Genomic DNA, 72089 nt, shown 5'->3' with positions numbered 1-72089 from the left:
TTAATCCATTCCGGCTGCTGTAACAAAACACCACAGGCTGGGTGGCTTATAAACAACAGAAATTTATCTCGCACAGATCTGGAGGCTGGAAGTCCAAGATCAGGGGGCCTGCGTGGTCAGGTTCCGTGTCTGATGAGAGCCCTCTTCCTGGTTCCGAGATGGCCATCCTTTCCCTGTATCCTCACGTGGTGGAAGGGGCTGGGGGGATCCGTGGGACCTCTTTTATGAGGCCACTAATCCCAATCTCCTAGTTACCTCCCCAAAGCACCACCTTCTAATACTATCACTTTGGGGATTAGAATTTCGACATGTGAATTTGGGGGGAACATAAACATTCAGACCATTGCATTCAGTTATAGGAAGTAGCCAGATGACTGTTGTTTACTTTCTCTTGGGGGGAGAAGGGGTGAGAGGGTGAAGCAGTGGATTACGTTAAGGAATACTTAGAGCTTGACTTCTCAGAAAATTGACAACTTCCAGATAAATGGATACATTTCTGGGTTTTTTGATTAATGGCTGCCCTTTCATCTAGTTACAAACCCTGGAAGAAAAAAAAAAATCTGGAAGAGTCAACTTCAGTTAATTTAATTTCCTGAAAATTTTGATAATCAGTGCCATCATGCCAAACAACAGAGCTTTTACGGTATTTTGATTGATGGATATGCGTTTATGGAAGTTGGGGGTAAAAGACTCACAGTCAGCATTTAAAGTGCATTTATTTCAGTTAGAAAAATAAGGAGGTATATGTGGTTTCCTCCTAGCATGATGGGAGGGTGGTGTTATGATCTCCTAGTGTGATGGTATCAGTACAACTTTAGTTGACAGAATAATAAAAAAAATTTGAAGAGGAAGGCAAAAATGTCAGAAAAGTAAGAGGAAGGAGTATAACAACAGAGAGAACATCTAAACTCATTGCTTTAAAACACATGAAAATATTTTAGACATCAGTTGTTGGAAATTGTTATGGGCTGAACTGTATTCGTCACAAATTCGTTTGTTGAAGTCCTAATGCCCAGTACCTCAGAATGTGACTGCATTTGGAGACGGGGCCTTTAACGAGGTGATTAGATCAACTGGAATCATTCCAGTGGGTCCTAATCCAATATAACTGGTTTCCTTAAAAGGAGAGGGGACTTGGACACAGACATGCACAGAGAGCAGACCATGCGAGGATAAGAGACAGAAGACGGCCCTTTGCAAGCCAAGGACAGAGGCCTCAGAAGAAACCAGCCTAGTCAACCCGTTGACCTTGGACTTTCCAGACTTCGGGACTGTGAGAAAATAAACTTCTGTTGTTTAAGCCACCCAGTCTGAAGTACTTTGTTACGACCACCTAAGCAAACTAAAGAAGCAAAGTCCCTTCTGAGATAAAAGTGAAAACAACATAACACTCTGAAAAAGAAATGATATGAAACCACATTTAACTCCATATTCCTTTTCCTCCCAATGAAATTTCACTTCCTAATTGATTGCTGTTGTAAATCTGGAGTTGGTCTAGCACAGAATGATGTCAATGCAGAAGGAGGGGCCGCTTACAACACCCTGAAAGCGTCCTCATGAGCCCTGATGAGGCCATGACTGTGGCCCCAGATCAGGGTTTTCAGGGCTCCACCTCAGTGAGCCCAAGCAGTCTTCCCTCAGTGGAGAGAAAATGCTGGGGATGTAGTACCTTGCAGAAAGAAACAGCAGAAGCAAGGACACTCTGAATTTGCCCCTACCCTCTTCCCTAAAACAGATCATAAAACCCTCATGTGAGAGCTGTCTTGCCTATATCTGGAGATAGGAGCATCCTTACCTTTGAAGACAAAGGATGCCAAGAAGAATCTGAACAAACAGGCCTTGCAAATTTCCCCAGTTTACTATACTTACTCATAATCCTTAGCCTCTCAAACTCCTCCACGACCGTTCACTCATCAAAGCTAGCATCAAATACTGAGTTTGAAGTGTCTTTGTCTTTGTTTCCTCAAGAACGCTCCCAAATCATGTAAAACTTATATTAAATAAATGTGTATACTTTTTGCCTGTTAATCTGTTTTTGTCAGTTTCATTTTCAGACATAGCCAGAGACCCTAAGAGGGTCAAGGAAAACTTTTTCCTCCCCTTCCCCTTGGTATCCTTCACATCTGAGTAGAACTTTTTGAACTTGAAACTCCTCCAAGAGAAACAGCTTCCTCAACTCCTCCCCTTATCAAGAAACACTGCTGCATAGAAGGACACTGTAAGGGCACTGGCTTCATCCATGTTCCTCCCTTCTTTCCAAAGACACCATCAAAGGCAAATGGTTTGAGGGAAAGAGGGTATGTTTTAGTTTTTAGGCAACTGAGTCAGAATGGTATCTGTAGGAAAAAAAAGTACTTCCTTCCGACTCTGCTCTGCATCTGCTTAAATCTTTTCCTATCAAGAGTGAAGCTTGTATTTGTAAAAACAGGATTCTTGCAATATAGCTAAGCTGGTGTGACTTTCAGTGATCTGCCAGTAGATGTCTGTCTCATTAAATAAGTTATTTGGCCTGAAGGAAAATATGTTACAGTATTATGTGCTCAGGCTGAAAAGCAGATATAAAATGGGTGTCTGTGCATATGAAAAGAGAATAAAGGGAGCCTTTGACAGGGCAACCACTTGATCGAGCATTCTGTACCTCCTACCTATTTTGCACTTCTAGATGCAGAAATCTGGGTTACTATGGCTTCCAATAGTGTTAGTAAAATATAAGTCCCTGATGCATGTTTGCTTGTAATAAAACATAGGTGCTTATGCATATTTGCTTTAAGCACATTTGGAGTAAGGAGATCTTTCCATTTAGGTTTTGCTAATACTTTTGCAAACAGTAGACCCGCATATGCAACAAACTTACCAGGTAGCTCAGCAAGATCACCAGAAAATGGCAGCCTAAGGCCTCCCTCTGTTCACTTATTTTTTTTTTTTTTGGTTTCTTGCACCATTTTTGCGCTTCCTCATACAAACTTTGATTATTTAACTCAAATTGGGATGAAGGTTCTGACTAGAATGCCAGCTTATAATGGACAATGAACTATCACTGATGCAATGAAATCTCCCCAGAAATATAATGAAATGGAGAAAATGATATTCATGATATTTATCAGAATTCTTCCTGGGAGTGTTCTGTATGCAACTGGAAGGAATACTTTGCTATTACACTGTCCAGGAGCAATGCATAGTTGCACGTGCCAGGCTGCCTTTCAGAAGGGTGGTCCTGGTAGCACGAAAGATTTTATTTTGTGCTGAGTGGGCTATGTTAGTTTGGGGCCAAGTGGAATAGCTAGAAATAATAAGAGAAAGGCCAGTCTTTAGCAGTGGTGCATCTCCACTTGCTCTCCACGTAGCGTTTAGTATCACCTCAGTATGACTGCCAAAGAATATTAAAAAGATATACACAGGGCTTCCCTGGTGGCGCAGTGGTTGAGAGTCCGCCTGCCGATGCAGGGGACACGGGTTCGTGGCCCGGTCCGGGAAGATCCCACATGCCGTGGAGCGGCTAGGCCCATGAGCCATGGCCACTGAGCCTGCACGTCCGGAGCCTGTGCTCCGCAAAGGGAGAGGCCACAACAGTGAGAGGCCCGCATACCGAAAAAAAAAAAAAAAAAAAAAAATATATATATATATATATATATATACACACACACACACACACAATACAATAGAATTATGGAGAAAGGATATTGAATTGGCAAATCACAGGGAACCCAAACAGCAAATAAACATATGAAAAGCTGCTCAACTTCACGGGTCATCAGAGAAGTGCCAACTAAAACCAAAGAGATACTGTTCCATAGTCATCATATCATCAAAAAGTTAAAAGCCCAATAATATTAGGACACACAGGGGACATTATATTATTCTCTATAATTTTCAGTTTGTGAAATATTTCAACATAAATAGATTCGGAAAAAAAGAATATTGATTTGAAGGGATTCCCATGACATGTGTCAGTCTGGCTGTGTTAACCCCTCTGCGTCTGGCCCTGTATCACATCGTGTGAAACCTTCTGATAATTCCAGTTCTCATGCAGAAAATACTCACACTGCAATTCCTTCAGGCCCAGGCATTCCAGGTTCCAGGCATTCTGTGAGGAGCTGGGGGACTTAAGGCCAAAGGTGTAGGTGCTAGAAATGGAAGGAAGTTCCCTATGCTTTCTGATTCCCTGTGAAATTTCCAAAACAGAAAGTTAGAGATTTTATGTTGGGCTACCTATCTTCATGACGCTTAATAATAAGGCCAGAATTGTTAAGTCACGTGCTTTGGACTTAAGTGGGAAGTTAAATAAAAATATATTAAAGACCCAGGGAGGAAATTATTGCAGAGACATTATACGTTCACCAAATCATTTTGTTCTCTTCTCATGTACACAGGAAGGCTACATTTACACACCCTTCTCGCTACTACTTGTGAGCATGGGGCTGAGCTCTGGCTACAGCAAAGTGAGTGAAAGTTGCAACTTCTACACCTGACATCAAACAGCCCGTGTCACCTGCTGCTCTGTCTTTCCCTGTCCATTTGTCTGGAAATGAAGGACTATGAGGTGGTAGAACAACAAAAACAAAATATTGATTTGAAGGGATTCCCACATTGCCCATGTATCTCCATCCGGCTCTGTCATGAAAGAAGTCTGGGTCTCTGAGTCACCACATGGAGTAGAGCCTCCCGGGAAAGCAAGATAACTAGGAATGTCTGCACTGGGGACTCTGTGTGTATGTTAGAAATACATCTCTTTGTGTTAAGCCTCTGAGATTTTGGAGCTACTTTAGTGCCACAGATTAGTCTATTTTGAATTACCCAGTAATTCCTTAGACTAATATATATTTTCTTAAATGTCCCAGGAAGTCCTTAAAATGTGCCAGAACAGTCACCATCTAACTGAGAAATATTTATTAGCTAGACATTTAAAGTAAATGGCTTTGAAATGACTCAATCTATTTTCCCCCTGCCACTGTCACCATAAGGAGAGACAACGCCGGGAATATGACATGCTTTCTGAAGAAATGATATAAAAGCTGGAGCAGAAACTAGACTTTTGAACTCCACTGTATACATCTCAGGGTTTGGTATTAGTATCACTTCCTATTTCCTTTCATGTGTTCTATGTGAATGATTCGATTCCAGGGGCAGGCAGGGGTCTGGGCCTGCTCCTTCTAGCGTAGCTCACCCAAATACACTTATTTAGTGAGCTGACTGACATGACTTCTTAGATTTTATCAGTATTTGGTTTTGCATTATAGTTGTGGCTAAGAGGGGTTTTAGTTATGATTTATGTTGGAGGGTTTTTGTTTTTCAAGCGGAGTAAGAAATAAGATTTGATATGTAGTGAATTTTTGAGGACAGATCTGAGCAAATCACCCCCAGATTTAGACTCTGAATGGCCACTTGAGACCAGACAGGAGTGACCATGTGAGGGTAGATCATGGCAACCGCTACATGGTGAAGCCTTGATGTACATATCCAGCTACCTCCTCGGCATCTTTCCTTGGAGGCCTAGCAGCTATCTCAAAAGGGACATGTTCAAGCATGAAATCTGGTCTCCCTCCCATACTGGTAAATGGTTTCCCCATCCACCTCAGCACCGTCCTTCACACCTCTCTTTCCCTTTACATCTATTCTGTCAGGATAATTCTGCGGTCCTTCTTTCAAAATGTACCCTAAATCCATTTTTCTCTCCTGGATTATTTAATAGCCTTGGACTGTTCTGCCTGTTTCTATCTTTGCTCATGGTTTCCTGTGTCACTCAGATAAAGCCAACTTCTCAAAACGGCTTCCAGGTTTCACATGATCTGTGCCCTTCTCTCTCCTCAACCCTCTGGTACCTCATCACTGACCCCTCACCCAGCACTCATTCTGTTCCAGCCACACTGACTTCCTTGACGTTTCTAGAACAAATCAGACATGACCTACCTCAGGGCCTTCCATTTGCTGTTCCCTCTATTTGCAACGCTCTCCCCTCATTTATCCATGTGAGTTGAATGTCACTCAAATGTCAGTGAGGACGTCGCTGACGCCTTGAGTCTAGCAAGCCTTTTCCTCCACAGCCCTGTCCTCTGGACCACATAACTTCCATCCACCTCCCAGTGGGTACTTCCTAGATCTTCCTACTGGTTGTTTTTTTTTTTTTTTTTTTTTTTTTTGCGGTACGCGGGCCTCTCACTGCTGTGGTCTCTCCCGTTGCAGAGCACCAGCTCCGGACGCGCAGGCTCAGTGGCCATGGCTCACGGGCCTAGCCGCTCCGTGGCATGTGGGATCTTCCCGGACCAGGGCATGAACCCATGTCCCCTGCATTGGCAGGCGGACTCTCAACCACTGTGCCACCAGGGAAGCCCTTCCTACTGGTTTTATTTTCCTCTGTACCACGTACTACCATCTGATATTCTTTTTTTTTCTCTCTCTCTTTTCTTTGGTTACCATCTTAACCATTTTTAAGAGTACATTTCAGTAGCATCAAGTATATTCACATTGTTGTAACGACAGACACAGAAAAACAGAAAAGTTGTCTAGAACTTTTTCATCTTACAAAACTGAAACTCTATCCTCAGTAAACATTAATTTCCCCTCCCTCCAGTCCTTGGCAACTACCTTTCTACTTTCTGTTTCCATGATTTTGACTACTTTAGATACTTCACATCAGTGGAATTATATAGGATTTATCCATTGTGATTGGATTATTACGCTTAGCGTAATGTTTTTGAGGGGCATCCATGGTGTTACATGTGACAGGATTTCCTTCATTTTCAAGGTTGTAATAATAGTCCATTGCATATGGGCAGCTATAACAAAACACCATAGACTGGGTGGCTTATAAATGATAGAAATTTATTTCTCATAGTTTTGGAGGCTAGAAGTCCAAAAACAAGATGCTGGCAGATTCAAATCTAATGAGGACCTACTTACTACTGCCCCCTAGTTCCTTTGTAGCTGTTCTCTCACTGTGTTCTCACGTGGCAGAAGGGACGAGGGAGCTCTCTGGGGCCTGTTTCCATTCACGAGGGCTCTGTCCTCATGACTTAATCACTGCCCAAAGGCCCCACCTCCAAATACCATCACACTGAAGTTAAGATTTCAACATATGAATTTTGGAGGTCACATTCAGTCCATTGCAATCATTTTTGCAGAAATATTACCTAATTGGTATTACATCCTTAGAGCATCCTATGAGGGGTACATAATGTCAGTTTGTCCCAAATGTAAAAATTAAATAGACCCCAGGCTTAGCGAGAGTGCAGTCTATAGACACTCATGCACTGCTGTGTACAAATTTCACCCATGTTGTCCTTATTAGCAAATAAAAAAATTGCATGAATTTTAGGGAGCATATTCAGCAAATAGATCTTTTCTTTTGGAAAAAAGGAAAGTCAATTTTTTCCCCTCCCCTCTGGTAGAGGAGAAATGGAAAAGTTTGCCAAGCAGACGCTGTAAATGTTGGTTAAAAGAATTAGAAATTTGAGATTCTGAGCATTGCGGGAGTTCTTGTCATAATTGTCCTCGGACAAGTCATTTAGTTGTTGATCACCTTGTTTCATCTTCAAAATGATGGAAAATCATGCTTACTGCTCACCTAATCTCTCTCACAAAGGCACTGGTGGTCTAGCCCAAGCAAAGGCACTCAAGGGAGTACCAATTTTGTAATTTAAATGAAAGACACACAGAGAGGCAACACTCTAGTATTATACAGACTGTTTTCATAATTAACTTAACAGCAGTCCTTGGAAGCGGCAATTTTAATATATTGTACATTTCGTAAAAAGTAAACAACAGATGAGGCTAGGACAACCATATTGGAAGGAACTGATAAAACACTGATCTCTAAAAACTCCCCTAACAATGAAATACAATCCTGTAATTAAAATGAAGTCCCGGGCTTCCCTGGTAGCACAGTGGTTGAGAGTCCACCTGCCGATGCAGGGGACACGGGTTCGTCCCCAGGTCCGAGAAGATCCCACATGCTGCGGAGTGGCTGGGCCCGTGAGCCATGGCCACTGAGCCTGCACGTCCGGAGCCTGTGCTCCGCAGCGGGAGAGGCCACAGCAGTGAGAGGCCTGTGTACCGCAAAATAATAAATAAAATAAAATGAAGTCCCTTTTTATTAAGAAAAATTAACAGGTCTTTTGGATAAGAGTGGTTTATAAGATGAATAGATCTAAGGTTATTAGAGTAGACAGTCTCATAGTTAAGTCTATGGGAGGATGGCATTGCAATTATTACACTGATACCAGTGTCAAAAACAGACACCATGGAGCTGGACAAAATTAACCATGTTTTAGCCAGTTATCTTCTGAGATAATGTCTATACATGTTTAAAAAATACATGTAACTATTACAGTGCTCTTTCTCCCTCGTTGTCTTGACTAGAGTTTGCTTCTTGAGAGAGGATGCTACTCTCTATGCAGGAACCTGTTCTTCCAGCTCTCATGTGCCGAAGCGCTGGCTGTCTGTTGCTTCCAGACCTTGGCAATCCAACCTTTGTGCAGTTTAGGTGTCTAGCTAGAGTCTTCAAAATCCCTTTTCTGTCAATGACCTGACCTTCTCACCCCTTCCCCTTGTTTATCCAACATCTTGGGACCTAGCTGACCCATCCACCCCCATTCCGCCACTGGAAATTTCAAGGAATATGTAGACTGTTGTATGGCCAGCTTCAGGGCATGTGATCTATGCTGTCACACAGAGCTCCACAATTAAAAGGGCCCAACAGTTGGTTAAATATTCTGCTTTTGCCATTTTGAAGTCCTCAGTTTTTGAACAAGTTTTATTCTACAACTGGCCTCGCAAATTTTATAGGCAGACCTGATTTTGTTATAAGTTAGGTTTCCCAAGAAGCAGATTCTGAGATGGAGATTAGCGGAGAGGATGTTTATTGGGGATTGTTGGTATCACCACTTGTGGAAGTGGGAAAAAGGAAGGAGTACTGGGCAGGGTGAGAAGCTGAGTTCTGACGCAGTCTCAACGAAGACCTCTCCAAGTCCACGGGGAACTCTATACTAGCGTGGTCTTTAGAGTTGCTCTGTGTGAAGGCGAGAAAGCCAGGCTTTGCATTAACTGTCAAGAGGGGAGTACGGCTCGGAGAGCTGATTCTTTTCATGCAAGGAAATTCCAAAGAGAGTTTACAGCTGAGGGCCATCTCTCAGCAGCTGGGGGAATCTGGGTGGCACACCACGGCATCCACTACAGCCACCCGTTCAACCATTTTGCCCTTAGCTCTTCAGACATCATTCTTCTAATAACCTCAAAACATTCCTGGGCATTTTGTCCTTGTGTGGACTTGCTTTACCTTAGAAATCGTCGTGTCCTCACTCCTACTGCTGTGGCTGACTCAATATGTTCATCACACAATTTTCTCTTTCTTGGGACAAAGAAGGACCATCTTTCCCACGCATTCAAGTTGAAGCTGAGCCCCTGTCAACAGAAGTGTGAATGGATATAGTGTGCCACTTCCTATCTGAGACAATTAAGGATGGATGTGGGTTCTCACACTCTCTTTTTCTTTTCTATAGGTTGGATGTAAAGATCTCTGAGATGGCAGAGTTACAGAACAGAAGCTGCCTTGGTCTGTGAGTCATTTTTGGAGTAGATCTTTCAGAGACAGCTGCCTCTACCACTGTGATGACAGTGACTAAAGCACTGCTCTTCCACTTCAAAAAAACAAAACAAAGAACAAAAAACATCAGCAGAACTTTAGGCTCTTAATTTCTGCTTTTCTTCCAGACTCTCAGCCTCTCTTAGCCATCTGCCTTCCCAAGGCAATCTGCAACTCACAGTTGATCATGAGAAACAATCTTTCACCTACACCTTTATTTGCTTTGCACACTTTTCTCCTGCTGTGCCCTTTCAGCCAACCCTCAACTTCAGAGAAATTCAGCAATCCATTTTTTCCTCTCCTAGACTAGAATGGCTCAGTACTGCGGGAGACAATCACAACCACTTGTCTGACTAATACCACCCCAAAGTCAGATTTCCATTCTCAGCTAGGTCTTTAGCATTTCCTGGAAGTTCTGGCTCAGAACCCTCCTTGATCACCTCAACAACCCTTCCCAGACTCATCTGTTTCTACGTGTTCTCTACTCAGTCCTTATCCTAATCTTAGCAGAAACCTTATTTCTTCCAGAAAACAAAACAAAAAAACTATAGACAGAATCTCCCTCCAACTTTTTAACTATACAACTTTGGGTAGTACTCAAGAGAGTTGAAGGGATAATTTTTCCCCTTGTGAATGAAAAATGTTGCCTTCCAATAAACAAAGGACGTTGTACAGCCATCAAGCCATCACATTACAGCTGCCCTGAGGGAACTCAGGATAGAAACAGGATGCCTGCCATCTAGCCGTGAACTGCTGCAGCCACCCCTGACTGTGCACCCTGAGGAGACTCAGGGTGAGAAAGCATAGGATACTGGCCCTAGATAGCTGAGGTGCCTATCAAAGGAGTGATTTCAGTGAGCCCGGACTCTTGCATCTTCCCACACATAGAAAAGTGCTAAATTCCTTGAGATGTCTGGTTTTCTTTAATTAACAGTACTCTTTTGATGTTCTGACTACTTGGCCTTTGTTGCATGAACTCCTATATATCCTGGCTCCCCTCCTTGCCTCTTTGGAGCAGTCCCTAGGAGTGACCCAAGAGTCCTGTCTCCTGGGCTTGAAGTCTTCAGTTTTGTCTGCTGAATAAAACATAACTCTCAACTCTTAGGCTGTGCATTTTTTTCAGTTGACATCCTTTACATTTTTTCTCCTTTGTTTTTCTGAATTAAATTACCTTAGATAATTACCTTAGAAATTAAGCCCACCTTTGAGTCCTCACCACCAGGGTTGTAAGAAATTCAATTTCCTCCTTGTTTTGAAGTTGTACGGGATCTAGGGAGCTTGTGTGGGGCCTGATACATGGGGAAAAGGCCTCTCGACCCCCACCTCTTATGGGATAATGTTGATAGTTCAGGGTCCAAACCTGTGGGCCCACCCAAAGACTGGCAGCTCTACTATGTAGTGCCTATTTTCTGCTTGTTTTCTCTGAGGTGGGGTACCACTCTGCCTGCTGTCTGGCATTCCTGTATGGTTCACATCTAGTTCCTCTTTGAGTTTGGTTATCTCTTGAGATGCTTTCAGAGACTGGAGACACTAGTCTCTGCTTCTCGCAGGACATGTCAAGACCTCTACGCCTTCCTAGTTGAAGGGAATTCCACGTCCTTTCTCCTGTGACTATTTCAGCTTCTCCTCTTAAAGTTATTCAGCTCTCACTCCACTCCCCAAAGGGCTGAGCTAGCATAACCCTCTCAGTGACTTTCAGCTTTTAAACACAAAAACTTGGGGGCAGTCTGTCTTCAAGAAACTTCTGCTTGACAATCTATAAGAAATGGATAAATTCCTAGGAACATACAACCGAGCAAGACTGAGTCATGAAGAAATAGAAAATATGGACAGATTACTTATAAGGAGATTGAATCAGTACTCAAAAACCTCCCAACAGACAAAAGTCTAGGACCAGATGACTTCACTGGTGAATTTTACCAAACATTTAAAAAGGAATTAATACCAATCCTTCTCAAACTCTTCCAAAAAATAGAAGAGTAGGGAACACCTCCAAACTCATTTACAGGACCAATATTACCCTGACACCAAGACCAGACAAGGACACCACAAGAAAAGAAACTCATTTACAAGGCCAATGTCCCTGATGAACATAGATGCAAAAATCTTCATCAAAATACTAGTAAACCAAATTCAACAATACATTAAAAAAAGCATATACCACATTCAAGTGGAGTTTATTTCAGGGATGCAAGGATGACTTAACACTTACAAATCAATAACTGTGATACACCACATTAAAAAAATGAAGAGTAAAAATTATACAATCATCTCAATAGATGCATAAAAATCATTTGAGAAAATTCAACATCAAATTAAGATAAAAACTCTCAACAAAGTAGGTAAATAGGGAACATATCTCAACATAATAAAAGACCATATACGAGAAGCCCACAGCCAACTTCAGACTCAACTGTGAAAAGCTGAAAGCTTTTCCTCTAAGATCACGTACAAGACAAGGATGCCCACTCTTGCCACTTTTATTCAACATAGTATTGGAAATCCTAGTCAGAACAATTAGAAAAAAAAAAAAAAAGAAATAAAATTCATTCAAATTGGAGAGGAAGAAGTAAAACGGTTACTATTTACAGATGACATGATAGTATATATAGAAAAACCTTAAAAACGCCATCAAAACGTTAGAGTAAACAAATTCAGTAAAGTAGCAGAATACAAAATTAATACACAAAAATCTGTTGTGATTTTATACACTAATAATGAACTATCAGAAAGAGAAATTAAGAAAACAATCCCATTTACAATTGCATCAAAAATAATAAAACAGCTAGTAATAAATTTAACCAAGGAGGTGAAAGACCTGCCCACTGAAAACTATGGGACATTGATGAAAGAAACTGAAGAAGACACAAATAAGTGGAAAGACATTTGATGCTCATGGATTGGAAGAATTAGTATTGTTAAAATGTCCATACTACCCTAAGATATCTATAGATTCAATGCAATACCTATCAAAATTCCAATGGCATTTTTCTCAGAAATAGAAAAAACAATCCTAAAATTTATATGGAACCACAAAAGACCCCAAATAGACAAGCAACCTTGAGAAAGTGAAACAAAGCTGTAGGCATCACACTTCCTGATTTCAAACTATATTACAAAGCTATCATAATCAAAACGGTATTGCACTGGCATAAAAACAGACAAATAGATCAGTGGAACAGACAGAGAGCCCAGAAATAAACTCACACATACGCCACACTTTATCTATTCTACTGTTGATAGAAATCTTGGTTGTTTCTATTTTTGGGGGTAAAATGAATAAAACTGCTGAGAACATTCTTGTACATGTTTGTGGGGAGAGCACAAGTGCTCATTTTCTGTTGGAATTGAGTGGAAATGCTGGGTCATAGGATATGTGTATATTTTAGTATATATTGCCAAACAGTTTTCCAGAGTGACTGTACCAGCTTATACCCATCAGCAACATATGACAGTTCCAGTTGCCCTAAGTGTTGCAGAACCCCAGAAACCATAAAGAAAAAAAGTTGATGAATTCACATAAAGACAGACAAAACCTATGTGTGGCAATAACTAGCATAAAACAAAGTTGGAACTCCAAAGATAAACTGGGAAAAAAATTTGCTATGCATCATATTTAAGGAGCTAATTTTCTTTAAAAAGAAAAACAAACAAACCTGGGAGTCCTTTTTTTGATTTTTTTTGTTTTTTGGGGTTTTTTTGTTTTTTTGCGGTACACGGGCCTCTCACTGTTGTGGTCTCTCCCGTTGCGGAGCACAGACTGTGACGCGCAGGCTCAGTGGCCATGGCTCACGGGCCCAGCCGCTCCACGGCATGTGGGATCTTCCTGGACCGGGGCACGAACCCGTGTCTCCTGCATCGGCAGGTGGACTCTCAACCACTGCGCCACCAGGGAAGCCCCCTGGGAGTCCTTTTAAATCAATTCGGAAAAGACCAACAACTCAATAGACAAGTTGGACAGGACATTCAAAGACAGTTGAAAGTAAAAACAAATAATTTTAAACAGGAAATGATCCCCAGTTTCAATCATAATAAGAGAAAAGCAAACTGAAAGTATATTGAAAGCATTTTTAATATATATGATTGGCAAAGAGGAAAAAGTTTGATTAATGTAGCTAAGATGTAGAGAAACAGCCACTTCCATTTAGTAATGGTAGGATTCTAAACTATGGAGAGCAGACGATATCCATTAAAATTAAGAATGCATGTACCTCAAGAGTGATATGGATAAATTGTGATGTATTACACAATGGAATATTACAGAGAGAAAGAATGAATGAATTACAGGACTTCCCTGGCTGTCCAGTGGTTAAGATTCCGTGCTTCCAGTGCAGGGGGTGCGGGTTTGATCCCTGGTCGGGGAACTAAGATCCCACATGCCACGTGACGCAGCAGAAAAAGAATGAATGACAGTTCATACACCGTATAGATGATTCTCGCAAGGGTAGTGTTGAGTGGAAGAGCCAGACACCTAAGTTCAAAACCAGACAAAATTAATCTAGGGTGTTAGAGGTCAGGGTAGTGTTACCCTTGATGGAGCTCACTGAAAGGGAACACAAGAAGGGCTCTGAGGGGCTTGTAATGTCCTGTATCTTCATGTGGGTGCTGGTTACACGGTTGTGTTTACATTGGGAAAATTCATCAAGTTATAAGCCTAGGATTTGTGTACTTTTCTGAATGTATGCTATACTTCAATAACAATTTTAAAATAAAGTGTATACACAGGAAAAAAAAACTCACACGTGTTAATTAATTTAAGACAAAGGAGGCAAGAATATACAATGAGGAAAGGACAGTCTCTTCAATAAATGGTGTTGGGAGAACTGGACAGCCACATGGAAAAGAATGAACCTGGACCACTATCTTATACCATACACAGAAAATAACTTGAAATGGATTAAAGGCTTGAATGTAAGACCTGAAACCATAAAACGCCTAGAAGAAAACAGGCAGTACACTCCTTGACATTGGTCTTGACAATAATTTTTTGAATCTGAAACCAATAGCAAAGGCAACAAAAGCGAAAATGAACAAGTGGGATTACATAAAACTAAAAAGCTTTCGTACAGTAAAGGAAGCCATCAACAAAAAGAAAAGACAACGTACAAAATGGGAGAAAATATTTATAAATCAAATATCTGATAAGGGGTTAATAATCAAAATATATAAAGAATTCATACAACTCAATAGCAAAAAAATCCAATTAAAAAATGGGTAGCAGATCTGAATAGACATTTATCCAGAGAAGACATACAGATGGCAAACAGGCACATGAAAAGATGCTCAACATCACTAACCATCAGGGAAATGCAGATGGAGCAGACCAAGAGTACAATGAGATCACCTCGCACCTGTCAGAATGGCTATTATCAAAAAGACAAGAAATAACATGCTGGCGAGGATGTGGTGAAAAGGGAGCCCCTCATGCTGTTGGTGGGAATATAAATTGGTGCAACCATTATGGAAAACAGTACGGAGATTCCCCCCAAAATTAAAAATAGAACTCCCACATGATCCAGCAATTTCATTTCTGGGTAACCATCTGAGGAAAAGAGAAACATTAACTTGAAAAGATATATGTACCTTCATGTTCACTGTAGCATTATTACAGTAGCCAAGACATAGAAGAAAACTTAAGTGTATCATTCATCAACTGATGGATGAATGGATAAAAATATGATATATATATTTATACACACACACATGTACATACAATGGAATGTTATTTAACCATAAAAAAGAAGGAAATCTTTCCATTTGCAACAACATGGGTGGACCTTGAGGGAATTACTCGGAGTGAAATAAGTCAAACAGAAAAAGACAAATACCATACGATCTCACTTATGTGGAAGCCCCCCGCCCCAAAACAAAACTGGAACTCATAAATACAAAGAACAAATTGGTGTTGCCAGAGGCAGGAGGTGGGGAGTGGCTGAAATGGGTGAAAGGGGCAAAAGGTACAAACCTTCAGTTATAAAATAAGTAAGTCCTGGGGATGTAATGTACAGCATGGTGACTATAGTTAGTAATACTGTATTGTATATTTAAAAGTTGCTAAGAGAGTAGATCTTGAAAGTCCTCATCATGAGAAAAAACATTTGTGACTATGTGTGATGATGGATGTTAACTAAGCTTAATGTGGTGATCATGTCACATATACAAATGTTGAATCATTATGTTGGACACTTGAAACTAATGTAATGCTATATGTCAATTATATCTCAATTAAAAAGAAGAAAGATTAGTGTGCCAGTTGGTTTAAGCCACTCGACTTTAGGGCCTTTTTGTTATCACAGCTTAGATTAAACCCTAACTAATTCATGTCATCCATTTATATGAATCATTTTTTAGTAAGCGTGAAAGTTTAACTCATGAGTATTAGAAAAATATGTTGTTCTCTATTCTTGGTTGCAAATTCATTGTGAGGCCACACATTTATATTCCACTATTATTCACCACATTGTAGGGTTTTCTTAACAAGACTATTTCAAATTTTAAAATTATGAGACTTTCAAAAACAAAATAAATTGATTATATCCAAAAGCAAAAAAAAAATATGTGTGTGTGTGTGTGTGTGTGTGTGTGTGTGTGTGTGTGTGTATATATATAAATACTTCTGCTCTCTGCTTCCACTAAGCAAATGCCCTGAGGAATGGGACACAAATGCCTGGCCACCCCCTTGGAAAGGAGAAATTTTAATATGAACAAAACACAAATTTATAACTTAGTTGCTTATGTTGTCACTCTTAATTGCATCTATATGCACCCTTCCTTTTTTTAGGTTTAAGGTAATTCCTTAACCCTGACTTTCATCTGTCCTGTTTCTTCTCCTCTGAAACCTTGATCAGGAATGACTTTTCTTTTTACAGCATCTTCAGTGTTGCTCACCCTAGAAACATGCTTCAGTCTCTCCCTATCTGCAAATTGTCCTTCAACCCTGTACCACTCTATTTTTTTAGTTAATTAATTAATTAATTAATTAATTATTGGCTGTATTGGGTCTTCGTTGCTGTGCGTGCAGGCTTTCTCTAGTTGTGGTGCACGGGCTTCTCATCACGGTGGCTTCTCTTGTTGCGCAGCACGGGCTCTAGAAGCGGGGGCTTCAGTAGTTGTGGTGCACGGGCTCAGTAGTTGTGGCTCGCAGGCTCTAGAGCACAGGCTCAGTGGTTATGGAGCACGGGCTTAGTTGCAGGCAGATTCTTAACCACTGCGCCACCCGGGAAGCCCAACCCTGTGTCACTCTTGAGTACTGTCCATCTCTCTTGTCTTTCAGAGCCAAACACCCTCAAAGGAATCAGTCTTTGCTTCTTCGTCTTGCATTCACTCCTCAAGCCCCAGCTATCTGTCTTCTGACCACAATTCACTGAAACTTCAGTTGCTAAGGTCATTTGTGACTTCCAGTTGCCAATGCCAGTGAAGAGGTTTTAATTCTGATTTTGTCAGACCTCCTCACTGCATTTAAAATTGCTGATTTGCATTCTTTCTGGAAATTGCCTAAACTGTTTTTCCTGATACCCACAATCTTCCTCTGAGCCCTGTGAGGGCTCGTCTTCCTCTGGGGACCCTAACATGTTGCTGATTCCCAGCAACTGACCAAGAATCACTACTTTTCTCATTGTACTCACCCTTCCTGGGTGATTTCATCCACCCTCATATTTTTTTAATAGGTTAAAAAAAAAAAAGCCTTAAAAATTTGTATTGGATGTCTCCTAAATTAAAATTTCCAACCCTGAGGTCTCTTCAAAGGCTCAGACTTTCGTATCTAATGGTCTGCTGAGCATTTATGCTGGGTGAGGAACAAACTTACTCTCAGAAACCTCTATGTAGGGGCATTCCCTGGTGGCGCAGCGGTTGAGAGTCCGCCTGCCGATGCAGGGGACACGGGTTCGTGCCCCGGTCCGGGAAGATCCCACATGCCGCAGAGCGGCTGGGCCCGTGAGCCATGGCCGCTGAGCCTGCGCGTCCGGAGCCTGTGCTCCGCAACGGGAGAGGCCACAACAGTGAGAGGCCCGCATACCGCAAAAAAAAGAAAAAAGAAAAAAGAAGAAACCTCTATGTAGACACATGTGGCAGATTCCCAGGGCCTTGTGACAACACTCACATATTACTTAAAAATATTCATTGATCTCACAATCTCATTAATAGTGTGGAAGTATACATGTGCTGAATATTTTAGACATTCCACCAACCTCAAATCCATAGAGAACATGAATGTAATGAGCCCTGTAAACTGTAACCTTGGGGATAGTGTGCTGAGCTTAACCCCTGAAGTGTCCCATGGGCCTCAAGTAGTCCAGATTCTCTGATGCCATATATTAAAAAAAAGTGGGCAGTCAAACCCTATCTGTGGCATGGTATTACACTTGCCTAAGGTGACGCTTTTTATGAAAAGTATTTTTGGAGCAACAAAAAGGACGAAAAGCTGAGTCTTCATCATCTTTAAAGAACAGGTTGCATGACTGTGTGGGGCCAGTTTTCTAACTGTGGCAGATTGTATGTTCACAGACTAAAGGATCTTCTGCAAGGTAACCTTGTCATCAAGCTATAGGAGCTAGTTTCTTCATTCCATTGAATATGGATAGGCCCTGTGGCTGCACTGGTGACAGAGTATAGCCAAAATGACTCTGCCAGTTCTGGGTATAGCCCTTAACTGGCCTGCTTCCAGCCACCATGCTGTGGGAAGCCCAGGCCACATAAAGAGGATATGCACAGGTGTTACGGCTGAGCTCCCGACCAAAGCAGCATACAAACCAGCCCTGTGAGTAGCCGCCATGGATGTTCAATCCTTCTGTCCTCCAGAACCCCAGCAGACATGACAACTGAGAGATCCCAAGGGAGAAAAACCACCCAGCTGAGATCAGTTATACCTCAGAACTGTGCGAGATTAACAATAAGATGGTTATTTCAGCTGTGAAATAAAATTCACATTTTAGGGCAAGACAAGAAAACTTAAACAAAACGTTTCTCTGCCCTTCGGCCTCCTCTCTCCCCTCACTGTGCACTGTATATCCTTCCCCATGGGCAGGAATACCTGCTCAACCGTAGAGAGCACAATTCTCCTAGCATCAAGACAACTCCTTAAAGACGGCATTCCTTGTTGATCTCGGAAGGGTTCACATGACACTTAGATTTGGATTATGTCAACTGTCAATAATATGCCATCTAATGTACAGCCCTCTGCCTCAAAAAACTTGTATAACTGCACCTTGATTTCTAAAGGGCAGAGCGGTTCTCAGAGCTTTCTGAAACGCTCTTCCTGGGTTATAATCCTCAAATTTGGCTCGAAGAAAGTTTTCCATTTCTTTCTTAGATTGACTGATTAATTTTTCATCGACACAGTCTACTAAGTTTTAGGGTGGTTTGTTATGAGGATAGATAGCAGACACTAATAAATGCCTGTGCTTATGGCAGAATTTGGTCCGCAACTTGCTTTCTTTATAACCCGGTATTGAAGTTGTAGTTTATTGAAGCTTATCCCTTAACTACCCACCTCCAAATACTGTTGCCTACTGAGATACAACAAAAAGAACCTATGAGTTATATGTGACCAACTGACTTGGGGAGATAAGGCATTTCCCCCGGTACTAACAGAACAAGAATTTCGAGGCTCAGAACCCAGATAGTAGGCCTGTGTAATGTGGTTTGTCGAATAACAGAACTATAGCTTCAAATGGTACCATACGTTACTGGGTGCTGACATGACTGAGAGTATAAAAGTCAGGAAAGCCCATAGATCTGTAATCCTTTTGTCCCCGTGGACAAACTGTTAATATACATTGCCTAGACACCGCATTTGCAATGTGTCTCCTTAAGATAAAAGGGAGGCAATGAGGAGCTATGTCAGCCCTTCACATCCCTATCTTCGCATTGCTTGTTTGCTGCTTCAGGAACCTGACAAAGCAAAAGCAAGCTTGAATGAGTCCAAGTCCATATTCTTATCCATCCCGAAACCTGGCACAGGTGGCCTTGTACAATATCTCCACCCCAAGCCTCCACAGGCATCTCAAATGTACTGTGTTCCAAGCTGAGCAGATCCTATTTCCTCCCAAACGTACTGCCATTACCACCTTCTCTGTCTCAGTAGGTATTAATCTCCATCCACCCGTTCACCAGATTTCTCCTTCCACCTCTTTCACCACACCCCAAAAATATCTGAGGCCAGTGAATATGACTTCCTGAACAATTTTTAGGAATCTCTTCCTAATGCTGCTTCAAGATTCATCATGTCTCATTTGGACGTCCTGATTCATCTCCCTGCCTCCAGTCTTGTCCATGTAAACATCCCCCCCTCTACTCAGCGAGCAAAGGAAACTATCTACAACGTAAATCTGACCGTGCCGTTTCTTTGCCCCAAATCTGTTATCCTGAAAGCAGCACATGGCTTCCTCGCTCGCCTCTCCTGTCTCATGTCCGACCACTGCTCTCAGAACGCTGAGGGCCTTCTTAAGAACACTGCCCTCTCACAAAACTGAAACACTTGTCAAACACCGAGCTCTTTCCTACCTCAGTGCCTTTGTTTGTGCCGCTCTGCTTGACATACCATCTCCCCATGCCCTTCCCCACCTTCCCACTCCTCAGCCTGACTAGTTTCTTCTCATTCTTTAGAACAGTAGAGCTTGAAAAGACCCTGTTCCCTAAGAAACACCCCAGGCCAATTACAACAGAATTTAGGCAAGTGGCTCCCAGGATTCAGTTGTTTTTTTTTTTAACATCTTTATTGGGCTATAATTGCTTTACAATGGTGTGTTAGTTTCTGCTTTATAACAAAGTGAATCAGCTATACATATACATATATCCCCATATCTCCTCCCCCTTGCGTCTCCCTCCCTCCCACCCTCCCTATCCCACCCCTCCAGGCGGTCACAAAGCACCCAGCTGATCTCCCTGTGCTATGTGGCTGCTTCCCACTAGCTATCTACCTTACGTTTGGTAGTGTATATATGTCCATGCCTCTCTCTCGCTTTGTCACAGCTTACCCTTCCCCCTCCCCATATCCTCAAGTCCATTCTCTAGTAGGTCTGTGTCTTTATTCCTGTCTTACCCCTAGGTTCTTCATGACATTCTTTTTTCTTAAATTCCATATATATGTGTTAGCATACGGTATTTGTCTTTCTCTTTCTGACTTACTTCACTCTGTATGACAGACTCTAGGTCCATCCACCTCATTACAAATAGCTCAATTTCGTTTCTTTTTATGGCTGAGTAATATTCCATTGTATATATGTGCCACATCTTCTTTATCCATTCATCCGATGATGGACACTTAGATTGTTTCCATGTCCGGGCTATTGTAAATAGAGCTTCAATGAACATTGGGGTACATGACTCTTTTTGAATTATGGTTTTCTCAGGGTATATGCCCAGTAGCGGGATTGCTGGGTCATATGGTAATTCTGTTTTTAGTTTTTTAAGGAACCTCCATGCTGTTCTCCATAGTGGCTGTACCAATTCACATTCCCACCAGCAGTGCAAGAGGGTTCCCTTTCCTCCCCACCCTCTCCAGCATTTGTTTGTAGACTTTTGGACGATGGCCATTCTGACTGGTGTGAGGGGACACCTCACTGTGGCTTTGATTTAGTAGTTTTTGAAGCTGCTCAGGCGATTTCCATGGCAGCTCAGGCTGAGAATGACGCTTTGGAGTCACGATGCTCCTTTTCTCTCCAGATTGCAGTGCTCTTTTATAATCCCATAATGTTCTGTAACATCTGTTTTATTGCACAGTCCACAATGCATTATAATGAGCCGTTTATGAGCTTGTCTCTCTAGAGGATATGAACTTATTTAGGGTAAGCACTTTCTTCAAATTCGTATTTTCAGTATTTCGCTTGGTGGCTGGTAGGTACTAAACAATCAACCACCCTTCATGAAAGAGACTGAAGGAGAAAACGACTAAACTTATGCTAATAAACGTCTTCAGAATATTCATATAAAAAGTAAATGAAATGTCATCCTATTTTACTCCAGCACTATTCATTTCTGGTAAGTCCCAAAGCACATAGGTACGAGTAAGGGTTAGAATACGTAGAGTTTGCTTTATGATTGGAAACGAAGATATTAACAAACCAGAGCAAGCACTGCAGATTTTGAGCAGGGTCCACTCAAGGAGGCACTTACAGGCCCAAGAATGTGAGACGGGCTACTGAGCTGTAGCGAGAGGTAAATTCTTGCTTCAGAGAGAGAAACAGAAAAGTGAAACATTTAGGGTTTTTACTCAATAACTTTACAGGAAAAAAAACCCTTTTCTCCTATTGTAGTTTCATGAGAAACTTCATTGGGTGGGGCTAGATATAATAGAATATAAATGTGTACTTTTGAGAATTTAGAACACTGTAAAGAGGGAAATAATAATTTAGAGAATTCAATTATTAGAATACTGGATTAAATGAGAATGTTTGACATACATGCCAACCTGAAAAAACATATTCTGGAATCATTGCAATTCACTAACCCATTTCTGAGCATCCACATTTCAAGTCTCTGTGAACTGGAGCAAGATAGTCTCTGACACCAAGAAACTTAGTCTAATAATAAGGGTAATGGGATCAATAACGTAAATACATATTTTGAGCATCTACTAGGTGCCAGGCTTTGTCCAAAGATCTTTATACATATAAGGTCAGCTAACCTATGGTTAACTTGTTATTCTCACTTTTTCAGATGAAGAAACTGAGACTTAGGGAGATTAAGTCATTTGCCCAAGGTTGATAAAACTAGGATTTAAACTCATATTTTTTTTGGTTCTAAACCATTCTGCTTTCCTAACAGGGGAGATTAAATATGTACATCAATTACAAAAGTCAGACTGTGATATATGCTGCAAACAAACAAAAGGCCATGAGAGCATGTAATATAAAGTTTTCCTTCTCACAGGGGACGGATAAAAGCAGACATAATGGGGAAGATATCTGATCCAGCTCTCGTAACTCTCCTTAAGTTTAGTAACTCTCCTTGTTTTCTCTAGTGGTTTTATTATGAAATATATTTGGGTTTACAGAAGAGTTGCAAAAATAGTACAGGGTGTCCCCTTGTACCCTTCACCCAGCTTCCCTTCAGTAACATCTTACATACTCATGGCACAAGAAGCAAAACTAGTAAATTAACATTGATACCATACTATTCACTAAATGACAGGTTTACTCAGATTTTCCCCATTTTTCCCACTAATGTCCTTGTTCCAGGCTCATGTAATGAATTTTATCAGGAGAAGATCGAAGAGGAAGATATTCCAGAAAAAGGGAAGTCCCTGAACAGTGAAAACAAATTCTAAGCCCAGGATACTTCTTCTGAGATGACCAATGATGTTTAAGGAATCTAAATTGCTTTATTAGCAAATGGAGAATTTTCAGCTCTGTCTGGCTGAACATATAGTGATAAATAAAAAGGGAAATAATTCCTGTTATTCTCTTCTTGCTCTGACGTATTTTCCTTTTGCATCACCAGTAATAGAACGTTAGGCTGTGTGCATTTCAGCGCTAATGAAGGCTGACAGGCTTTGCTTGTCTTGGTCTGACAGTTCTGGCCTCATTGTAACATACCACAGGTATGAGAAAAATATGCCAGTCTATTCTGTATTTCCCGAAATAACTTTTTCATTTTGCAGGGTAGAAAGAACCTGCTCTCCAAAAAAGCATAAACAAAGCCATTAAGTTCATCCTACACCTTCTTCTAAAAGGCTTTTAGAACAGCCATGTTAAAAAAACAACCACCATAAACCCCACAGAGCAACAATACACGAGACATAAATTTAAACACTATGTCTCCATTAAAAACAACCATCACGGAAACATTTACCTGAGTCTCTGGGGAAATATGAATGATAGGAAATGTTGAACCTTGCCAAGTTCTATGTGAAGAACCAAAAGAATACTTTCTCAGAGGAATAGCAAACATGTCCCCAAGTTAATTTGCTTTTTTTCTTATTGGATTTGATGCATTTCAGCCATGTTCATGTACATCTACTTTTCTATTTTGCCCTCCAGATAATCACCTGCATATATAATTTTAAAGGTGAATCAAGAAAGGTTAATCATTTTTTAAAAAAATAAAAGTTACTATCATCTCCCTTTCTTTGACTTTGAGGTAAAACATGGGACATATTCTGGCTGATCCAAGGCAGAGGCAGGGCTGCAAGCTGGCTGTGCCCACGTTATCACCGACAGTGACTCAAAGGTCACCAGTCGTCAGTATTTCCTGCTGTTGTCGGGACTGCAAACTGGCACATTTTTAGTGCCATTACTCATAACCGTGCTTTGGTTGTTTAAATTGGAAGGAATGATAATGAGAGTAATTTGGGGGTAATTAAGCCTCTCCTTTCCACCTGTCAGTTATGCAAACTAGAAGGTGAACAGCATAGTCATGTGTTGCTTCAATTAAGAACAATTTCATGGGGACTTTGAATAATGTGGGTAGTCTATTAAAATGTTAGGGGAAAAAGTTGAAATCTGTTATGCTTTTAAAAAGTTTTATTAAGATTTTTATATTTTTGAGATTTATATATATCATAGAATTGACCCATTTTAAGTGTACAAGTCAATGAATTTTAGTATATTTACAAAGTTATACAATCATCTACTGGAATCTAGTTTTACAACATCTCCATCACTCTAAAAAGAAATCTGTGCCCATTTAGTCACTCCCGATTTTAACCTCCAGCCCTAAGCAACTACTGATTTTCTTTCTTTCCCTATATATTTGCCTTTTAGGATTCTTTTTCATATAAATAGAGTCATACAATAGGTGTCCTTTCGTGTCTGGCTTCTTTCACTGAGCACATTTTTGAGGTTCATCCATGTTGTAGCCTGTACCAGTACTTCATTCCTTTTTGTTGCTGAAGTTATCCATTCTATGGATATACAACATTTTATCTTTTCACCGGTTGATGGACATTTGAGCCATGTCCACCTTTTTGGCTATTGTGCACAACGCTGCTCTGAACATTTGCATTCACACTTTTGTGTGGACATATATTTTTAATTCTCTTGGGTAGATACGCAAGAGTGGCATTGCTAGGTCACATGGTAAGTCTGTTTAACTCTTTTAAAGAAACTGCTAATCTGTTTTCTAATATGACTGTGTTATTTTACATTCTCACCAGCAATGTGTGAGTGCCAGTTTCTGCACATCTTTGGCAACCTTTGTTATTGTCTTTTTTATATACCCATCTTAGTGCGTAAGAAATGGTATCTTATCATGTTTTTTTTAATATATATTTATTTGTTTGTTTTTATCTTTGGCTGTGTTGGGTCTTCGTTGCTGTGCGCGGGCTTTCTCTAGTTGCGGCGAACAGGGGCTACTCTTCGTTGCGGTGCGTGGGCTTCTCATTGCAGTGGTTTCTCTTGTTGTGGAGCACGGGCTCTAGGCGCGCGGGCTTCAGTAGTTATGGCTCGCAAGCTCAGTAGTTGTGGCACGCGGGCTCTAGAGTGCAAGCTCAGTAGTTGTGGCGCACAGGCTTCGTTGCTCCGTGGCATGTGGGATCTTCCCGGGCCAGGGATCGAACCCGTGCCCCCTGCATTGGCAGGTGGATTCTTAACCACTGCGCCACCAGGGAAGCCCTCTTATAGTGGTTTTGGTATGCATTTCCCTAATGAGTAATGACGTTGAGTATCTTTTCATATTCTTATTGGCTTATTGGTACTGTTTATTGGTATAGTTTCTTTGGATAAATGTGCATGCAAATCTTTAGTCCATTTTTGAGTTGGGTTACTTGCTTATTCCATTTTCTTGTCTCATCCTGAAGGAATGCACTATCTCAAATTTTAGGACCATTACTCCTTTGCGTAAAAAATTGTTTTAATAATGTATGGCTTTAAAAATTAATTTTATGACATGTCCCTAAACAAAACACTGTTTTGTTTTGCTTTTTCTTGATCTTTACAAAAGTGGATTTATATTGTATGCAGTCTCCATCAATAGAATCTTGAATATTCTCAAAAATCCAGTTTTCATGTTGGATAAAATCAATTGTTTTCCAACAGTGGTGCTAGAACACTTAATGCAGAAAGTTATCTTTAAGTTTAAAAGAAAAGTGTGTAAATGAGAACACGCAGCTGTTGATTCTTGTCTTTTGGAAAATTTAATGGAGTTACTATAAATAGGGCATAAGGGTGACAAAAAGCCCCCAGAATTTATGAACATCAACTATTGCACTAATCTGATATTAGAACGCAGAGCTATTTGCCTCTAAGTAGTCCTATCCTCCTGGGAATTTTTCAGTTTGTGAAACTAATTTTTATGACTTTCCTGTCTCTTTTTTTCTCTGAATCTGGTAATTACATCTTTTATTACTCTCACTGCTTTCAACAGGTTGTTTTCTGTGTGACACAAACGCAGGAAACAGATCATCTAGCATTGCGATTAGGATTAGAGAGACTGATTTAGGTTCTGATTAAGAGCCTGAGGGATTCCCTTGGAGCTGAGTTAATAGGCTTTAGAGTATGGATTATGGGAAATTTATTTTGGTTGCAGAGGCCTTTTTTTGTTTCCCTCTTTTCTCTTAACTTTTTTCTGAGCAGAGATTTAAGAGTAGGGGTTTAAAGGCAGATCTGGCTTTGCATCTTTGCTTTGCCATTTTATTGGCAATGAACACAATACTCCATATTCTTTATTCTCTAAATGGGGAGGAATGCATTTATCACATATATAATATGATATCACAAAATAAGATGATGTGTCTAAAGCATCTATCTAGAAGCATTCAGATGTGTGGATCTTGTCTTTTTCATAATATGGCGTGTTAATATCAAGCTCTCCAACTGTTCTTTGGTGACATCCGAGAGTAGTAAAAATAAAAACAGTACCGACGAGAAAGACTGTACTTCTTATATAAGATATGTAAGGCTTGTTAGGACAAGGGAGGAAAGAATCGAGAACCAGTATTGGATAGGTGGGAGGTGGTAGTGGTGAAGATGGTGACAGGGAGGAAGTATTCCAGGAACGCCTACAAGGAAAACTCCCACATTCCTGGCGAGGCAAGTTGATGCCAGAAGGGATGTACCACCAAGAGAGTCCTGAAAGGGGACGTAAGCATTACGTAGCTCAGAGTTCTTAAATTTTATCACCACTAAGATGTTCTTTTATTACTTTTTCCTCCATTGACTTAATCTGTTCACCAAAAGATCCGATGTCCCAGTGAGTTAACTATCGTGTGGGAGAACAGAGTCTGGAGAAGAGAAGGATTCTTCCCCCTTTTTCCTCTCTGAGATAATGAAGAGGGGATGGGGTGGGGCTTCAGAGACCGTAAGATAGTGGCTGACAGCACGTGGACTCTTCCCTAGCTCTCAACTTGGCCAGGGTCCGTGGCTGTGACTGGGCTTTCCATAGAGAAGCTGTCCTCCCTCATTCTGCGCCGAATCTGGCCTAGCCTAAGTGTGGCAGAAACTATAGGCTCCATGAGCTTGTCAGTAACGCAAGGGTCCCACAGCGCTGGAAAGTCAAGGAGACAACCTCATGGGCTTGGGAGACCTCCGTAGACAGTGTCTGCAACCAAGGTGATGGTGTTTACAGTCTTGGATTTGCAGAGGACAGTTACCATCTAGCTGACAGGAGGGCAAAAATAGGATTTCACTGATCTGTGGGCATCTGTGTAACTTCCCAGGTATTCTCAGAACTAACTACGGGAGAAATGATCAAGGAGCTACCTGACAGTTATACAGGTGAGGGTGATGAATCAGATACATTTTGGCTTCAATGATAACATAAAGTCATTTAAATCCACAGAGAGGTCCCACGATTTTTGAATTATGTAGATAATGATTTACAAATTAAAGCAAAACTAACCAACCAAATGTATTAATCTAGGACCAAAGTAATAATTATTATAATTACATATTTTTACTAATAATTATATGTCTTTAGAAATGTGATGTTTTAGCTAACATATGTGTTGTCCTTCATGCAGAGGCCCCTTGTAGTTCACAGATCCTTTTGATTACATTCTAGGGGTCTAAGGACCTTAAATTGGGAACAGTGATATAGTTCATCTTTTTCCATCCATATAGGGATAAATAAGGGCTGGAGTGATAAAGTTAGTATTAGAACTCAGCTCTCTTTTTCTAACTCAGTGTTTTTCTATTCTTATCCTCTGTCCCCCCTAGTCACTTTAAATACCACTAGCCCATAGTCGTGTGTTACATACAAGAAGGGAACTCAGCAAACATACAGAGCAATTAGAGAATCATAAAGTGGTCACATACGCTGGGAGTCCATTTCACTCTAGAGATAAAGTACTTTTGACACAGGCTGGGACCTGGGTCCCGGGACCCTTTGCTGCAGTGCGGCAATGCTTGCACCTAGACACATCTCTCCTCAAGCAACAAAATACAAAGAAACTCAATGGGACTAAAAATAACTGCGTAAATGCAGCAGTGGGGGCAAATTCTGGACCCAAAAGATACAAAGAGACCAAACAAACAAAAAAAACTGCCACTTTTTTTTTTTTTTTTGCGGTACACGGGCCTCTCACTGTTGTGGCCTCCCCCGTTGTGGAGCACAGGCTCTGGACACGCAGGCGCAGCGGCCACGGCTCACGGGCCCAGCCGCTCCGCGGCATGTGGGATCTTCCCAGACCGGGACACGAACCCATGTCCCCTGCATCGGCAGGCGGACTCTCAACCACTGCGCCACCAGGGAAGCCCCCAACTGCCACTTCTGAAGAGCCTGGAGCCAAAACAGGATGCCGGGAGCAAAAGCAGGGTATTGAGCGTGCTCCCTGCACACAACACCTAAGGGGTTTGCAAAATACCTAAGCCGCCCCTATGGACACACCCATACCCTCACCCCATATTAGGAACAAGCTTGCCCCTCCTCAGGCAGTGGGCAAGCAAGGGAACCTTGCTTTCTCGCTCCCCCCTACTGCAGCAGGGGCCGCAATAAAGCCTTGCCTGAATTTCTTGTCTGGCCTCTAGTCAGTTTCTGTTGATTGCGGAAGACCAAGAACCCTGGTCGGTTAACACTTTGGTGTTTTGGGTGGAACCAGGAAGGGAAAGATGTATCAGGCTTGTGGCAGAATGTCACCTTGGTTAATAATTGGGGAAAGCAAAAATACAAGGCCTACTTACTTAGCACTACTTAAGAAGCCACAGTACAGAGCTCAGGAGGAGAAAGAACCAGCATGGCGGCGAGTTGGAGCAGGGACAGTAGAGGCTGTAGCAACTAGCCTAGAGAGAGTATTTATGAGCTTAGCTGTCAGGAGGGAGGGAGAGTATAAAGGGGAGCTGGCATCTGGGTCCTACGGAGGAGTCTCAGAGAGGCTGGTCATCTAGGCCTCTCCAGCAGAGGGCAGTCACAGCTTGGTTTTTCTCAGGCAATCCATGCTTTCACTCCTTGGGTTTCCCTGCCAGGTCTGAGCTAACTCTGGGGTCCCAAGCATGGGGTAGGACAGCTCCCTCTCTTCTGCAGGGGAAGTCTTCCCCAATCTGTAGAAAGGAAAAATTTACTGAGGTCTCAAATTCCAGAGAGGACCTTGGAAATCTAGCTACATTTTCTCCTTCAGGGCACAGAACTGAGGGTCCATCCACATAAATTTTCTTTTTGTTTTCCTGCTCTCAAGTTTGATCAGTCCTCTCTTTAGCATATGTCTGTTCAGAATATGATTTAGACAGAGGCTTGACTGAAGGGGAATTCCCTGGTGGCGCAGTGGTTAAGAATCCACCTGCCAATGCAGGGGACACGGGTTCGAGCCCTGGTCCGGGAAGATCCCACATGCCATGGAGAAACTGAGCCTGTGCTCTGGAGCCCGCAAGCCACAACTACTGAGCCCACGTGCCACAATTACTGGAGCCCGTGCTCCGCAACAAGAGAAGCCACCGCAGTGAGAAGCCCGCGCACTGCAAGGAAGAGTAGCCCTGCTCGCAGTAACTAGAGAAAGCCTGCGCACGGCAACGAAGACCCAGTGCAGCCAAAAAATAAATAACAACAACAAAAAAGGCTTGACTGAAGTTATTGTTGCTTCACTGAAAGTTTCTTGCAAAAGAGAAAAAAATATAGAAGATTGAAGGTGGAAAATCTAAAGTATGTAACAGACTTCAGAAATGTATGAGGAAAAAAGAAACCCACCTATGTAAGGGACTTCAAACATCTTGAAGGCAGGTACTTATATTCAAATAATTATTTTACTAGTGATTCTTGATAACGAAGGGTAGCAGAATATACTGCCTCAAAATATGCTCTTTAGTATATTGATTATTTTGAACTGTAGGCACTTGAAAAGCAGCAAATGCAGAGAAAGCCTTTCTCTGAACTCTCCTTATCTGCCTAAAGACAGATCCTCCAAAAGAAACTCATCTGTCATAAATCCTCTCCCCAGGAGTCTCATTACAGGAGAGGGGACTGTTTGACACCCAGACAAACTCCATCACAAACTAGCATACCTCCAATCTATTCTTCTACGGGACGATTCATCTTCCCTAAAAATCACGTACTCTCCCCTAAAGGCCTCCATTCCCTCTCCCCGTTCCCTATTCAGATGATACTTAAGCCTGAATTCTCAGCCACCTCAGAGAGTCGCGTAATTTCTTCCTGGGTTTCTCCCGTGTGCGCATGAGGTATACATGTTAATAACCTTCGGCTTGTTTTTTCTTGTTAATCTATATTTTTACTAAAGGGGTCTAAGCTAAGAACTCAGAAAGGTAGAGGAAAACTTATTTTTCCTCCTCTACAATAATTTATTCAAGTCCATAGTCTACAACTCTGTTAATTCTGCATTTAAAAATAGGAAAATGGAATGCTATGCTGTTCTTACTAACAACCAAGTCTTAGATCATGTGTGCTATAAATGTTTTAAATTAATCGTTGTTTCTTTCTCTTCTTTCATCTGAATTTGGGATTCAAAGTATATTTAGCCAAATCATCTAAACTATTTTTCTGTTCCTACAGGGAAGTTAATTCAAGAGACTCACCTTCCAATAAACTGCCAAGTAGTTTATAATAAAGTTTTACCTACTGCATTCTTTTATGTAAATTGAAGTACAGTTGATTTACAATGTTGTGTTACCTATTGCACTCTTAACTGTGTACTTTTTTGCCATATTTTCACGATGGATATAAAGTTACTAGTTACTGATGTTACAACTTAGTAAAGTAGCTCTTTGGTTCCAAATTGTAATATATTTTAATTCAAAGGTTCGACATCCAGTTCGCGTGTGTATGTGTGTATGTGTGTGTGTGTGTGTGTGTGTGTTGGCGGGCGGGCGGGTGTCGGGGGGCACATTTCCCCACATCACCAAACAATTCTGGGACTCCAGCTGGTGACCTACAATTCAACTCAGTTCTGACACTCTCTACCTGGAGGTAATATCAGATCTCACAGGTTAGGGGCTTAAGGGCTCAGTCCTACAAGACTGCCCCACCTCACCCCTCCTTCGGGCACCAAGTCCTGGTTGCCACCTGTGTTTCTGACCAACTGGCTACAGGTCAGAGGTTCCAATGACCCCCTCCTTGGGTTTGATTAATTTGCTAGAGCAGCTCACAGAACTCAGAGGAACATTTTACTTAACTAGATCACTGGCTTATCATAAAAGGATATAATTTGGGAATAGCCAAATGGAACAGATGCATAGGGCAGGGTATGGGGAAAGGGCACAAAGTGTCCATCCCTCTCCAAATGCACAAATCTCCTTGAAACTCCATGTGTTCACCAACCTGGAAGCTCTCTGACTCCCATCCTTTGGGGCTTTTATGGAGGCTTCATTACAAAGGCATGATTGATTAAATCATTAGCTATTGGCGATTGATCCAACTTCCAGCCTCTCTTCCTTCCCCTGAGGAAACCCCTAATTACACAATTAGTTCCCCTGGCAACCAGCCCCCATTCTTAGGTTTTGGTCCAAAACTCACTCAGTAACATAATAAAAGACACATTTATAGCTCTCATCACTTAGGAAACGCCAACAGTATTAGCTGTATGCTAGAAACAGGATCAAGACCAAACATATACTTCTTATTACAGATCACAATAACCCAGTCAGAAACTTGAGTCCACAATCTCTCTCCTGACAATTTGTGACATGAACCTTGGTTTACAGATTCCTACTGATGGATTTATTTGGCAGAAACACATTTATATACACCCAACTGGACATGGATATATAATTTTCATATTTTTAGAGGAAATATTTTGTCCATTCTTGCAAGAGAATGAATAAAATTATTTCCCCTATCCTTGAGCAGGAGAGAAGGGCCGTTATATTTCTAAGGCCTGGGCCCTCCTTACCTTGGAGGGAGGGTGTGACAGATTGAAGATTACATGCTCTAATGATGGCCGCATCCATATGTTTATTCAATCTCATATGCTTTTCTTACCAGATGATTGACACTCCTGTCAATGGGGTTTATGTTCTCTCCCTAGAATCTGGGCCTTGACTAATGGACATCTCAGAAGGGATGCTATGTGATTGCCAACGCTAAATCATAAAAAGGATGCAGTTTCTGCCTCTCACTCTTATCCTGAAGGAATATAGGGTTGTGTTTTCAGATGGAGGGGGCACTGAGGGTGAAGTGGTGTTGACAGCTACAAACTCCAACATTTTTGAGGTGCCGTCTTATACTACAGGCAGCATGTGGGCTCAGAGAACTTAGATTTTAATTCAATTCATGTAATGGGAGCAGAAACTCTGAAATCTGTAGACTGAATAGTCAATAGAGAAAAGAGGAGCTTTGCGTCTCCCTGACCTTTTTAAACTAAACCGAGAGAGTTTTCATTTTGAAGACTCTCCAATATCCCAAGAGTGGAAGTAGAGACAGAAGGAAAACCCAGACCACAGTAACCTTACCTTTCTCCGTGACCAAGACATGCTTTACAGGTGAGATAATATCATGAGATAGAACTAGGCAACCTCTGACCCTTTAGTTCCAGGTTGGAAAATAACTGTCTTTCAACGTGAAAGGATATGTATGCGAGTTTTTGATTAATGGAATAATTTCTGATTTACTCCTGTTGCCTTTGGCATCTCGTTTTGAGGGTCATCAACACCACGCAAGATACGGACAGTGAAGAGCCTTGTGGTCTGAGCCGACTGCTGAAAGGCCCCAGAGTTTTCTACCACAGGAGCGCAGCCATTAAGTTGCTTCCACCTCCAATCCTCACATACTGAATTCCTGATGGTTGTGTGAGGACGCCCTCTCCCCCCATACTGTAACTCCTAGGGGGCAGTCTGAGCACCTCAGGATGAATTACATCAGAGAACCCCAAGCTGAGCTCAATGAGCAGTTGACACTCCTGTTTCACACCCATTTGGACCCCCATGACTTCTCCAGCCAAGAATATCATGTGACCTATTGTTTTGTATTAATAAACATTGAACACTGGTAGACTTTTTTTTTTATCCTGCACTGACATCTGGTATTCTTTGTCATGCTCATGTTGCAGAGCTCACAAACACAATAGGTCAAAGTGAAAGGAAACAACAGCCTGACATGTTTCATAGGAAAAAAAGTATTTTCTTAAACACTATTTCAGGTCAGGTGTACTTCCCTCAACTATTGGTTCCAAACATGATTTAGGGGTTTTGGATAAAGGAGGAGGTTCATTTCTATATATCGTATCTCACCATATATCATCTCCTCATGTTGTATATACAGATTTTATATACTATCTATTTTACTATTTTTCTTTTGTGTTCATTCACTCTATTTTTCATGGTACTACCCACTTAAAACTTTCACATCTCATCAATGAATGTGTGAAAATGTACATTCAAGTTTACCAATATTGTGATAGTCTAGTGACAAATAATTTGTGACATAATACAAGATACTATAAATACGTAGGAGTGCAAATATACACTGTGACATTCTAGGCACTGCATTTTCCTGTTTCCATCCTCTAACTTCTAGCTTGAACTCTCGAAACGGTCAGAGCTTCATCTTCTGGGCTCCTATAGTAACTGATAATAGCTCCACTGTGGCCTTTTTGATACTGTTGTGTTTTGTGGTTTATATATCTGGGAACCTATTAAAGGTTAGAGTGTGGGTCATTCACATTTTCAACACCTGCGTGTCACATAGGTGCTTGGTTCAGGTGCCTAATTTATGTTTACTGAAAGGATGGCTCTTCTGATGTCATTTGAAAAAAATCTATTATGGTTTCTTAGGTTAAGATTCTGGTTGACATTTGACTTAGTGGAGAAAATGTCCCCCAATTATGGGCAGAGTTGGTTATTATGCCCTGGAAAGTTCTCAGAAGGAGATATGATCTGTTTCTGCTTTTTTAAAATTGAGAATTTACCTGCCAAGTCATTTGTGTCTCTGTGCTTATCTCTTTAGTATTTCTAATGTTTTTCCCAGAGAGGAAGTATTAATACACTGTGTCTGCCTTCCTTTCTTTCTTTAGGCACATCAAAAATGCCGATGGTTTCTGTTCTGTTGCAATATACAGCCTTGGAAGATAAATCAAAAACCTTCTCAAAATGAAACGATTATATCACTTACGAATTCGTAATTACTTGAAATGTCTCAGTCCACATTTGGCCAATGCTATTAGGATTAGTATCTTTAAATGAACGTTTCACCTTCAAGGGAAAAAAGAAGTTGTACCAGACCTTGGTTCTGTCATAAAGGAGGATGTAATTTAAAATTTATACCTTCCAATAATTTTATTAATTATTTTAAAATGTGCTCAAGGCTTGTTCATACATTTCATGAGTTATGTTTCTAAAGCTCATAAAAATTTAACTTAATTATTACAAACACTTGTGAGGGTAGAAAGCAATCTCACTTGCTAGGAGACAAGAAATAACTTTTGGTCAATTTGTGTAACTGTAATTTCAGATTGCACATAGAACAATGCCTTCATACACCCAGATCTTTTTTTTTCCCCTTTTCCCAGAAAAGGGCAAGTAATTTTGTACAGTTTCAGTAGGTATTCTCCTATTTTTTCTTTTGCAGTCTTGGCATAAAATTACTCATTTTGATTGTGAATATGAGATTTGCATAGAGTATGAATGGATATTTTGGTAACTTAACCTGTTTTTTTCTTCCTCCTATTTTCCATACTACTTGGAAGAAATATATTTAAGTGACCCTCATTGTCTTCTAGAAATAATTGTCCCCCCTTTTTTTTTAATACTCCACCCTTGGTTTGAGAAGATTTGTTACCTTTATGAGGGATGCACCACATAACACTTCAGAAGCCTGAGTTGATAAAACTTTGTAAGGGGTAACAGAAGAATGAGTTAGGTCATAACGAGAAAACCACTGGGTTTCATTGAAGTCCTATCTAACGTCCTCCCATTTCTTTTGTCATCAGCGTTTTGTGTACAGTAAAGGCAGCCTTGGTGAACTAGTTACGTAAGTCGATGATAACACTGAGCTTGAGTGGGTTTGAATCTCGGTGCCAACACCAACTAGCTATATGCACTTTATCTCCCTGCATTTCATTTCATCTGTAAATTGCATTTCAGCTTTCATAGGTAAAATGTGCAACATAACACTACTACTTACGTCACAGAGTCATTGTGAAGAGTAATAAGAAATGTATATAAGAAACTTAGAATAATGACCAGTATGCAGTAAACACTCAATATACCTGAGCTATTATCATTAACAGCAACAGTCTGGAAAAAACACACTAAAGTATAATCATGTATATATAAATTTAGTTGTGAGCAAGGGACAAATAATACTAATTGTCCCACTTTGTGAATGGGGAAGATGAGGCACATAATTTCATTAAACCTTTATCCTAAGAGCCCTGGGAAGCGCAGGTACCTGAAGACATCTTGTAACAACCTAGTGCCTATTTCATACCAGGAAGCTCCTTTACTAAAATGACACTTTATCATACAGTATAGAAAATCTTACCTGCATATGAGCTACATTATTTACACCAAATGGTTTTCCAATTTTATGGAGTATTCTCCCTAAAGGGAGGTGAGAATAATAATAATACTGGAAGGTGAAGCAGCACAGCTGGATGTAGCCAGCCAAAAGAGAAAGAAATTTATCTTAAGTCCCATATTTTATCATTTAAAAATGGGCACTCTGTCCTTTGATTCCTCGAACAGTCAAATTCTGGTAACACTTGGCATTTTCAAATTGGGTGATTGAGGAGAATTCCATAAAGAGATTTACACGGATGTAGGTAGGTTTTAAGGCAATCGCAAAACAGTCGTGCAGTACCAGGGGTCTCGACACAGGGTAGGGTCCAGGACATCCCTCTTAGGCCTGAGGTCAAGGGCAGGAGCAATGACCAGGAGCCCGCCTAATGGAGAGGTCTGGCAGGGGTTTCAGCTTGGTTGAGCGTGACACAGCCAACACAAGGCCTACAAATGAGGCCAATCCGGGAAATAAACGTCCCAGCCTTACTGTCTCTTCTCCCTGCCACCCATCTCCAGCCAGCAAGTGGACAGGCTGAAAGCAGTGGGTAGAAGCACGGCAAGGGGGCTTGTGGTACCCATCCCTCCAAGTCAGCCTCCAAGTGCACAGAACGGGATGAGTGAGGGTGAAGAGTGGATGGGTAAGAGCAGAGGGGAGATACCCAGCGTAACTACAAACATCTGTGTTCGCTTCAGTGTTAAAGTGACTCAGGTACTCACCCATTAAAGCTACCATCAGATGTTTCAGGAAAATCGATACTTCAGCATGGAAGGCTTCCTGTTTCCTGGTTTGGATAGCAAAGAAAGAAACAAACCCTTGACTGAGCAACTCATCTTTGGCAATTTCAAATCCCTAATTGAGAGCTGTATTAGTTTTCCATTGCTATGTAACAAGTTACCAGAGTCTCAACCACTTAAAACCGTACACATTTGTTATCTTAACAATTTCTGTAGGTCAGAAGTATAGGTCCAGCGTGTCTGGATTCTCCTCCAAGTCTTGTCTGACTGAAATCAAGGTGTCGCAGTTCTCACCTGAGTTTGGGAGTTCCCTTCCAAGCTCACTGGCTGTTGGCAGAATCCATTTCCTTGCCGTCATAAGGCTGAGTCGCTGTTTTCTTCCAGTCATCCCACGGCGGCTCCTCTCAGCCCCTCGAGGGTATCCCAGTTCCTTGCCACGTGGCCTCCTCCTTGCCAGCCAAATGGGATGCTTGCTTTCTCCCAGGCCAGATGGAATGCGTCTCTCCGACTTCTGGGACCGGCGTGGGGCGAGGGGGGGAGGTATCTTTTAAAGGGCTCACGTGATTAGGTCTGGCCCGGGCAGATAATCTATTTTAAGGTCAGTTGACTTGGCACCTGAATTACATCTGCAAAATCACCCCACAGCAGTGCTTGATTGAATAACTGGGGGAAGGTGCGCCCGTATCAGAGGCCAGGAATCTCCAAGGCCATCTGAGAATTCTGCCTACCTCAGTGGGTCTGAATAAATGGAAGGGGAATCACCTGGGACTCTGTCTCCAAAAGCCGTGGAAGGTCTGATGTGGTTGCTGACCTCTAAAACCTGGGGTAGCTTTGGGGCCTCTGGACTAGCTGCAAATGCTCTCAGGGTCCAAGCAGGTAGCAGGGCTCAGTCACATGAACTTCCAGTATTTTCTGTGCACACAAAGCTTTATGTCAGGTGGCAAGGTCATCATTGGTGACATCGTCTATTTCAGTTTGGGGAGCCCTCCTTGATTCAGCAGGCACGGGTCATTCAAATTGCAAATGCAGTCTCAACGCAAATTTCAAATGCCCAGTCTCATGGGATAATCACTATTCTGTTTACGATTGAAAGTTCTCTCTTTATCAGCCAGACCCACAGACCCACATGAAGAAGGGGGCTGTGATTTGGAGTCGTGTTTCTTTCCACCCCTTAAAGATTCTGTTTCTACCAGATAATCTGGATGAAGACCAGGGAGAGACAGGAAAGGATGGGATCTGGAAAGTTCATACTTTCCCGAGTGTTGCACTCTCTCGCAAGGGTTACATCGAACCCGCCCTCACGTGCGTTCTGTGGATTCTTTAGAGAACCCACCTCCGCCTCCCCTGCGTGCAAACACGTGCTGCTCCTGGGCGCAGGCGCACACACCCAGGCTCCCTTCTGCCCACGCACACCTCACCAGGGATCTCCAACTTGCATATTTTTTTAGGCAGGTGAAGTACTCTCTTCCAACTCTTGGATGTAAAGCTCCTAACTCAAACCCTGTGAATCTGAATCTGTTGTCTCCTCCAACAGCATGCAGCTGTGGCGGACAGAGATTTGTTAGTGGAGTCGAGCATATTTTCATATGTTTCTGATGCTCGCTTGTGCAGTTTGACAAATCTCTCTGTTGTATTCATCTTTTTGTAACTGATTTGTAGGTGTTCTTCCTATTTTTCTAGATTCCAATATTTTGTCAGTTATATCACTTCTCTTTTAATTTGCATAAGGAATCTTTTATCATCTCTAAGTTTTAAATATTCGAGTAAAGTTACCAGTTGTTCCCCATTTTTTTCCTCCTTTTTTGAATTGGTAATATTTTAATTAGCATTTAACTTTATATTTAAAAAATCATACTTGACGTGACAAAGAAAATCTTTTACTAATTCTTAAGGATCTGATAACGCTAAACGTTTGAATAGTGTTATCCTTATGTTTTAAACAAAAAAGGGAAATATGCTTAAAGTGACAATTTAGGTATGTCATAGTCATGTTTAAAACCATTCTTAGTACTTTTCCAGATTTATAAAAACTTACTAAATAGAAGAAAATAGCAAAATGCCAGCCTTTTTATAATAGAACAGTAACGTTCAAGCAAACACAAAGCTCAAAGGAGTAGGGGAAGGAACTAAAATCTGTTTTACCTGTGGCATTTAATCCTCACAGATTTGCAAAGTATGTATTGTTAGCCTCAATCACAGGTGAATGCACCGAGCCTCAAAACGATTAAGGGCCTGGGCCAAGGAATTTAGCTTTAAAGCTCAAATTTGAACCCAGGATTCTTTAGTTCTAAGCCCGGGTAATTACCACTATATCTTTCTGAGACTCCGTCTCAAGTCAACACTGAAAAAATATTGCCTGAAAAAAACGTGCATTTATATACAATACCTCCCAGGGTTGAGATATATGTGGAAGTCCCCAACAGAATACCTAGCCCTTGGCCATTCCTCTTTGTACTGACTTTAGGCAAAAAGAACACAGATAATAAGCAAATACTTTCCAACATTTTTTAAGAAGTCTTATCTTGCTTCGAAACACCTAGAATATCGTCGACAATGACATTCTGCTTAGTTTTTTTTTTTTTTCTTTTTGAATGACAGGCCAAGGTTCCTGTGCAGTTTGATTGAGAGGTGTCAAGTGGGGATGAAGAAAAAAAGGCGTAGGAAAATATGCTCTCTTGGAAGCTAATACTACCACCAGAAATCTCTGAGCGCTTGCAGCTTTCATCCTGATAATACGAATTTCTACTATGTTAGTCCTGCATGATATATTTAGAAAAACCAGCTGTAGGACATTAAGATAATTCAAAGGGTCTAAAGAATTTAGAACTCTGTAACTTAGCCCACTGACAGTCTAGAATGGTGTTGAGGAAAATCAAACAATGTTGGTATTCATGAGTTCATTAAGAATATATGCTAGACTGAAAGCGATCCTATATGGTTTACAAAAGGCATATGCTTCACAAGAAATAAGAGGTATTTTGAGTTCACAATCAGTCCAGTGAAACTGGATTACGCTAAGGCTGTTCTTGTGTTTACTACTTAACATTAAAGATGTGGGTGAGTGAGAAGAGTTGGCTGGAAATGGCACCTAATGATAGGAATGCCTGCTGGTGGGACATAAACAGCTAGAGGCATAAGACAAACCATCTCAGCTCCCCCGAGGACCCTTGCGTCATCTGACATCTCCGCGAATAGCATTTATATCTTTGGAAATGCACGAAGTTGAATTTGCCAAAATGAATGTCTAAGTAGGCAAGAGTTAGGTAATGGCAGCTTCAGGACATTGTTTTAGGGTGAAATGGTGTGTATTTATCCATATAGAGTTGTTGGAGGGAGAGCATGGCCCTTGGAAGTTTGGAAACAGTCACTGTTTAAAGTTCATGGAAAATTCACTAAATCATTTTTTGAGATTTGGGGTTAATAAATTTTATATCTATACAGCTGTCCAGTTCTTCAGTGAATTGAACACAGATTCAAGGAGGCAAAAGGGGATCTAAATATATTATTAGTTTTATTAATGATTAATCTGGATTGGAGGCCATGGCTAGGTTTTCTGTCTCCTTCTAGGAACCTAAACTGCAGGATCCAGATTTATTTACCCAGGAGTGGGCAGAAAAGCTGAAATCACACAGCATCACACCTGGGCGGCCATGGGCAGAGGCATGAGACAATATAAGCCTGAATATAGGTTTCCATGCCTCCACAGGAGTAGATGTACCCTGTAACACCCCCACCCCCGTGTTTCCATGGATGTCAACCTCTCATCACCTCTCACGGAGCAAAAGCAAAAGTTCATACGTGCACACACACACAAACACACACACACACACCACCGTGCCATTGAGAGCAGGGAAAACCACTGCCTCTGATGACCTGCAGGCACTGTTGATTCCATAGGAATTCTATTTTAATCAACGGAATAAACCCTTTCATTGTAAATACTTTCAGGTCCACTGCAGATACCTAGCAGAAGTGTGTCACACTGAAAATCAACTGATTCTAAACATCTAGGGCTGAGAGAACAATTTTGACAGCAGTGTCAGAAACAATAACAACAAAAAACAAAGACTGTAACTTTTTATCTATATTACATTTATTATGGAAAGTAAAATGCAAAAAAATCATACTTGACATTTTTTTCGAGGGTAAAACTAAGTCATCACTTGAATTTCATTCATTCATCTATTCAAAAATCAAATCCAAAATGAGGGTGGATGTGTAGGTAATTTCAAAATCTTCATCTATCATAACATTCCAACTTTTCTAGCAAATGAAATTTTATTGGTAGGTCAATTTCCTTCTGGAGATGGGGGCTTTCTTAAATAAACAATTTAACGACCTTTGTATATCAACATCATGAAAAGACATAACTTTAGATTCTAATGTTGATACATTCATAAATGGAATTTCATTTTAAATATTACCGTTTCTTCAGTGATTTAACATCACACTACAGTTTTGGTCTTTCTCTTTTGAGTATTTACACATATAAATGATTCTTATATTGACAGCTATAATTTTTCTGGTTGGCACTTAAATTAATACCTATCTTCCAAAATAATTACATAAATTTATCTTTTAAGCAACAGTAGATATTGACATCAAGATTTCATGTATGCTGCTCTTATAAAGAAGGTTTTTAGTAGTTAAAAAACACAGCTAGCTATAGTTGTAAATGTAGTGTTCTTATGGTTGTTAACCTTTTTTTAAAATCTAAGATATAAAGATGGCACATTCAGTCTTTAAAATATGAATATGTATTAAATGGTATTATTAACTTTCTACTGAGAAGTGGTTATATTTGTACTTTGCCACACAGAATTTTCTATTAATGGACAATTCTGGTATTTCTATTCATAACTTCAACCTAATATCCAGCCAACATAATTTTTAGTGTCAAGGGATCAGGGTCAAATCGTACTGGTTTTAGGAACCAGATCAGACTTTTTGATGTCTAGTAGAGTACTTCCTTTTCAAAGAAATGAGAGAAACTAAAACAACATCGATTCACTGATTGGAATTATGATAAATTGACAAACGTCATCCAGTGTTGGCATTTGCTGGCTAATGACTGTAATCTTGTTATCCAGTCCATACAGTATCACCTGTTGTCAATAATAGTAATTTATTTGAGTCCATCTTAAGGAAATCCTAATTGCTAGTATCCTGTTATTCTACCAGCATCATCTATAATTTTAAAAAATAAAATGTTTACTCTATGACTTCTCTTTGGCGTTGCTAAACGTTGTTTTGCTGATCTCAAGAGAATGCCTGCAATCATGCTTCACTTCGATTATACACTCTTTTGAAATCTAGGGATACCTCTCTAAAATGTAGGGCTTTTATCAGCCTGTGCAAATAAACATACTAATAAATGCACAAATGAAGTCTATGAAACATAATTGGTTTTCCCTGGTGTTTGACATTTCCACATATAAAATTAGGTGCTTAAAGAACAGCATTCAATCTTTGAAGCTGCTCAAGTACCTGTCTGTGCCTCAGTAAGATACCAACTAGATTTTCGTGACTCAGTGGGTCTGGGCTTTCCTAAGCGCCAAATCTGCTACCAGGGAGTAACACCATTTAATGGGGAGCATCTGATCTGATATTAATATATGTAAAACAGAACAGTCATGAAAAGATGCAGTTTTCAATTAGTTGTTTTAATTCGTGATTGATTTAAATATACCAGTATGAATAAAATGCATTTATGTGCATATATATGTGGGTAAGCTATTTACGGTTGTTACGTATACATTTTTATGTGTAGAAAATGAAAATACACATTGATTAGCCCTTTTGAGGCTTGTGAACAACTGTTTCTTCTTCCTGCTTTCCTGCACCGCTTTGAAGATTTAGATAATTCATACAAGGTATGTACACAATCACACCCATAGTATGTACGTCGTAATCACACACTTGACACAGAGAAGATGTGTGAGCAAATGTAAATCAACCCGGTGGTCAAAGAACTGACCTTACCTGTGACTAATGGTGGGGAATTAGCCCTGGCATATTTAGTAACATGCCAATGAACTGATGACTACGTTCAACCTTTGTGATAATAACGTTATCTACTCTCGGAGAGGATTAAAAGAAAAAACAACAGCCATTTCTGACCTTCAAAAATGAAAGGACAAATTCTGTTACTTAACACACACCCACACCCACACACACACACACACACGCTTTTGTTGGTTTTATTCACTTTCAGCCGTGTGCCTACCTAATGACAGAGCTTGGCCTTAAAATGGGATACAGTATGTTATTGTTTTCTACACATAAAAATAGAAAACCAACGACTTAGAGACTGTACACGCTCACAGAACGTACTGACGTACAACCAGCTACAGTGTAATAGTGTTCGCACGTTAGTCCAGCAGAGATAAATACACTTAGAAATGTAGTAGTAATTGTTAGTATATTTCCTTCTTGAGTTTTCAGGCCCTGTTGACCTTTCTCGACCTCAGGCAAAGGTATTTCCAGATGCCCTCAAAAACAAGAATTAGCCTTTCCTCCCCTGTAGGGACTGAGGTATGATTGTAATACTGCAATCTCCTGATCTACCAACATCCTCTTAAGACATGACAGAAAGCATTATGGAAAATAATTTACTCAAAGCTGTGGTTAAAATAAATGCCAAGAAGTCTAAACTGAAATCATTAAGAGACACTGATAAACATGGGTTAGCCCCCTTTGCTCATTTCATAGTTTGCTCTGTTACATAACACAAAAGCAATATGAACCAGAAAAAAAAAAAGTTTAACTGCTCAGAAGTTTTGCTGAAAAATAATTTAATTTTCAGAGGAACAAAGGGTAATGCTAGCAGCAGTGTTAAAAATCAAGCTATCATTTTCACCCTGAAGTAAGACGATGACCTACCCACATCTTAAGAGACTGAGAAAGAAATTAGCATTTCTCCCACATTTAATTCTCCTCAACACACTTAAGTCACCAGGGTATCTCTCGTCATAATTATCACCATGCCGGTTGATCATCAGTATCTTTTTCTGAAGTGTAAAATATGTGATCTTTATTCCAGCCAATCGATTTTGAGCTTGAACCCAAAAGGATACTTGATGAAGAATTAGTATTTAGAAACGCCCATCTGGAACATCATTTTCTGTAAGGCATTATTTCAGGCCCCTTTTGTTATGAGTACTCTCATTTTAGTTATTTTGCATTTGAGAACGCTTTTTTTTTTTTTTTTTCATAGCTAAGGCTGGTAATCCTCTAGGCAGAGTTAACTGAATTCCTTTCCTACAGGCTAGTGTCCAGGAAGAGTAATTACCAGACATTTAACCCTCCATTTCAACCAAGTTTCAGGTTGAAGCTGTCTTGAGTTTTAAGCTAGCAAGATTCTTGGTGATTCCTTCGGTCTTGGCTAGTGTTAAGACAGAGCTGTTAACCATAAAATCTAACGCTCACTCACGAGTGCTGTACCTCTTTAAGGAGCTCCTAAACGAGTTTTTCCGGCAAGAAAGCAGACATTATGCCTTTTCTTATGTTACCCTGTGGGTGACGGTCAGTCTTAATGGAGCAAACCATAGTGCGCCCATGACAGATGCACTTGCTGGTATAACTGCCTCTTTTTGGCACATTATTGCTTGGCTTTAATTTCATTGTCAACAGTCTTTATTCTCATGATGAGTAACTGAGATATCTGGGTCTTAAAAAAAAAACACACCAAACATGGGAATAACATCTTGTTGCACCATTCTGGCCTCCACAGTCATTTCACCAAGGCCTGCTGTTATTTCAATGTCCTTTGTAATTATCACCTCGATTTACCTAATAGCCAACAGTAATTTTTCAGGGTTTGTTGTTGTTGTTTTTAATCTACACATATGTACAGATGTATTGGATTTGCTTTGAGAGAGGTTAACTGGTTGTGGCTAGTGAGCAGTTTAGCTGGTGAATGTTCACAGTTAAGAGCAGCTGTAATGAACTCTGGCAGATGTCACTGATTGCGAGACAGAATTTTTCCACCTCCATCCAACTTCATTTATGTCCTTGGCTATTGCAAATCAAGTTTATTTCTGTAGCCAAGGAGAATTTGTTTCTTCCAAGCATAGGATAAAGTTTAAGGAAATCTGTTTCAGTCTTTACTAGACTATTTTTTTTCCCTTTTGCAAAAATGTCTAAAATTTTGTAGACATCGTTAAGCCCATGTGTCTGCACAGATGACATTTATAATTACTCAGCCGGTTGCGGAATTTCATTAAGAAGGATATAGTTACAAAGATGGACAGGAGATTCGGCATATCACCTGTTATTTGCTAGGTGGCAGCAGCTGACCCACCTGTGGAGAGATTCAACCAAAGGGGCCATACATGGAATCAAAGAACATTGCTAACAGAAAACAAAATGCTCAGATATGAATATAAAATAGCAAACACTGAGGCAGACGTGGGCAAGACTTCTGATTCACGGTGTAGACAAAACGGGTAGAGACGAGACGGTCAGCTCAGTTATCCAAGATACTGCTGAGTTCATTGTATTACTATCACAAAGGGAAGTTCACAGGCTTCATTTCTCAAATACCACTTAGGACAAAGCTGGAGAGAGTAAACAGCGCCATCTCCATGGCAGCATTGTAGACGATTAGTAAGTCAGACAGGTAGAGGCCTACACAAGGCTACAAGTGCCCAATTTTCAGTAAAATCACATATATGCAAATCTTACCCTAATGTATTGTTTTTCTTTATACTGATTCTTAAAAAGTAGACAAGGGATGTGGTAAATTATGTGGTACTAGAAATGGACACATTTTTTAACACTTGCACAATATGTAGGAGGAAGAGAAGACAATTTCTCACATTTTGGCAGCAAAACGGTAACGAAGTGGATACAACAGAACCAAACAATTTACATTAACGGCATACTCATATATGTCCTCTGTAAACAAATTTTAAAGTCACATCGTATTCTAGTCTTCACATGGTATATATACAGGTATTCCCCGAATGATAGGAACTCCTAGAGATGAGAGGAAGAACATTAGAATAAGCTAGGAAGTATAAAACCTTAATACTCTGAAATGCAACCCAAAGCTGTCTTCCTCTTCTGCTGTCTACTTTCAGATAAGCTCTTATTAAGAATTTGGTTCCAAAATTCAACCTCTAGGTATATGTTACACATGCATATTCGGTCCAATTTACTTCAGTTATGATACTTAACCTATAACATGGAAAACAATGGTATCCAAAATAATAAATATTAGACAATTCTATAGATTAAATGTCATCAAAAATCACATTGTAGTCAATATAGCTGACTTGTCAAGGTAGGAAAACACAGTAATAATTTTTATAAATATTTTTATAAATTTTGGATGCAAACAAAAAGCTTCTGGTTAACTTTGACCTAACAAAATGTTTAACTTATACCACTGATCCAAAACACAAAGCTTAATTAGGATTTTACTGTATATAAAGTAGTTGGTCTGTGGCATCACGGGTAATAATCCAGAAAGACATAATTAGAAAAGTACTGAAGATACATAGATATGACAGTTGAAGGGATCACATTTTTCGTATAGTCATAAAGATAGAAAAATCAATATTTAAATTAAAAATTCTAATATTCACTGGGTAAGCATCTTCACATTTTAAACATTTAGATGTTCGAACTCATCTCTCTTTTGCTACTGGTTTAAAAAATATCTTATACTTATTTACCTAATAAAATATCTCCTCCATTTATATCAACAACTAAAATGCATTAAAAAGGACCAAAACATAACTAAAAGAAATTAAGGAGAAAAACAGCTTTTAACCCAATGTGTGTCATGCAGGTAAGCAAAAGAAGAGCAAGTTCAAAGAGTGTGCCATGAAAATTATTTTGAAACTTCATTTGTTGAATGAAACTAAGGAACCACAAATGATGTCCTGAATGTGTACGCTGTGTCACAGATGGAAGTGAAAGAACATTTTCAAATCAAGGTTTTGTCCTGAGGGTCCTTAGGGGATCATAATGCGGAAACACTGCCGTCTTAAATGGGCTCCTGTTCACTGGAAGAGCTACTTCTGTGACTTGTTTTTCAAAGCTGTTCCTTCTATAAGATTCAGTTACACGAGAAGAAAGCTTTTATAACATTTTGTGACAGTCTTTAGAGCGTGGTAAAGATCGAAAGTAAAAAATTAAAGGTTAAGAAGTCAAGGTTAGTTTCAGTCCCAAAGAAAACCAGCTAAAGTGACTCCATCACACATTAAGCTTTCATTTGAGGGGCATAACTACAACACCGAATTCAGTTTTAATTTATTGAATTTTCTTAATTTATTTTTAATGTGTGACCAATGCCTACAAGTCTCTTCAGCCTCTGTTTCCTTTTACTATTTATATAAATCATGTGGTTACTCCAAACTCATGAAAACAAATATTATTACCAGATGCTGAATTCTTCCTTTTCTCCTCCTATTTTAATGCAGGGAACAGCCTGTTCCAGCCAGTTCAGAGCAGAGGGTGACCTGGGGCCCGCCCATCTGCAATGGGTACTGCTGACAGCTGCCACTGTGTACAGAAGGTGTTCTCCGTGTGTACACAGCACGTGTGAGGGAGACAGCCAGTGAGGGAGACAGGAGGGAGGTTACATACTGGCAAAGGCGTCTTCTACAGAAGTGACATGAACACTACGACACATGGGTATTTAAGGCCCAAAGAGAGAGTTTTAGACTCAATTCGTTAATAATAATTTGACTGCTAATTTGATGGTAATTTCTACTTTAGATAGCCTTTTTACTAGAGGCCAATTGGTAAGAAACTGAAACATGTGCTTTATTAAAAAATTCATTGCAAGTTTCAAGTCTAACAACTCTAAATGCCATTCTCCAGCTCTGAGAATGCTGTGACTGGTCTACTTATACAGGCTTCATCGACAGTCCAATGGCTTTGAAAGCAGTCAATGGCTATTTACTAATTTAGGTTATGTCCAGTGTGGCTTGTGGTGTTAAAGCTTATGTATGAGATCCACGCACCCCCATATATTCAGAATCTTCAAAAGAGAATTAAAAAAAAGCCAAAACAGAAACTGTGCATTTACTGCACAAATGGCATTTATGAATCTCTGGAGAGAGAATACTGCTCACCAAGGGCAGTGCGTTTAGAGAAGGCAGGCAATGCCCCTCCAACCTCTAACAGTGATTTTCTAAAAGCAAGGTGGAAACCAGCAACCTCCCTGCAAGTCCAGGAGGGGAAGCCTTTCAAGGACCCACGCTCACTCCCCTCTTCCTCACTACCCTGACTCAAGCCACTATTGGTCACCCCAGCCCAGTGCCCTGCACAGCACTCATGGGCCCCAGGGACACGCTCCCCTTATGGAGACAGGAGAGGGCTCAGCTCAAACAGGTGCCTGTGTTCTCAAGGACCAAGCCCACCCAAAGCTCAAAGCATGTTTTTGTAAAGGCGGCTTCTTTTATTGGGTTTGAAGGATGAGATATGATGGTATTTCTCTTAAAATCAAGAGGCTTGCAGAGGTTACCTTTTTACCACAGATTAGACGTAAGTAATTAGACGATATTAGTCTACATACAATAACAGTAAGCGAGCTCATTTCTATTTGACTACATTTGCTATGAGAAGCTACTGAACCAAATCAAAACAAAACCAAAAAATGCATCCTGTTTACAGGAGTTTCAGTTAAACCTGTTGTTTTTTGTTACTCAAGAGGCTTTCTTTTTTTCAACACAGAAAAGAGTGTTTGGTAATTGGCTGTTTATAATTCCTTACCAGAACCATAACTTTCTCAGTAGAATGTCATTGGAGAACACCTGAACAACATACAATTTAGCATTATCAATCATTTGAGGGCTCTCTTCAAGAATTCAGTCGCACGTACTTCCTCTAGGGTAAGGAAATATGAATTTAATCTAGTTACAATCACAGAGATGACCCTTTCCTTCAGTGCAGGAAAATGCGTATATATAAGTTCATGTTTTATGTGGGCAGTACTCATAGTCAGATGCTGTGCTAATTGCTTTCCTAATATGACTTTCTTGCGCTTATTAACGGGTATAACAAGGCTCATCAAGAGGGTTATCTGCAGATGTTTCCAAATAGTACTGCATATTTGGCACTTCATGCATTTAAATGCTTTTATTTAATATCTTCTGGCCGAGGAATGAGTCAAATTTGTTTCCTTTTTTTTTTTTTTTTGCGGTACGCGGGCCTCTCACTGTCGTGGCCTCTCCCGTTGCGGAGCACAGGCTCCGGACGTGCAGCCTCAGCGGCCATGGCTCACGGGCCCAGGTGCTCCGCGGCATGTGGGATCTTCCCGGGCCGGGGCACGAACCCGTGTCCCCTGCATCGGCAGGAGGACGCTCAACCACTGCACCACCAGGGAAGCCCTGTTTCCATTTTTTACATGGTATTTCTCATCACCTACTTGAATTTTGTGTGGTATCAGCATTCTTATTGCAATGGACTAGAGAGTATAACCGTGTTTTCGCTAAGAGTGTTTTTGCTATTTCTAATATAAAGCAGGGATTTTAATGGAAATACCACAGTGTGATAAATTGAATGAGTAATACAAAATGACACGGGTAATGATCATGTTATTCTATAAGCAACATCATAGTAAAAAACCCACTGAGTGTTACTTCCTCTTAGTTAAGGTCGTAAGCCTTCGGCGAAGCTTGTTACTTTTCTTTCTTTCAAACTGAAATGATGTATTATTTATGGACCCCCAATCCAAGGATGCCACAATCCTTAATAGCAGTTTCCTCAAGTTAGTGCTTTCTCTTCCTGGTCTCTCAGAAAACACTAAGCTTTGACATAGAGGGCTATCTATGAAGACCGTAAAAGCATACAAGGGCTCCCGTACATGTTCCTTTTCAATCTAATACAGAAGAAGGAGCAGGACGAATGCAGCAGTTGGGCCGTCGGAAGTTCTGCAACATGGACTGGAAAACACTGGGCTGCCTGCCTTTGAGCTTCTTATTTGAAGAAGTATCCGAGGAGATGGATCTCCGGCTCTGGCTGCTTTGAGATTTGATTAATTTCTCGTGTTCCCTGATTTGTCGTTGTAAGTGGTTCTGGATGGCGACGCCCAGGGACTCTGGGTCCAGGGAAGCGCCGTACACCTCCCAGGTCATGCCCTGCTCGTCCCACACCACGTCCCGGACACGCTTGGACTGTTTCAACTGCAGCCTGGCGTCAGCACCCAGGTGCTTTTTCTTCTCTCCCGGAGTGAGTCCCACCTGGGCGGCAGCTGCCGTCACGTTTAACTTCTGCTCCTTGAGGAACTCGCTGACCCGGCTGGCCCGGCGGGGACTGGCTTTGACGGAGCGAGAAGGGGTTCTCTTGCCAGAACCGGGACTGGAGTCCCCCATGGAATCAGACGGCAGGCTTAGGCTGGTGGCTGTCTTGGGCTGTCTATTTTCTTCCACGCCGCCCTCCTGGCTCCTCCTGACTGGGGAGGGTGTAGGACTGGCAGCTAATGCGGTGCCTCTACTTTCTTGAGATTTAGGATTGAGCAGTACAGTTTTGGCCTCTGCCCTTGCCCTCGGGTCCAGGATATCGGTGCCAGAAGATTCTTGTTCTCTTACTATCTGAGGAGATGCAAGCTTCTCCTCTCTTGCGTCCCCTCGATTCGTGAGATCCAAGTTCCCGGACTGGTCAGCTCTGCTGGCAGGGCCACAAGAGTTGGAGAGTTTCCAGTCTGGGTCCGGTTTGTGGCCGTTGGTGGTTCCCACTGCAAACTCAGATGGCTTCGTTTCAAATTTCCCTAATACGTGACTTGTTTCAGCTTGACATCCTGCACTGATAGAAATCTGGTCACTGAGGCTAGCTTTCAGGGAGGTAGAATTAGTACCCGAAAGTTGTCTAGAGGCGGGCTCTTGCCCCACCTGGGTCATTCCCGCTGACCTCCCATCTTCTTTGCATGTAGCCTGAGCATTACTGGATGCCACGTGGATTGATGAGGTTTTAAGGACCTCAGCCGGTAGGCTCGCTGATTTACCTTCCCCCCGGAAAGCCGCAGCTGACTGGATGTGCACCTCTGGCGTGATGCCAAGGCACTGACCCGCCTCCCGGGGGGCTGGGGTGCTTGCAGACAGCTCCAACGTGTGGCTTATGCGGCCACTGCCGCTGCAGACGACACGCAGCTGCTCTTGTTCGAACTGCTCTGGAGCGGGGGTTTCCTTTAAGAACGCAGTGAGAATGCTGGGGCTGGTAGACACCGATCTGCTCTCGACACTGGCCACTGCCTGCACCTCAGCATCTTGCTGAGCCCTGGGGGGAACTTCCTTGATCTCATTTTCAGCTTGGCTGGTCATCGTACTCACTTCTCTGAACCTCGACCCCTGAGGCTGTGCTGGCGGCAGCATCTTCTCTGGATCCGGAGGAAACACGGACCCTTTGCTAGGGAGGTGGGATGACTGAGGCGCCACCGAAGTCACGGCCTGGGGGTCTGAGGTCGTGGGAGAGGGTGGTCTGTTCTCCGAACATCTAACTTCTCTGGCTGGAGATTCACAGGACCTTGTCTGGGAATCGCAAACGGCTTGCTGCCTTTCCCCTTCAGGTCCACCTACAGGAGCGGAGGCAGGACTGAGCGCCTTGGCTGCTGTATCTGCAGGTTGCACCATTCCCTGGATCGTTTCTTGAGAAGGAAAATAAGGGGGCACCTGATCTTTGCCACGGACCCCTCCCAGCGGACAACTTGACTTCTCAGCTTGCTCTCCGTCTGCAGTTCTCTGTGATTTCACCAGGGTGTCTTCAGGTCCTGATGGGAGGCTGGAGTTGGGCTGGTCCCCTGGGATGGCCGGGTGGGTGTGCTGATTGGCTGGTATGGTGAATGCTACGTGTATCAGATCCTTTCCTGCAGCAGAACACGGGGCTGGCGCTGCGGGCTCCCTGCTCCCTGGCAGCTGGGTATTGCCAGGAGAGTTGAACGTGGGAGATGCTTTCCCCACCTCGTTGACAATGCCAGCAGACGACATGGCTGGCTGCGCGGCCTCCTCCTCACTGGCCTGCATCAGGGCCTCAGCAGCTGTCCTGGGACTGAGGTCTGGCTCTGCAGGAGTGCCAGAAAGGCCATTGGTGTTCCTACCCAGGACGGCTGGTTGAGGCTGACGTGAAGCAGCCTGAACCTCTCCCAGGTCCTCTTCTTTTCCAGAAGCTGCAATCAGGGAAGTTTTAGCCGATCTCAGAGGGTCAGGTACAGTCCCCATGGAATTTCTCTTTGGGAAAATCTCAGAGCTCTCCCCTGAGCAGCGCTCCCACTGGGAAGCAGTCGTAGCTCACAGTGAAGCTGCAATCAGAGATGATTCCTCTGAAGGACCAATCTGTGAATCAAGGAAACAGTACCATTAATACAGTACAGTATTTGCGGATTGAAACTACACCAAATTGTCACTTGTATGAGATCTCATAAGCCCATGAAAACTTCTCTTCCCGTATCTCTCTCTTTTTTTTTTTTTTCCGGTACGCGGGCCTCTCCCTGCTGTGGCCTCTCCCGTTGCGGAACACAGGCTCTGGACGCGCAGGCTCAGCGGCCATGGCTCACGGGCCCAGGCGCTCCGCGGCGTGTGGGATCTTCCCGGACCGGGGCACGAACCCGTGTCCCCTGCATCGGCAGGCGGACTCTCAACCACTGCGCCACCAGGGAAGCCCTCTTCCCATATCTCTTGATATAAAAATAGATCTTGGGAAGAAAGATTCTGGAAAAACGATTTTAATTATACAGGTATTATTTTGATATATTAGTTTCTGCTTGCATCCCATCGCTGTCTAGCAAATAGGTTTTTAACGTATTTACCTACGCACTTGATAACTACCTCATTTGAGTAATCCAATTTACCAGGTATCAGAAAATCCTATAAAGCTACTGTAATCAAATGAATAAGTATTGAAATAGGCCTAAACAGATATGCGGAATAGAATATCTAGAAATAGATCCAGATATAAATGAGGATTCAATATATGATAAAAAAGGCATTTCAATTTGGTGACAAAAGGATGCGTTATTTAATATAAGGGGCTGGCAAACTATTCAACCAGAAGAAAAGAAAACCGGATCTTTATTTACACCAATTCCAAAAATAAATCTTAGATGGACTTAGAGAGATTGAAGGTTAAAATGGAAAATAAATAAATAATCCTGTTAAGAAAGTGTAGGATCATAAATATAATCCAGGGGCAGGGTAGGAAGGCTTCTTTTGGCAAAGGCAGAAAATACAAAATCTATGAGAGAAAACATCAGCATAGGTGACTTAAAAATGACAAAACTTTTGCATATGGCAAAAGATGACGAACAGATACAATAGGTTTAAAAACGTTTGCAACCCTGGAGGACAGGCAAAAATATCTGTAATATAGCAGAAGCTCTTAAAAATGTACAAGGAGACAAAATAATCCACTGGAAAAATGGATAAAGAATATGAAGGAACAGTTTGCAAGATAGGAAATCCAATAGCCAACAGTCTTATGAAAAGATGATCAAATTCATTTGTACTCAAAGAAATGCAAATAAAGTAACAATGAGATTTTACTCTACACCAATTGCACTTGCAAAAACTTTACAAAAAAATGTTATAACAGCATGGCCTGGGGAGATCTAGTGAAGGGAAGTATTTTCATTAATTGTATGTGCAAATGTGTATTGTTGCAGCTTTCTTAGGGAAGCAGTTTAGCTTTTAAAACTAAAAATACACAGGTCCTTGACCCAGTGATCCTATCCATAGAAATAAAATACCAGCATATGTAGATATACGTACAAGTATGTTTACTGAAGTACTATTTGTAGAGACAAAAAATTCAAAATAAACGGATCTCCTTGATTAGGTGGAAAGGCAGAATAAATCATGACAAAGCTCTATGGTAGAGCATTATACAACCATTAAAATAAACCGTTAATTAGACTATAACTTTTCACTTGGGAGAAATTTCCCCAAGGTATGGCTGAATGAGAAAAGCAAGGTACAGAGAAGAATATATATGTTTTCATTTCTGTAAAACAATGACCTAAAACGCTACATATGTATGTGTTATGTGGGTGTGTACAGATGTGTTTATGTATGATTATGTAAATTCTAAAAATATACAGAATGAGACATACTAGGTGGTAAATGGAGGGAGTGTGATGACTTTGGAAACAGGGAAAAAGAGATGGAGGTATCCAAAAGTATTTTGGATTTTAAAAGTATATTTTAAAAAGTATATCTGAATTTTTTAAGTATTTATGAAAATTTATTCATGTGAGTTTATGCATAAACATTTTTTTAGAAAGGAAAACCAGACTCCAGCAATGGTTCAGAAATTAGATGACTGTTTTAATATTACCTCTATCACTCATAGGTTCTGTGACCTCATGGGAATCACTTAATCTTTCTGCACCCCAAATTAACTCATTGGTGAAATGAATTATGTGATTTCTAAGGACTCCTCCAGATCCAAAAATCAAAGATCCTACTGTTTTGCATGTGTTGGATAATAAATCAAACAGCACAAACTTAACTTCAGCTTTAGGGTCAAAGTAAGGCAAAGGCAAATCTGGTTGAGCCCAGATTTTGAAAATAAATAATCTTATATTTTGGTTCAATGTTATTTGGCTGATCTATCATATGACATCTAACAATAAATCCAGCTTATCTTCTTCCCCAAACCAGCTCTTCCTTCTAACTTCATTATTCATATTAATGGGTTAAATATGCTTGGTCTTGACAGCTTTCTGCTCATTCAAACCATGTCCCCAGGTTTATACTCCATTTCTTCCTTTCTGGAGTTTTCTATCGCAATCACTTGTTGTGGCGCCAGCCCATCTTTCCTCTCCCTCTTTCGCACCTGTCTTTATTATACCTTTAGTCCTCTCTCTGAGCCCCTCATCCTCAAACAGCCTACCCATTCTTCAAAGCCCCACTTAAACCCCATATCCTTTCTGAAAGCCTTCTAAGGCCTTTCAGGTCATAAAGTCTCTCTCTCTTTTCAAAATCCTACAGCTATGGTCATCTGCGTCCTTTGTATTGTGCTTTTTATGTACTGTTTTTGTACCGCTGTTACTTGTATAAATGCCTCATTTCTCCCAAAGTCCTTCAAGTCTCAGGAGGGAAGGGAACTAGCTTATTGATTCTTTTCTCTTCACTCCACAGGACACAGTGCAGGGTCTTGTGCACAAAAAAGGTGTTAATTGATTCCATTTCCCTCCAAAATGGCCATTATTAAGCCCTGCCAAACTTCAAAATAATAAAAAAATTTAACCCATGGCATGAAATATTAATGAAAACACAATTTAAAAGAGTGCTATTTTTAGAAATAAAAACATGGTTGTATCTTAGTTTTGAGATTTTATGTATCTGTAATCCAGGTTTAGACAATTAAAAACAAGTACATGGGCCACCTGCTACAGAACGCTGGAAGGTCTAATAAACCCAGGAGGACAGAACATCTCCCGTGTTACTCGGCTGGAGCCAAGAAGCCTGGCTTGCCAAAGGCGACTATAAAATACAAGCACCTCAGAGTTCAGCAGCTGAAAGTTGAAAGACTTAGAAAAGACGAGGGACTTCATTAAACTCTCAGGAGTCATTGAGTTTACCCCCGTTTCCCACAGAGAGCTGATTGGACTGGTTTATTTTTGAAAGGATGTTTTCTTTTGTTTGCTTTGTTAATAGTGGCCAAATTATCCATCAATTCAAGAATCAAGAAGAGGGACTTCCCTGGTGGTACAGTGGTTAAGAATCCACCTGCCAATGCAGGGGACATGGGTTCGAGCCCTGGTCTGGGAAGATCCCACATGCCGTGGAGCAACTAAGCCCGTGCGCCACAACTACTGAGCCTGTGCTCTAGAGCCCGCGAGCCACAACTACCGAGTCCACGTGCCTAGAGCCCATGCTCCGCAACAAGAGAAGCCACCGCAACGAGAAGCCCGTGCACCGCAACGAAGAGTAGCCCCGGCTCGCCGCAACTAGAGAAAGCCCGTGTGCAGCAACAAAGACCCAACGCAGCCAAAAATAAATAATAAATAATAAATTAATAAATAAATAAATTTATTTAAAAAAAAATCAAGAAGAAAAGCCCAAATTGCTTGGCTATCACCTGTAATTCAACATCTCTTGATTCAAGGATAGATAGGAAATCAACACTACTCAAAACATATCTGCTATTGTAATTGTCACAGCACCTCCAGGAGCCCTGGAAAGACTGCTAAAGCTCAGGAAGCAGCCCTCCCTCATCTGCCCCTCGCCTCTGCAGCCAAACAGCAGAAATCTATAGTCTCTAATGGGTTGGACAAATAGGTCATTTAAAAAATGTAATTACTTGGTGGTTTAGAGTGAGGAGTAAAAGTCTTTAAAAGCAATGGGAGTCCATTGTGATAAGATTTAATAACACCTAAAAATGAGCTTGCAAACAGATGATCCACAGACTGAATAAATTCCTTCTGCAGGTCTGTGTGTCCTGTGTGATTTTCCCTTCCCTTCCCTCCCCTGCCTCTTCCCCTCTCTCTCCTTGCCCTTTTTCTCTTTCCTTTCCTTTCTTTTCTTTCTTTGTCCATTGAATTGATCTTTCATAAAAATCCAGATTTCTCTCTTGCTTCTCTTAAAAAAAAAAAAAACACTCAGAAGGTCATTTCCAGGTAGCAACACTAGGTGGCGCAGATAAGGGCAGTCCCTCTAGAGGGCAGGGACGCTCCCGACTCCAGACTGCCCATTTCTCACCTAGCCCGCTTCACTCCTTTACATAACTTACCCCGGCTCCAATGCACAGCTCAGTTTGAGAGCTCTGTTGTAAGTGCACTGACACAGTGGACTTCCCAACCTAATTTTCAGTCCTCTGAGGACAGTTTGGCACTGTGTTAGCCTCTTTAAAAAAACTCATATTTAAGCTTTGATCTCTGTTAAAAGAAAAAATTATTCTTATACTTGTTAAAAATGATAAGGAAGATTCAGAAAGATTGAGCTCAACTCCACATACATACACAAGAATGTGTGGGGATTTATAACCAAGGGGTAGGTTTGTGTTGGGGAGGTTTGTCAGTGGATGGAAAATGATTAAGAACAGACATCAAGGGCTTCCCTGGTGGCGCAGTGGTTGAGAGTCCGCCTGCCGATGCGGCAGACGCGGGTTCGTGCCCCGGTCCGGGAAGATCCCACATGCCGTGGAGCAGCTGGGCCCGTGAGCCATGGCCGCTGAGCCTGCGCGTCCGGAGCCTGTGCTCCGCAACGGGAGAGGCCACAGCAGTGAGAGGCCCGCGTACCGCAAAAAAAAACCAAACAAACAAAAAAACAGACATCAAGGATCGGGGGATTATTGCTGAAGGCAGGTCAGGTGATCAGATATCACCTGGGGGATGCTGAAGGAGGAGGAATTTGATTGGATATTGAAAATGATCAGATGCGATGGGCGGGAGTATTCTCTCTAAACTGGCTTAGCAGGATTCTTGCTCTGCAAGGACAGACAGGGAAGCCCAAGACTGAAGCCTGATTAAGAAGTGGGCTCAGAGGAGACTGACTGAAGTTCGGTAAAGGAAGGAGTCCTCATCTTCTCATCAGCACCAGCAAATATGGAATTTCTTATAAGAGTCTCTGGAGCATTATGACTTCTTTCTGAATTGGGCATGGATCCCATAGAAGCTAATGGTATCTCTAAGTGAGTTTGTCTTTAAGTCTGATGGGAACTGGATGCTTGACAGCAGGTCCCTTTGGCAATTTTGCCTTTAAAATTATGAGCAAAGATTTAAAGCCTTGTTCCAGCAATGCAGCAAGTCTGCAGGGTACACATTAACGACTTTTTACAGGGAAGGAAACTGAGGTTCAGAGATTAAGTAACCTACTCAAGGCTGAATACATCTAATTCCAGCTGAACTGAATTCTAATGAATGGTAATGCCTGGGCCCCTTCCATGTGCTTCCTTGTTATCTGTAACTCCGGAAAGAAAATGGAAAGAAAAAAAAGTATATCTATCTATCTATCTATCTATCATCTATCACCTATCATCCATCTATCTTCAAAGGGGAGGGAAACTTCTTTTTGTAAGTCGTTTGCAACTTAGCAGCAGCCTGGATGGTACTAACACCGATTACAGTGACATTCATAACTGGTCACTTTATGAAAAGCCCGGCTTGTTGAAAGCTGACATCACCTCTGCTCATTCTGAAAACAGTAGGTTCCACTAGGCTGCCACGCTACCTAGTTTCATAACAGACACCCTTGCTTAATAAGACAGGTAGTGGGGAATCTCAGCCCTTTGTGACTTTCTCCAAAGCTGCTCCGGTGGGAAAAGCATTAGACAGAAAGAATGGAGAGAGGCTTGGCAGTTCCAGACCAGCGAGATGCTGATACCCTGCAGGTGATGGTGATGATCCAGAGGGTAGCAGCTACCTTCACCCACTTCACAACGGCTGCCCTGCTAGAATCAGGGCTCCAGGATGCCATCAGAACTCTTTAGTGATATTAGGCAAGTGTTCTAGGGACCTTGGTATCCCCGTCTCCACCCATCATCGGACAGCAGCCTTCAGATGGATGGTACAAAGACCCTTAGAGAAGAGTGAGGTGAAATATAAGAGACTATTAATCCTCGAGAAAAGGATAAAGAAAAAAATGTCACCTGCTATCCTATTTAATCCAATTTTTTTTGCCTCCTTTAATGGGGAACGTTTGCCTGGATCATTTGCATTGTGAACCCAGCAGATCCTGCCAGTTCAGTCTTAAGGGGAGGTGATTCAATCCCAGGAAACACCCACAGGCTGGGAAAAGCAGTTGCTTCTTCTTTCTTTAAAAAAAATCATACCCTCATGCGAATACCTGCCTCAAATGCACTCTTCAAAGATACCAGCTGAAACATTGGTTCTTCCCTTCGAACTGCATCTGAAGCAAATCAGAAGGGCTGAAGAGACAGGCGGGCTGCTTCGCTTAGTGCCAACAACAGTGTCGTGGACTTTCAGTTATAACGACTACTTTAGTAAAGGCTTGTGAGAAACACACTGCATCCCTTCCCTATTCAGTTCTTCTTTTGTTCCACAGTGTTTTGGAAAAAACAAATACATGGCTTGTTATCTCACTGAATTCCATGGTAAGCAGGGCTGGACACAAACCAAGAAGTAAAAAGGGCCTTAAGAAGCATGAAGACCCCAAATATATCCTCCCTTTTCGTCAAATATGACTTGAACAGACGGCTTCTAAATTCACAACAGATTAGAAGCACACAGTACAGCAAGCACTTATTGCTTTCTATATTCCAAACACTGTTCTTTATATGAACTTCTTTAACCCTCAGAACAACTTTAGGGGCATGGTCCTACTCTGAGCTCCACCTTGCAGAGCTGGAAACTGAGGCAAAGTCATGCAAGTAGTAAGTGGGAGAGACCAGATTTAAATCCAGACCATCTGGTTCCAGAGTCCAAGTTGTTGACGAATTGTACACAGGGCAGAGACGGGCATTTTTTCTGGAGGCAAACTCAGGGACCTGGGCAAGAAGCATCACCAGACATGAGGGAAACAGGAGAAAACTCAGAAAACATAGCCTTGGAACCATTTACTTGTTCACGCTAATAGAGGTAGACTAGGCAACACAGAAGTGCCTGCTCTTCATAATGATTAATCCAATCTGGATGTTTTAAGGGCCACAGAGTTTTCTGAGAAGCTGATGAAAACCATGGACTCCCGACAGAAACGCACATGTGCACACACACATACATGTTTGCAGATAATTTTAGGAGGTTCATGTCTGGAAACATTTCCAAGACTGCACTTTAGTATCCTTTCGTCTAAGGCGTTGGAAAATGTCACAAAATGGAATGTACCTGCCTCAAAGAGTTGTTATAGAGCTTAAATAAGTTAAATACTCTGCATGGTTCTTGGAAAATAACAGATACACAATCGGAAATTATTATTACTTAAAAATTATTATTTTGGCATCATTTACCTAAGAAGGTAGAAACTATGCAATCTCTTTCTAGAGAGTCCAAATTAAACGTTCTAACACTTAAATAAGTTTACTATATGTTCTCCCAAACCCCTGCCCAAAGACTGTCATTTGAAGAGGAAAGTTTTAGCTAACTTGAAAATAAACACAATAATGAGCTCTATTCTTTTTAGATCACGTGGGAAATGTGACCTTTTGGGTTCTTTCTCAGCAAAGTCGACTCAGGTTTTAGTAACCTTCAAAAATTAACCCCTCAAGAGCTCCACTTTCCTACCTGTGGAGATAATTCATAGCTAGATATCAAAGTTGCTGTTTTAAAAAGGCCTTGAAATCGGTATTTTTTAAACTTGAACTCTTCTAGGGAAGAGATGATTAAAATATTTAAGTTTTGCTATTTCTTTACCTTCCCTCATCAAGCTGTCTCTTATCATTTACTCGGTTTGCCTGATAGATATTCAAATCTGAATGCTTTCCTTTTCTCTCACAATTCAGCTTTGAAGGTCTTCAACTGCAAGCTTATTTTAATTGGAAAGAGAAAGCAACAGGATCTCAGGGCTAAATGGTAGTTAAACAACAGGCTATTGGAAATAAACCCAGCAGACTGGCTTTTGCGTTTTTTTTGGATTTGCATTTTTTTTGTATTTGCATTTTAAACTCAGCTAGGATCAAAGCTGCCCCGCATCCCAGTTTTCTGCAGGATCTAATTAGCGCCACGGAGCCTTACAAACAAGGATTCTTGCCCTTGCTTAGTTCTCACCGACCTTGCTGGTCCGCTGAGGCCTGTTCCCCACCCACACCTGGGGCTTCTCATTAAAACAAGGCCTCGCTCCACCCGCTGCTCTTCAAGCCCCGTGCCTGCCCAGGTGTGGTGGGCCTGGAGGGAGCTGCTAAGCGGAGACCCCTGCTAGCCGGCAGTGGGAGGAAAGCTTGAGTGATTTCTGTGTTTAGCTCAAGTCACACTGGGGCCTTTAGTCCTGCTGAGTTGGGAAAGTGTCTGCTAGCAGCATTTGCAGTGATGGACACAGATGTGAAAAGAGAGCTGTGCACGAACAGGTCAGTCGGGGCTCTTCTCTCCTAGAGAACAAGGTGGGGAGGTGGGAGAACGCTAAGTCAGGAAGCAGACGGACCCCTCAGGGCCCTGCGCCTGGCTCTTCTGCTGTCGGTAAGGAAGGAGGACCCGAGTGTCTGGGAGAATCTGGGGTGCTCTGCTCTTGAGAAGGAAGAGTTTCTTCTTTTTTTTTTAATTTTTTAACATCTTCATTGGGGTATAATTGCTTTACAATGGTGTGTTAGCTTCTGCTTTATAACAAAGTGAATCAGTTATACATATACATATGTTCCCATATCTCCTCCCTCTTGCGTCTCCCTCCCTCCCACCCTCCCTATCCCACCCCTCCAGGTGGTCACAAAGCACCGAGCTGATCTCCCTGTGCTATGCGGCTGCTTCCCACTAGCTATCTACCTTATGTTTGGTAGCCTGGAGATGGAGACAACCTAAGTGCCCATCATCGGATGAATGGATAAAGATGTGGCACATATATACAATGGAATATTACTCAGCCATAAAAAGAAACGAAATTGAGCTCTTTGTAACGAGGTGGATAGACCTAGAGTCTGTCATACAGAGTGAAGTAAGTCAGAAAGAGAAAAACAAATACCGTATGCTAACACATATATATGGAATTTAAGAAAAAAAAATGTCATGAAGAACCTAGGGGTAAGACAGGAATAAAGACACAGACCTACTAGAGAATGGACCTGAGGATATGGGGAGGGGGAAGGGTGAGCTGTGACAAAGCGAGAGAGAGGCATGGAAGAGTTTCTTTGCTGAGGTCAGGATCTTCTTTGGGTTTGGTCTGAGTTGTGATTAACAAAAAAGACAGATTTAAACAACCTGTCACTCTCCTGCTTTATACACTGTAAAGTACTAAGTTAGGCCTCACTGAGGTTCTTACAATTTTTGATTTTTGCCCTTCAGGAGATTTCAATCCATTTGAGGAGACGAGACAAATTCAGTCAGAAGGTATAAATGAGCAAGCTAGTATATAATTAAGTGACTAATGCTGTGGTAATAAACCACAGTTTACAGAAGTTTAAGTCGGGGAGAGGCCCACGTTTCTTATTCAGCTGACACTTCCTGGTACAATTCCTCTGTCAGCCAGAAAATATTACTTGCGTTAAGTCTAAAGAAAACTGGACATTTGAAATTAGGAGAAAGTGAGCAAATAAGAGTCAAAAAATGCCCTTTGATTAAAAATAAAATAGGACTTCCCTGGTGGCGCAGAGGTTAAGAATCCTCCTGCCAATGCAGGGAACACGGTTCGAGCCCTGGTCCAGGAAGATCCCACATGCCGTGGAGCAACTAAGCCCGTGTGCCACAACTACTGAGCCTGTGCTCTAGAGCCCGCGAGCCACAACTACTGACCCCACGTGTCACAAAAGCCCGTGCGCCTAGAGCCCGTGCTCTGCAACAAGAGAAGCCACTGCAATGAGAGGCCCACGTACTGCAACGAAGAGTAGCCTCTGCTCACCGCAACTAGAGAAAGCCCACGTGCAGCAACGAAGACCCAACGCAGCCAAAAATAACTAAATAAAAAATAAATTAATAAAAATAAAGAAACGAGAGAAAAATAAAATAATCCCTTAAGTCACACTGAGACAACTAGAAAGTACTGTTAACATCCATTCATTCATTTAATAAGCTGAGTGCTTTCTTTGTGCCGGATATTCAGGATACAGATATAAATAAGATACATTCATGTTTTTGAGGAGCTCACAGTTCCTATAAATCATTAATTTCAATACAATATAAATGTTGGAGAAGAAACAAACACCAAATGTACTATACAAGCACAGAGGACTCGTTATTTTATTTGGCACATACCTTAGGTCTCAGAGTCAGGGATCCCCAGCTTTGTAAAAGATGTATTGAATACCATCAACAGGATGTAGACATTGATCTAGGGCAGATGTCCTTACCCTGCACTACCGCCATTTTGGACCAGATAACTCTTTGTGGGGCAGGAAAGACAGGTGACTGTCCTGTGCCTATAGGATGTTTCCCAGCATCCCTGGCCTCTACCCACTAGATCCCAGCAGCACCTCCACCTCCTAGTGGTGACAATCAAGAATGTCTCCAGACACTGCCAAATGTCTCCTGGGAGGCCAAACTGTCCCCAGTTGAGAACCACTGATCTAGGAGACAAACTTATCACCTTGGATAGAAAGCAACATCTTCAGAATGGACACCTGTGAGTTGATGTGAGACCCTTTGAATTTACTCCAGGTACACATGAATTAATGATACAGTTCTCTGCTCTCAAGTTAAAGATAGTGTTCTTCATACTCTACCTGTGAGAATGCAAATGTTGTTTTGAGAATGTAAATTAATACAACTTTTATAGAGAACAATTTGGCACTATTGGTCAAAAATACAAGGTCAAATACACCTTGACTCAACAATTCCACCTTAGGAACTACTTAGGTAACCTTAGGAGTAAAATAAATAAATAAGTGTACTAATTGATATAGGTACAAGGTTATTCACTGCATGAAATAACAGAAGATTAGAAGCAATGTAAATGTCCATTAATAGGGAGTGGTTAGTTACAAAAATTATGGCGCTTCCATATAACGATATACAAGCAGCCTGATTTAATAACAACGACACTCTTTATGTATTGATATGGAATAGCCTCCAAAATATATTAAGTAAAACAACAAACAAAACAAAAACACAATGATAGTTAGAAAAAACCCTAAGATACAGAGCAGTATGTTTACTGTGCTAAACTGTTAAACCTTTTTAACTGTGTTAAACCTTTTTAACTGTGTTAAAAAGGGCAAAATGAATATGTTTTGCTTGTATATACATAAAATATCTCCGCAAGGATAAGTAAGAAATTGCTATCAGAGGAGGGTAACTGGGTGCCTGGGGGGTAGGATGGGTGGAAGACTTTTCATTCTATATCCTTTGGTACTGTTTGAATTTTAAACTATATGAATGTATTACCTATCCAAAAATAATTGAAAATTTAAAAGCTGGTGCCCCGCTGCCTGGCAAAACTGAACAAGCCTGCACCCTGAAGCTTTCCTATCATTGGTGATGGATTTGTGCCGATCTCTCCTTCCACACTCTTTCCATCTGCTCTTTGCTCTGCAAGGAGATCAGCCCAGAATGCAACCAGTTAAAAAGAAACCATAATTTCTTTATCCATTTTTGTTATCTACAAGCTTCAAGCTAGATGATGTAATTATTTTTCAAAGTCAAGAGCTGACAAATGCTTTTTAAAGCGATGTCTGTTGGGCCACAAAATAAAGTTTACTTAAGTTTCTTTTCCCAGACTCTCTGACTCCTTTTTATCAGTTGATTTCTTTTTTTTCCCTCCTTTCCTATTCTTGGTAGCTTGAGCAGTTGGTCCTCAAATCATATATACCTCAAACAATAAATCCAAGGATGACCTAAAGCCAAACTCTGGGAAACTGGGTCAAACCATCAATGAAAATGATTAAGGAAAATTTATTTATTTTGCCGATACTTTGAGAATCAACTACATGTTAAGACATAAAGTTTAGAAAACATTTTAATTACCAGTTATCAAATCCACGTCTTCTATCTATACCAGGCTTAACTGAATTTATCACATCTCACAACAGTGCCGTATCACACTCCTTGGTCTCATTGAGCCAGTTCTGAAAAACACACCCTGCACTTGCTGTTCATGTTGTCCTTCTGAAACAAACATACACTATGTCACTTCTCTGTGCAAAACAATTTTAATGGTTCCCCATTACCTATAAAATAAGATACATGCTCCTCAGCACAGTTTAAAAACCTTCACTGTCTGATCCATTTCTCTTGTAACAGTGATATCCTCTCTCATCGTCTGTCAGACCTTGTATGTTACTTACTTTTCTTCCAGCCAGCTTCAAAGAGGGTTATTATCTTTATTTTACAGATGAGAAAACTGGGGCTCAGAGAAATCCAGCTCACCAAAGTTGCACATTCAGTAAGTGGCATAGCTGGAATTCAAATCCAGGTGAGTCTGAACCCACACTCTACTGCGTCCAAGAGCACAAAATGGGAGGTAAAAATGAATTCATGATGTGTGCACATTAAAGACAGCAAGGGGGGGGGATCTGCAAAGCATTTTGGAAAGATAATATCTCCCTAAGACCTTTTCTGATCACATCAACCCAAAGTGATTGTCCCACATCTCGTCTCTGGTAGTAGATTGTTCATTGTTGTACCAACGGCACCTTGTATATTGTGCCTTATCCTTTGTCCTCCAGGTGCAGAGGGCACAAATAGTGCAGAGGCAGGAGCTTGTGGGGAAGAGCGACGAGCTTAGCGTGGCAGTGGGAGCTGAGTAGGAGGGCAGGGGAGTGACATCAGGTGGAGGGATCGCACAGGGCTTCTGTAGGTCTTTGCTCATGGGTCGCCTTCCCAATGAGGTCCCTCCAGACCAGCCTATTATTAAATCGTCAATCCTCTGACTTCCACTCTCTGTCACTTCTGAAGTCCTACTAAGCTTACTTATAATTCTACTTCTGGGACCTGAGCCTAAGGAAGTAAACAAAATGACTGGCAAGTGTTTGTGAACCGCGAAGCTCACTGGAGGGTTATACAGCAGAAGCTCTCTGCATAACCCCGCCCAGCTAAAGAGCTTTCCACTCTGAACACAGGCTTTACTGGTGAGGCTCATGACTCATGGACCTTGTAGCTGGTAGCCCTCTCTCTGGTGGTCCTGCCGGGCTCTGCTTCTATCACTTACATCGTATTAAGACCGAGAGTCAGCGGCTCTTCCTGAACTTGCCCGTGCCAGTTGCCCTTGTTCTTGTCACCCCATCATTTGACTACAACTGTATTGCATTACAAGGATAACTTGAGGGAAAAAGTGTTTTTGTTTCCTGGAAACTAAGTTGAATGCTTTGGTAAGACTTGACAAAAGTGGGTGACTACAAAAAAGGAGCGATTGAATTAGGAATGGGTGAGACACAGCTATAAAAGGGGAAAATAATTGTAAACACTTAACATTCTTAATTAGAAATGCTTTGCTTCACTTTAACAAAACTGAAGTAGAAAAATATTGAGAGTCCATTATGCGTTTACATAAGAAAGAGGTTACAAAATTCCAACCAGTGGTTCTATTCTCAAAGAAAACATCTGCCCTGTATCAAAAGGCTAGTGAATGATGCAAATTCAAGTGTTTTAGCTGGAAGGAAAAAAATCTTAGGAATATATGTATCATTTTCATAATTCCTCATTTTCTCTAATTTTGATCAATTGTATCAGTAAGTTGTGATGCTACAGGCTGTGAGAAATTTATATCTAATATAATATGTAGAGAAAATACATATGTAGAAAAAAATATTAGAAGGAAATGTGTAAAATGGTGAGTCAATATATAGTAGTTTTATGGGTGATTTTTAAAACTTTATTCTTTTGTACTTTTAAGTCCCTGTAAACATAGTCTTAGCTCAGCTGTGTAAAACTTAGCAAAACATGTAAATAAGAGTAAGAATGGAGAAACACGATTACTGCCGAATCAAACTCCATAGCCCTGAGGCTTCCTATTTTATAACGCATGTTAAAATCTTGGGTTTCCTATTGCTAAGAGTATTCATGGTGTAAAAATGCGAAGGGTGTTTTTCTCGTACATTGCACTCTCAGACCTTGTGTTATCTTGATGCACTCTCTGGGTTTTCAGATATTACACCAGCTCTTTACTTTGTCTAAACCAGTTCTGCACGCGAGTCCCCAGCATACAATTAGACTCCACTAGATACCTGGGAAGAAATCTGGGGTTAAACCTGCCCCACTGAGGTAGTCTTCTATGTTGCTGCCTTAGAAGGATTATAGTCGCCCTGACGTCTCTGGTTCAACAGCATTTACACGCCTTTCCTAGGAGTTGCTTATCGCTGCTCCTGTGCAGTCCTGGACCTTCTTTCCTGCCTGGGCTCCAGCCAGTCTCTGGCTTCTGCTTTAAGCCACTTACATGCCACAGTCATTTCTCTCCTCTTGTTCTAAGATGTATTACCTCCTCTTTCTGTTTGTTAACGTCTGAACGTGCTACATGAATTTGAGTCACACCTTGAATGACAGGGAAGATTTCAACTGTACAAAGGGGAAAGACACAGACACAAAAAGAAAGACGCAGGCATGGGGAAAATATACCAGTTATTCGAGGAAGAGTGGGTTGTCCTGAAAATGTAAACATAGTGTACCCATGTGCAGGAGTGTCACTAAGAATGTTTACCAGCCAGTACACGCCTGCGTGGACCTGACTTGTCAGATGGGACGCTATCTGTAAAACAACCAATACTGGTATGCAGTGCCATAAAAGTGGCCATCAGGAGCTAAAAGCTGATATGGTAGATCAGGTGAGACTGGAAAACCTTTAACGGCTTTGTTGACATATTTGGGGTTTTTCTGGTGGGCAGTAGGAAGCTACCAGAGCTTTTCCAACAGGCCAGTGAGACAATTAGAAAGTTTACAAAGGAAGCAGGTTTCGAGTTGCACTGACTAGTCGAAAAGAATCCACAGTTAGGGAGATCAATTACAAGGCTACCGCCACGTCAAAGGTAGGGGAGCAGCCCATCGATGTCGTTGGTAGTAAGAGAAAAGAGATGAGAAAACTATGGCAGAGGTGGCATGTGGGAAGCAAGGTGAGGGAAGGAATGAAGGATGATTCCAAGATTTCCAATCAGAGTGACTGGGAGGATGTTGGGAAGGTTGACAAGACGATTAAAGAACAGGGACCAAGGCTGGACCGGAAGACTTTTAATGGGTGACTGTTGCCAAAGGTGGGTGAACGGCATGAACTGGGGGTTGGGGGCTGTAGCTACTCCCCACTGCTCTCTCTATGCCCCTGAATTCACTCCAAACCCATATAATCCAATAAAAATAGTGCACTTAATATGCAGCCTCCCTTTGCAATTACAATGGCCCTGCAATTCCCTTTTATATAGAAATTCTGGAGCCACTACTAAGGTACCTAAGTGGTGAAAGATGGGACTGGCAGGTCTACAAGCAGTAGTGTGCCGGATCTCTGTAATCTGTAGGTCTGTAATCAGTGACATCACCGGCAAACTCCAAATCTGAAGGGTATTTTTCTCCCAGAGAGCCAGTTGTTAAATATTTATACCATTCTTGAGAAGCTGGCTATGGAAGTAAGGAAAACAGTGAAGCTCTTGAATGACTGTAAGGCAAATCAGTTGGAAGGCGAAAGGGAGAAGCATATGATTTTGAGGTATGCTGGATATACACGTTATCAAGGTTGAAGGAAGGTGGGATGGCAGAATTTATTCCTACCTGGAAGGAATCCCTAAACATTTCTCAGTGAGTTCTTAGTTTCTCGAGAGAAAAATTTCTTCTGATTTTTAAGACAATAGTTCATACTCCAGTACAAATTATGTTTTTCAAAGATGGCCATTGTAGGTGGCACCTGCTTCTCATCCTTCCTGTGGCAGTGGTGCTGCTGGATTTCCTCTGCAAATTTGGTTAATTATTCAACTGAGCAATAATGACCTTTTTTCAGTGGGCTAGTATGCTTAATGTGTAGCAGTGTTTAAAAAGATAACAATTCACCTCAATAGTATATCACTAGACTTCTCTTTGAGGGCACCTTTCTGGAAGTAGGTCTGTGTTGAAATGTCCACCCCATCTCTCTACAACCACATCGGCCTGGCCTTTCTCCTCCCTCCTCCAAAAGGCTAGTGTCGTTGGTATTCACTCTTTTCATAATGAATCATTTCTAAGGCTTAATCCCTCAACTGTGAAATTTATTACAGAAATTGTTAACCAGAGCAGGCAGGATGCAAGAGGTGATTATGGCTAAACGACATTTTGGTTGGATTAAGGTTAAGATACCCATTATTTAGAACCATATTCTCCCATACAGGACAAAACATAGTTTTTCAAGCCTACTCAGGTGTTGAAAAAAACTACAGATTAAGCGACGGGGATTCCCATTTTCAAGGCAATGATTAGGCACTATCAAAGAATCTAACCTTTTGCTATGTGGTTTGATACATAATTGGTGATCAAAAATAGTTGTGGAGAGACAGGAATATTTTTCTGTAGCGACAGGATTCTCATTGCACTAAGCTTTAAATCAAATATTTGAGGAACTAAGGTAATACGTGTCCCTTTCACTTAAAACACTTTTAGGACTGTCAGCTTAATTTAGCCAACCAATAACATGTAAACCTTGAGCGTTTATTTATTCTCTTAGTCAACCTGAGTATCTTTAATTCTCATTCGGGGAGAAAAATATTACACGAGACCTGTTGATTAATTACCATTTTAAAGTTACCAAAGCAGAGTACATAGTGACATGAAAAAACATAATGGAGGTGAGGAGAGGGATATGATAAATTGATTGACCATAAAAAGGACAAAAGGAGTGGGAGAAAAAAACATAATCTGGTGGTCTTAGTACAGCTTCTCAGGGATGAAGAAGGTAGCTTAACATCGATAACCTCTGGGGTCTACATCAAATCTTTGTGACTAAGTCAGTCACCTCGCAATTTGCTTTGATGCTAAGAAAACAAAGGTCAGTTAACTAGAATCAAATCAACTTATCAAAGTTGCCAGACAAAGGTAGGCCTCACCGAGTCTACGATGAAATACAAATGGTTCATCTATTTCTTACTCTTTCAAACACATTTTGTTCTTACACGTATTATAACATATTTGGCATTTTTACGTTTTCGTTTGCTAGGGCATCTTTCCTATAAATCTTATGCATGGAGATACACATAGGAGAAACAATAACTCATCACATATATTGCTAAGGGCCAAGTGAATGACAGAACACAAGATGCAGCATGATGCAGACGCTGGAATGTGGCACAGCAGAGAAGGATAAGAGCGCATTGGGGAAGTGGCAATTGAGGGAGGAGGCAAACATTTCAGAGGCTACAATGCTGAAGGACAGCTACAGTGGTGAGTCTGTGAATCAGAAGGATTTGACACTATGAATACAATATGTCAGACTAAGGAAAATTGAGTATTGTTTTGAAGAGTGTACACCCCATCATAGAGGTTAGCAATATGTTATGATGTGGAAATGTATTTTGTTGAGCACATACTGTGCTCTAGGTGTTCTTATGTCCTAAAGACTTCCTAAGCATGATCTCATTTAAATAACCCTATGAGGTAGTACTCATTTAACTCACATTTTATAGTTGATGAAACTGAAACTCATAAAATTTAATTAACTTACCCAAAGTCAATAGCTAACAAGCGATACCTCTGGGTTCAGAGTTCAGATTCTTTCAGCTCATTGAAGTGCTTGGATTAGGAGTGAAGCACACAGGACAGGGATGGTGGCATCAAAGGGCAGTGGGCAGTACGTGGGTATATGGGAACGCTGGGGGGAGTGGAGTGAAGGCAATGGACAGGTGGTTAAAACAACAGTCTGGACAAGCAGTGAGAAGGAAAGTGGAAAGAGAAAGACATCATGGATGCAATACATCTTTTGATGGAAGAATTACCAGGACTTGAAACTCCAACTGGTTAGAGGGGATGATGGAGGAAACAAGAACCTGGAGACTGGGCCTACGTGTTGGTGGGAAGGCTGTAAAAATTAGGTCTTTAATATAAGCCTGCAGGGAGTGGATGGAAAGGGGAAGGCAGTACAGTCACAGAATGGCAATTGCTGGTGCTGGGTATTGGACGAGTTACACTTTACCACAGCACACAGAACTCTGCTAGTCCCATAAGGAGTTTCCGAGTTTTATGTTCAGTCATACCGTTATGGCAGTCATGATTATATTAGCACTTACTATTTTAAGATTTATAAAAAGAACATTTTCTTTTCACATTCTCAATCACTCTTTGGGCGTTAAACTCAAGCTTCCATTGCCCCTGGTACTCTTCTAATGGCATGTTTCTAATTGTTTGAAAAGAACTGTGGTTAATGGGATTTTTGCTTCGGTGGAATACTCGGGCTACGACAAATTTTTCTCTGTCGATATATTAGCTATACCAGTGGATTTCAAGTTTTGACACAATCCAGCTTTAAAAAAATACCTCACAATCCAGTACACATATTTGTAGCCAATTGTTTAGTCCACTAAAATAAAATGGTACTAAAAACAATAGTTCTGATATTTCTATTCAATTCCATCCCATTTAAAAATGCTGACTAGATGCAAACTATTATATATAGAATGGATAAACAACAAGGTCATACTGTATAGCACAGGAACTATATTCAATATCCTGTAATAAACCATAATGGAAAAGAATAGGAAAAAGACTACACATACACATATAACTGAATCACTTTGCTGTACACCAGAAACTAACACAATGTTGCAAATCAGCTATACTTCAATAAAGTAAATTTAAAAAAAATGCTGACTAAAACCTACCAAATTGATATCTGTAGTGACCCAAAGATTAAAAAACAGAGAGTTTAACTCAGAGCGCCAAATAAGAGGTAACCATGTGTTCAGCTTGGGCCTCTGGTGCCCGGCACAGAATCTAACACGTAGAGCTTTAGAGATGTTGCAGACAAGAAAGAGGGAAGGTATCACATCTTTTTGGTAGATCATTTATTTTTCTTAAGAAATATCTGGTAAATTCATTGCATGACCAACTCTGTTTATGCCATCTGCAAATTTAGTAAATGTGTTACCAAGTCCCAGATAATCCCAACTATAGCATTAATCTAACAGCTACAACAAATTGGAGCTTTAATCTTCTGAAGGTCATGGACAGGCATAGAAGCTATAGATGTGGCAAAAGGAGCTTCAGCCTCTTTGGCAAGCACCGTGTCCTGGTGACTTGCATTTTCCAAGAAGGGGCCAGGCGAACTGCGTGTGTCCGTGTGTGTGTGTGCAGTTGGGTACACTCACGCATGGGTGTAGGGGGAGGAAACCAACTAACCTAAGAGTAAAGCAGTGCCTTTGTCTGAGAAGAGAACTCAAATAGAAGACAGGTTTGGCCCCGTGATTTGAGTAATAGAACAAAAGCTAGATATCTAATTTTAAAGTTTTACCAATGATGTATACATTGTATTATTGAAGATATTCTTTTTTTTTTGATGTGGACCATTTTTAAAGTCTTTCTTGAATTTGTTACAATCTTGCTTCCGTTTTATGTTTTGGTTTTTTGGCCCCAAGGCATGTGGGATCTTAGCTCCGCGACCAGGGATGGAACACACATCCCCTGCATCGGAAGGCGAAGTCTTAACCACTGGACCGCCAGGGAAGTCCCATTTCAAGATATTCTCATCAATGATAAAATGATAGCATCCTGCCTAGAGTCAGCAGCCACTCCATGCTAGACGGGGTTAGCACATTCTTTGACCTCAGGTTGTATTTGAGTATTTTGGAATCAGTCGGAAAAAAAGGAATCAAAACAGAGATAAAAAACAACAGGATAGCTTTCTTGTTCCTTCTTCAGAACAGATTCGGATTCCCCAACAGTTGGACTAGATTTGCTCTGGCAGCTCTGTGCCCCTGCTGACACGCTGAGAATTGCGTCCATCCTTGGAGGAGGGGCAGAATGCAGCCCTTCTTCCTCCTCACTCATTTCCGGCCAGCACTGCAAAGAGCCCTAGGAAAATGATTGCGCAACCCCTTCATTGGCTGTTATTTATTTCTTCCTTAATGAAATAGACCTTTGTTTGCCTCCCTGTCAACGTCACCAGTAATGACGAACTGTAATGTCGTCACCATAATGCAATCTGGGATCCTCATCAGACTGGTTAATATTTGCCAACACATTTCATAAAGAAAGAAAGGAAAACAAGATCCTAACGTGCCTAAGTGATCTCAGCAGTGGGTCAGTTTCCTGTGGTTCTCTCGGTTCCATAATAAATAATGTCTACAGTTTACTTAGGCCAGGCAGACTTAATTTCAAGGGAAGTTCCTCTGAGCCTTACCTGTCTCAAGAGACTTGAAATTCCAGGAAATTATTGCTTAAAAACAGAATTACCTGTTTTGGAGCTCAGAGCTATCTTGTCCCTCTGCCATATAGCAAATAATATAGAGTATTTCTTGATACTAACAATGAATTACCAACCATTCTTTCATAAATATTTATTGATCACCTACTGTGCACCAGGTATAAACATGTATAATTGTATTTTATACAGTTT

At 41.2% G+C, this 72089-nt stretch overlaps 1 protein-coding gene and 1 pseudogene across 1 annotated transcript; one reads left to right on the top strand and one right to left on the bottom strand.

Moving 5' to 3' along the window:
- Positions 1 to 40113: 40113 nt before the first annotated feature.
- GPRIN3 (GPRIN family member 3) lies at positions 40114 to 51516 on the bottom strand. The gene has a single exon (XM_089912472.1). It carries the CDS (start codon positions 51288 to 51290, stop codon positions 48954 to 48956), a length of 2337 nt encoding a protein of 778 aa, XP_089768598.1. The 5' UTR covers positions 51291 to 51516; the 3' UTR covers positions 40114 to 48953.
- Positions 51517 to 57348: 5832 nt separating this feature from the next.
- Positions 57349 to 71642, top strand: LOC149749237 (uncharacterized; annotated as a pseudogene).
- The last annotated feature ends 447 nt before the right edge of the window (positions 71643 to 72089 follow it).

The sequence above is a fragment of the Delphinapterus leucas genome, chromosome 5 (genome assembly GCF_059928025.1).
Source record: "Delphinapterus leucas isolate spDelLeu-1000000601 "Yukka" chromosome 5, BTC_Dleu_Yukka2, whole genome shotgun sequence".
Classification (NCBI taxonomy): domain Eukaryota; kingdom Metazoa; phylum Chordata; class Mammalia; order Artiodactyla; family Monodontidae; genus Delphinapterus; species Delphinapterus leucas.
This window is presented reverse-complemented; position numbering and strand designations above follow the sequence as displayed.

What these genes read in the sequence shown, in the direction of transcription:
- GPRIN3 (XM_089912472.1), bottom strand. Translation starts at nt 51,290, where the DNA reads ATGGGGACTGTACCTGACCCTCTGAGATCGGCTAAAACTTCCCTGATT.